The sequence below is a fragment of the Anomaloglossus baeobatrachus genome, chromosome 3 (genome assembly GCF_048569485.1).
Source record: "Anomaloglossus baeobatrachus isolate aAnoBae1 chromosome 3, aAnoBae1.hap1, whole genome shotgun sequence".
NCBI lineage: Eukaryota > Metazoa > Chordata > Amphibia > Anura > Aromobatidae > Anomaloglossus > Anomaloglossus baeobatrachus.
In genome coordinates, this window is record NC_134355.1 from 653,011,473 (window position 1) to 653,083,561 (window position 72,089).

General features: G+C 50.0%; 4 long non-coding RNA genes across 4 annotated transcripts; all 4 read left to right on the forward strand.

Annotated features, from left to right (window-relative positions):
• Positions 1-31,415: 31,415 nt before the first annotated feature.
• On the forward strand, positions 31,416-32,062 carry LOC142295710 (uncharacterized). The gene is made up of 3 exons (XR_012751529.1): positions 31,416-31,689; positions 31,773-31,883; positions 31,971-32,062. It is a non-coding gene; the product is annotated as an uncharacterized LOC142295710 (long non-coding RNA).
• A 348-nt stretch (positions 32,063-32,410) lies between these two features.
• LOC142295711 (uncharacterized) lies at positions 32,411-33,034 on the forward strand. The gene is made up of 3 exons (XR_012751530.1): positions 32,411-32,486; positions 32,629-32,724; positions 32,809-33,034. It is a non-coding gene; the product is annotated as an uncharacterized LOC142295711 (long non-coding RNA).
• A 3,921-nt stretch (positions 33,035-36,955) lies between these two features.
• On the forward strand, positions 36,956-37,749 carry LOC142295712 (uncharacterized). Its single transcript, XR_012751531.1, has 3 exons — positions 36,956-37,012; positions 37,096-37,206; positions 37,295-37,749. It is a non-coding gene; the product is annotated as an uncharacterized LOC142295712 (long non-coding RNA).
• Positions 37,750-39,333: 1,584 nt separating this feature from the next.
• On the forward strand, positions 39,334-43,038 carry LOC142295713 (uncharacterized). The gene is made up of 4 exons (XR_012751532.1): positions 39,334-39,444; positions 41,980-42,301; positions 42,385-42,495; positions 42,584-43,038. It is a non-coding gene; the product is annotated as an uncharacterized LOC142295713 (long non-coding RNA).
• Positions 43,039-72,089: the final 29,051 nt, after the last annotated feature.

Sequence of the window (72,089 nt, forward strand, 5' to 3'; positions counted from 1 at the left end):
ACACACAGAGTGATCTATTCCTATATATTATATAAAGTCATTACACACAGAGTGATCTATTCCTATATATTACATACAATATACAAGAAAAGCCACAGCCACTCCATGATTTATCAGGAAATTGTGTGACAATATAGTGAAGCCATAATGAACACAGCACCTGGATGGGGACTAGGACAAGTCATTTATACTTAAATGCAAACAAGAGGAATTTACGACCAGAGTCCAGGATACAAAGGTGAAAAACTTTATTTAGGTGGATAGGTGCAGGGCGGCACTAACAAGTGTGGACATAGGCATACGATCTTTAACAGACTGCTGACAAGTCATAGGTAATCAATACATATATTAGACAAAAATTACATGTGAACCATATAACCATGTGTACAATCAGATAATCAACAGTCCACCAGGGAAGCTGCATAAAATGTATGCTTAAATATAAGTGGGTCACAGACTAAAGAAACCTCTTATATGAATCATGGCAATCACATATAGTATATATAGAACAATCAAATTCAAAAGGATTGCATAAGGTTTAAATGGAAGAGTATAGAAGGGACCCCAGCGCCCCAAACCTCAAGGGGACAATAGTTAAATAATGCAGCTATTACCTGGAGAAGTGTGGAGATCAAAAAGAGCCTGCGTCCAACCCGACGGCCGTTTCGGCTGTGAAGCCTTCGTCACTGTATATATATTACATACAGTCATTATATATACAGTGGAACCTTAGTTGAGAGCGTTTTGCAAGACAAGCGAAGCTTTCATAAAATTTGTAACTTGGTTTAAGAGCAACGCTTTGCAATAAGAGCAAATTCCCACCGTGCACACTTCCGGTTCTGTCCTTTCACCGCGCTCTGACCCGCTCTGGAGGTAACTTTCTGTACATATGTACTATATACAGTATACCATTGTACAGTACAGTGTATATACTTTATAGCATGTCTATCAATTTGAATTTGTGGATACAGTATTGTACTTTCTTTCGGCTAACCAGTACAGCTCATTGCTTGTACTGTACCTCTCACACACCAACAATTCTATTGTAAGCTAAAGTGCAGTTTGTTTTATGCTTTTACTGTACTGCACAGAATTTTGTATTAGTGACTGTAATAATGTTATATGAATAGAGGACATTATTTTGTATTACTGTAAAAAGTTTGGATAAATACTGTAAATATTTTGGGTTGTGGAAGGAATTGTCTGTGTTTCAATGATTTACTATGGGAATATTCGCTTTGATATAAGAGTAACTTGGTTTAAGAGCGCACTCTCAGAACCAAATATGTTCGTAATCCAAGGTTCCACTGTATATACTGTATATGTGTGTTTCCCTGTTTGTATTGAATTACTGTAATAAATAAACTTTTTCATATTCTAATTTATTGAGATGCACCTGTAGTTGTGTATGAATTGCAATACCAGACACAGCCCATAGTTAGAGGTGGTGCTGTGTCGCACAAGGAATGGGGTACTCAGTCCCGGGCAGTGTATCACTGGGATATGTCACGTTGGTGGCCGTTACCTGGTCCCATGCCCTGGGTGCTTTTTAATGGGGAGTATTTACAGGGGAGATTAAAGTCATTTGTGTGACGCCACCTGTGGGTTGCAGTTAGGATTGTGGAACCGCCGCTGCTCATTTAATTATGCCCTAGGTCTGGTGGTAATGACAGCTGTGGTTTTAGGTCCTCCGCAGGTAGGATTGAGCCTGGGAGATGTATGATGGAGTAAAAAGGAAGGCCACACCGTGGGTTGTAGTTAACAGTCTCTCCTCACTCATGGGACCTTGGACAGCTGATTCAGGTCCCTGTATTTCCAGTGCCAGTTGATGACTCGGTTGCTCTGTTCCCGGCATTCTCAGTGTGGTTGGGTCCCCGTAGCATGGATCGTTTGGGGCCCGACTGTCCCTTTGTGGTGACAGCCTCCTTGTCCGTACGGCAGGCAGTGTGGACCCTGTGGGGCTGGTCTGTGTCCCGAACCCTGATCCTTGTTACTGCTGGTACCCCCGGATCAGTGGGTCAGTGAGGTCCGTGAAGGTCCCCTCACTGTGCAATGAATTTACCAGGCCGTATGAAACTGTTGGAAAAAACTTGGGGACCACGAGATTGTTTTTTTGATAATGATTATCTCCTTGTGAGTAAAATATTCGTATGAAACTGTTGCCAGACATAGGGCCCTGTACCCCGTGCGTGCTCTGGTCCCTGTGGTACTCGGGTGTACCCGCCCAGGCGACCACTCTCCTGGCCGCCGGTCCACCGTTACACGACCCAGCTCTAAGCACATCTTTCCACTTTCACTTCCTACTCAGACTGTCTGCTGTCCACTCCCACCAGGTTGTCTAGTCCCCTCTAGGTCGCCATCCCCTTGTGTCCGACTAGCCAATTGCCGCTGGTGTGGAGTGGTAACTAGGATTTTGGTGTGTCTAGGTGTTGCTGGTGTCGCGGGCGGGGAGGACGCTGTCGCTGCTACGCTCTCGCTAACACTCGGGTCCGGCGCTGCTGCGATGGCTGCTCGGTGGTTCGAGCGGTGGGCCGGATCCGGGGACTCGAGCGGCGCTCCTCGCCCGTGAGTGAAAGGGGGGGTTGGTTTAGGGAATTTAATCCGTGACGCCACCAACGGGTCGTGGTGAAGATGGGCACCACCGCTGCTGATGACGGGGATCCCGGGAGCGATGGTAGGGAGCAGCTGGGATGTTATTTTCCCCCTCCGTGGGTAGGGTTCGGTGGTCCCGGGGCCCGGTGAGGTGACGGGGAGGCAGGGTTGGTGAGGTGCAGGGTTGCAGGGACAGCGAGGCGCGGTGCCGGATGGCACGGGTGTACTCACTCAGTAAGAAAGGTACAAAAGTCCTTGGTAAACCAAACGGCTGGATGGACGGGTCCCGCAGCCGGCTGCAGTGTCTCTCCCCGGACATGTGATGGCGGCTGTCTTTCCCTGCACCTTAATGTTCTTCTTCTGACTACTATAGATTCCCAACGGTAGTCCGCTCCCCGGTGTATGGGTACGGAAGGAGCCCGTTTGCCCGCAGGCGCTGGCCCTTGGGTCTCTAGCCATAGGCGGTAGCTGTATACCCTCACGGTGTGGGCGGTTGCCTTCAATTGGGACTTTTGCTGTTATGAAACCCCTGGGGTTCCAGTCACATTCGGATTTGACTATTGTCGGCGGCTCCAAGCCTGGTCGGGGTCCGATGGCCCTGCCTGTGTGTGCTGGCTTCACTTTGCTCCCTGGTTGGTACCGGCGGGCCATCGCCCGACCCCGGTCCTACGGTTCCGCGTTGCTCCACCACTCCTGCAGACGGCCAGCACTGTCTGCCAACCTTGCTGTCAGTGCCTGGGCCACAAACCCAGACACCCAAGTGTTCACTCCTCTCACTTCACTGCTCAACACTGGAACTGTCACTTTTCCCGCCTCCAGGCCTGTGAACTCCTCAGTGGGTGGAGCCAACCGCTTAGCTCCGCCCCACCTGGTGTGGACATCAGACACTGGAGGGAGGCAACAAGCGTTTTGTGTTTGGCTGGTGTCCCGGTCTAATGGGGGTGGGGTATTTGTGTGTTATCTGTGATGACCTGGCTAGGCCAGGGCGCCACATTCCCCCTTGGTGAAATGCAGACCGTCCACGGGCTGCCCGTCCATCACAGGTTTTATTTTTTTTTTTCCAACTGTAAAAAGATAAATTAACATATAAAACATTTTAAACATATAAGTATTTTTGTTAGGACTTCAAAAAGAAGGAGCCAGCACGATTTCTATACTGTATTGATAAATGGAGATTTTTAGCAAAACATTGCAATATTTTGAGCCACCTTGCCAACGTCACGGCAAATCCCATGGGGCAGTCCTACACTAAATATTATATTTTATTTGGGGTGCCATATGGCCTCACACCTTTAAATGCAGAACTGCTTGAGGCAGCACTTACCTGGTGCTTTTCATTCCTGTACCTGTGACTGAATCACAGCTGTGGGCAGGACAGGCCCAGGCAAGTGCTGCTAAGATTAAATAGCCTGTGGACAGGACCGGTGGCTGTGTGTGAACAGTCACCAATGGCTAAACCAGTTTTCTTGGCAGGTGGTTAGTCTCCACCAGGCCGTGCACCCTATTTTGGTTGTTCTATCTGTAAACTGGTTTAGCCATTGGTGACTGTTCACACACAGCCACCGGTCCTGTCCACAGGCTATTTAATCTTAGCAGCACTTGCCTGGGCCTGTCCTGCCCACAGCTGTGATTCAGTCACAGGTACAGGAATGAAAAAAAGCACCAGGTAAGTGCTGCCTCAAGCAGTTCTGCATTTAAGGTGTGAGGCCATATGGCACCCCAAATAAAATATAATATTTAGTGTAGGACTGCCCCATGGGATTTGCCGTGACGTTGGCGGGGTGGCTCAAAATATTGCAATGTTTTGCTAAAAATCTCCATTTATCAATACAGTATAGAAATCGTGCTGGCTCCTTCTTTTTGAATTTTTGTTAGGACACTTAAACGTTGCACATATAAACATTTTTAATGACGGACGGATGGATGTCTTCCGCTCTCTCACCCAAGCAACCTAGCCCTGATGCTGCCCCTAAGAAGTGGGCAGCACCCCTTGACCCCAGTCCAGGTTCAGGCTGCCTGAGCGGGAACGGGTACGGTAACTCGCACCCGGCTGTCACTTCAGGGGACTCCACGTCCTTGGGGGACCCCTGACCCCCGTAGGATGGCCACCGGTCCTGGTGGTGGCCGGGCCCCTGTCTGCTCTGCTGCGGGTCATTCCTCCAATCTGCCTCTCCGGAGGCGGTTCCGACGGAAAATCACCCCTCAACTTATTTAGAAGCCCACAAGTTCGTGGGTGGCCTGCCAGTTCTCGGCCATGTCCAGGAGTAGTCTCTCATGCAGGTGGTAAACACAGAAAGTCCCTCTGGGGCCAACTTGCCGGCAACGGCCGGAATAATCACATGGATAATCAGGTAACGTTCACGGATCATTAAAGTCATTCAATCAAACTGCTGAGGGTCCCAACGGGGGACAACTGCTTGCATCGGTGGATCGCTGCCACTACTTAAGGTCATACTCCTCCTGGACCTCTTCCTGCTCCACATCCGGACAGCTTGGTGGAGGAGGGGGCTGGGGCCGCATCTGCTCACTGCGGCTCTTACTCTGCTTTACATTCAGGGCGAACCAGCCCCTCTCTCCGCAGTGGCGGATATAAGTCACTAGATCGCCCGGCAATAAATCACGACCTGGATGGCCCGTAGGGAGGTGCGAATTGACATCGCGGCGGGCCACGAATACTTCGGCCTCCAGCCCCGGATCATAGATGAAGCCAAACCCCCTCCATTGGTCGAACTGCCGGACTTGACGCTCGTACACTGGGCCCCGCACAAAAAAGGTGGCATGACGGAGCGCATCTTTCTATCGGATCACCCTCGCCATCACTTCGGCCCTCTGCTGCTCCCTGGCGGCAATCTCCCGGCCCAACGGGTTCAGCTCCCTGTCCCAATAAGGGGCGTTGGCAGACCCCTGTGCCCGGGTCGGGCCCCACTGGACCGCACCCACACCGGCCACTACCGGTTCTCTCTCGTGGGGGTCCTGCGGTGTCATGGCCTGTACTGCTGCTTGGCAATGGCGGCCTGGCACAGCTTCAGCCGAGGCGGGGGATTCAGGGACAGCTGGCCTCACCTGTTGGGCCTTCGGGCCTGCAGTGGCCGATTCCTCCACGGCTGGGCGGACTGCCGGAGCCGGAACGGTCTCAGGTGCAGCCACTTCTGGGGCCGACGGCTTATCATCGCGGACGGCTACTTCCCACGGGGCCTTCCACGGTAGCGGGAGGGACGCAGGCCGTTCCTGAACAACGCCCCCAGGCCGGTCTTCTAGGGCGGACGGGTTGGCTTCCGCTACCGGTGTTCGGGGTAGCAGACTGAGCGGAGGGGCAACGGCAACCGGTACGGATGGCGGGGGAGGCAGGAGGGTGAGCGGGTGCAGGCCGGGTCCCTCAGCCACAGCGTCCGGTCCTTCTCGGACACAGGGGCGTGGGTCGCTTACCCGCTCCTCCAACTCTGCCTCCACCTCGCGTCTCCGCACGGCCGCCGCCACCTCCTCCATCTCGGCCACCCAACGCTCCATCAGGAACCGGACCTGGGCTTGAAGGTGGAAGCACATCTGCGCGGTCCGGGCTTCCAGCCATGCCGCTGTTCCTGGCGTGGGCTCGGGGATTTCAGCGGTGTCAGATGGACGGGACATCATGCGTGGCCTTGTTCCAGGAACCAATTGTTTGCAGAGTCCTGGTGTCCCCGCTTTTATAGCCTCGGCTACATCAGGCAGGCACACTCTCACGCCCCCTTGGTGCTCTTCAGCACTTCCGTTTGTTGGGGGCGGGGTTTCGCTTTCGCACCTTCCCTGCTCGGAGAAGACGCTTGAGCGGGAGATTTTCACGCCAAGATGGCGGCGCTTCAAAATTTTCGGCCGGACGCCGCCGGCGGAGATCACAAGGCGCACTTCTACTGGTAAGTAGATAGGTTCAATCCTGTTTGTAACGCCAAGTTGTCGTGGGCGGGGAGGACGCCGTCGCTGCTGCGCTCTCGCTAACGCTCGGGTCCGGCGCTGCTGCGATGGCTGCTCGGTGGCTCGAGCGGTGGGCCGGATCCGGGGACTCGAGCGGCGCTCCTCGCCCGTGAGTGAAAGGGGTGGTTAGTTTGGGGAATTTAGTCCGTGACGCCACCCACGGGTCTTGGTGGAGATGGGCACCACCGCTGCTGATGACGGGGATCCCGGGAGCGATGGTAGGGAGCAGCTGAAATGGTATTTTCCCCCTCCGTGGGTAGGGGTCGGTGGTCCCGGGGCCCGGTGAGGTGACGGGGAGGCAGGGTTGGTGAGGTGAGGGGTGGCTGGGACAGCGCGGCGCGGTGCGGTGCCGGATGGCACGGGTGTACTCACTCAGTAAGAAAGGTACAAAAATCCTCGGTAAACCAAACGGCTGGATGGACGGGTCCCGCAGCCGGTTGCAGTGTCTCTCCCTGGACAGGTGATGGCGGCTGTCTTTCCCTGCACCCTAATGTTCTTCTTCTGACCACTATGGATTCCCAACGGTAGTCCGCTCCCCGGTGTATGGGTACCGGAGGAGCCCATTTGCCCGCAGGCGCTGGCCCTTGGGTCTCTAGCCGTAGGCGGTAGCTGTATACCCTCACGGTGTGGGCGGTTGCCTTCAATCTGGTTTTTTGCTGTTATGAAACCCCTGGGGTTCCAGTCACATTCGGATTTGACTATTGTCGGCGGCTCTAAGCCTGGTCGGGGTCCGATGGCCCTGCCTGTGTGTGCTGGCTTCACTTCGCTCCCTGGTCGGTACCGGTGGGCCGTCGCCCGACCCCGGTCCTATGGTTCCGCGTTGCTCCACCACTCCTGCAGACGGCCACCACCGTCTGCCAACCTTGCTGTCAGTGCCTGGGCCACAACCCAGACAACCAAGTGTTCACTCCTCTCACTTCACTGCTCAACACTAAAACTGTCACTTTTCCTGCCTCCAGGCATGTGAACTCCTCGGTGGGTGGAGCCAACCGCTTAGCTCCGCCCCACCTGGTGTGGACATCAGACACTGGAGGGAGGCAACAAGGGTTTTGTGTTTGGCTGGTGTCCCTGTCTGATGGGGGTGGGGTATTTGTGTGTTATTTTTGACGACCTGGCTAGGCCAGGGCGCCACACTGGCACTGGTGTTCCAGGTCCCAGGGGGTAGGCCCTGCATCTCCATGAGGATGCAGTTCCTAGTAGTGCCCTGAGTGGTTCAGGGGTGCTACAGTGCTGCTTCCAAAAACAATACTTTTTTTTTTATAAACCTGGACCTTTTAACCTCTTACTGACATGTATAGCGCATATTGTGTGAGGTTCAAGCTATTAAAAATGTAAAGATTGGGCCACAATACCGATTTTTATTTATTTTTATTTTTTTCATTGGTGACTAGGAAATTTAAATGATTAGAAACATCAAATTAAGTTATCATTTTTTATTTTTGTAAATTTAAAATATTATTTTTGGAGGTAGAAACTGCCATTATAGCCTAACTGCACATTGCAAAAATATTATCTAGGTTTTTGCCAAGATTGAGCTGCGCACAAGAAGTGTCATATGGAGTTGATCAAGTGATAAATTCAGTATATTCTAATGTAAAAAGTTTTAACCACTGAACTATAAGGTAAGAATTTGACCTGAGACCATATATACAGTATGTGGCGCCCTGGACAAGCCAGGGGCCACAGAGCACAACACCCACACACCCCACACTCCCGGTCAGGCACACCAAAGTCAGACACAAAACCCTTGTTGCCTTCCTCCAGGGGCTGATGTCCACACCAGGGGGTGGGCCAGGCGGTTGGCCCCGCCCACCGAGGAGTTCACAGTCGTGGAGGCGGGAAAATCAGGCAGTTGAGTTGAGGAGTGGAGAGAGATTAGGTTTGGAAATGGAAGTAGAAGGAGGAAAGTGGTAGAAGAGCAGCCTGAAGTTGGTCCGGGTGTGTGGCCCGGACAGATCAGCAAGGTTGGCAGATGGTGGTGACCGTCTGCAGGAGTGGCCTATTGGAGTCTACCGTAAGGACCGTGGACGGGCGGTGGCCTGGCGGTACCGGACCGGTACGCAAGGAGAAGCCAGCACCATCTGGCAGGGGCTTACGAACCCCGGCAAGGCTAGGAGTCGCCGAGAATTTGCCGAATTCCTTAGTGAAGGGAACCTCCTGGGTTTCCCAACAGCCAAGTCCCGACAGAAGGCAACAGTCCAACCAAGAGAGGGAGACACTGCCACCGCCAAGGCAACCGTTTCCCAGGGCCAGAGCCTGCGGGCAAAAGGGGCTCCTCCAGCCCATATCCAAGCTGGGGAGCGGGTTACCGGTGGGAACCCATTGGAACCATCTACCGTACATAGGTGCAGGGAAAGGCAGTCACCATCAACCTGCCGGGAGAAACAACACCGCAGCCGTCTTTGGGACCCGTCCATCCAGCCGTGTGTTTTACCGAGAACTGTGTCCTCATCATTGGCTGAGTGAGTACCACCGTGCCGTGCGGCACAGCGCTGCCCCTGCGACCCTGCACCTCACCAGGCCCCGTAGCCCGCCTGCAATCCATCCCTACCCCCATCACCGGGCCCCGGGACAACCAACCCCCTACCCACGGAAGGAAGAACTAACAACAAAGCTGCTCCCTGTCACCGCTCCCGGGATCCCCCGTCCAGAGCAGCGTTGGTGTCACCAATATCACCACAACCGTGGGTGGCGTCACGGACAATAATCAAATCCCCACCATCCAATCAATCCCAACCCCTTTTCACTCACGGGCGAGGAGCGCCACTCGAGTCCCCGGGATCCGGCCCACCGCTCGAGCCACCACCGAGCAGCAGCGGCAGCCGCAGCAGCGGCTGGAACCGAGCACTGGAAGAGCGCAGCGTCACCTCCTCCGCCCGCGACAACTTGGCGTCACGAACAGGATCCTACCGTTCTACCGACTGGTGGAAGTGCGCCTTGTGTGACCGCCGGAGGTGTCCGGCCGGAAAATTTGTGAAGCCGCCATCTTGGGCGCGAAGAATTCCCGCTCGAGCGTCTCCTCGAGTAGTGGAGGTGCGAAGGCCAAAACCCCACCCCTGTAGAGGAGGGGCCGGAAAAAGACAAAGGGGGACGGAAACAAGATGTCTGCGCCCGACGGAGCCGCTGGAAGAGCAGCGGACGCAGCCGCAGGAACACCCGTAGATGGGAATGGACCTGCCCAAGTCCCGGCCGCGCTGGCGGGGGGCGCCGCGGCCCCAGCTCTCGCTCAGGTGATGCCGTTCTCTTTGCCCTATGTGCCCGGAGCTGCCTGGCTACCGCAGTACGATGGGAAACCTGATGCCTTGCAGGTTTTCCGGAAAAAACTTAGTCCGCTACTAGAACTGTACCCCCTGACTGATAAGCAACGTGCAGCGCTAGTGCTGGGGCAGCTAACCGGCGCGGCTGAGCAAGAGGCGGAGACCTGGGCCGAGGGGGACCGATCCTCTGTAGCCACCATATTCGAAAAGCTGCAGACTGCATTTGAGACACATACCGAGGCCGAGTTGCGGATGCAGTTCTATCAATGCCGACAACGGCCCGCAGATAGCATTCGGGACTATGCCCTGCGCTTGCAAACCGCACTCCGCACACTGAAGCGGGTGGACACCATCAACAGTGTGGACAGTAACAAAATGTTAAGTGAGCAGTTTGTGCAGGGGATGAGGTCTTCAGAGGACCGCAAACAACTTCGGCTGTGGGCCCTAGAACACCCTGATGTGGACTTTGCCGTATTAAAGGAACAGGCCATCAAAGCTCTGCAACCCCCCACATTTGAAGCTCCTGAGCCAGCCCCGTGGCCGGTGGAGACTGCTCCCGTCGTGGTGGCCCCTACCTCGCCAGCACCTCCAGTGCCTGCAGCCCCAAGCGGAACGATGGAAGAGCTCGCTGCTCATGTTCGCCGCATGGATGGGGACCTCGCTAAGATTCTCGCCGCACTCCAGCCTCCGACCAGATCCCAGGCCCCGGTGAAGATGCAGCTAGCCGACAGCCCTGAGGATGTCCCCTGGATGCAGCGGAGAAGGGCCAATGACTCACGGAATGGGCCCCCAATCTGTTACAGGTGCAGCAAACCCGGCCACTACTCCCGACGGTGTCCGTTAAACGAGCAACCCCTGGGGCCACGGGCCAATCCTCAGGAGTAGAACCCCATGGCCCGCCAGACTGGCGGGACCGGTACATCGGGGCCCGGCCCATCATCCCCGTGGCTGTGGACGGCATACCGGTGATGGTTCTCCTGGACACTGGATCACAGGTAACCACCATACCATACACACTGTATCAACAGTATTGGGGGAAAAGACGAGCTGGCTCCCCCAGATGCCAGTATAAGACTGATTGCTGCTGATGGACTCCCATTGACCCAAGTGGGATACAAACAAGTGGCCATGACTGTGGGGTGAGCTGAACTGCAACACCAGGGTATGATTGTGATAATGAATGAACCCAGTGATCATAACCCGAAGGTAGTGCTAGGGACCAACGTGATGGAGCACTGTATGAGTGATGTGCTGACCCTACTGCAGCAGCTGGCCGCCACGGCGGCGGGGAGCCGACAGAGAGCTGTGCAGCGTGAGATCCAAGCCTTGATGTACCGCCAACATGTGAACTCAACAGGAGGAGAGATTGGTGGGGTGAGAGTGATGGATGTTGCCCCTTTGATTGTGCCTCCCAGGAGCGAGATGATGATTTGGTGTAGGGCAGCGGTAGGGCCCCAGGGGCGTGACTACCCCGCCATGATAGAGCCCATGCCCTCTGAACACTGGCCCACAGTAATGGCCGCCCGAGGGGTGGTGGATGTAAAGAAGGGGAGAGTGCCCGTGAGGGTGCTGAACTGCGGGGAGGAAGAAGTCAGGCTTCCCCGGTACGCTACCCTTGCCAAGTTGTTCACCTTGGATCCCCACACCATCCACGAGGCCATTCCCCCCAACCTCATCACCTACTGCCAGCACTCACCCATCCCAAGGGGAGTTAGACGAGTGGTGTCGACAGCTACACGTAGGCACTGACGATACCCCTACACATCACAAAGAAGGGGTATACCGGGTGGTTCGGGAGTATGAGCGGGTTTTTAGCAAACATCCCCTAGACTTTGGGCAGATTAAAGGGGTTCAACACCATATTCCCACCGGTGAGCATCCCCCTATCAAAGAGAGGTACAGGCCTATTCCCCCTGCACACTACCAATGTGCCAAGGACATGTTGAGGAACATGAAGGAGGCAGGGGTTATTAGGGACAGCTGTAGTCCCTGGGCTGCCCCGTTGGTACTGGTTAAGAAGAAGGATGGCACCATGCGGATGTGTGTGGATTACCGAAAAATTAACCAGATAACACATAAGGACGCTTACCCTCTGCCCCGCATTGAGGAATCTCTGGCTGCACTGAGTACCGCTAATTACTTTTCCACCCTTGACCTCACCAGTGGGTACTGGCAGGTGGCTGTGGCACCAGAAGACCGAGAGAAGACTGCATTTGCTACCCCCATGGGACTCTGTGAGTTTAATAGCATGCCGTTCGGGCTGTGCAATGCCCCTGGAACCTTCCAACGGCTGATGGAATGCTGTCTGGGGCATCTAAATTTTGAGACCGTCCTGCTGTACCTGGATGATATGATTGTGTACTCCCAGACATATGAAGCCCACCTGGAGCACCTATCTGGGGTGTTCGCGTCCCTTGCCAAATATGGGATGAAGTTGAAGCCCTCAAAGTGTCATCTGCTGAAACCCAGAGTGCAGTACCTAGGGCATGTGGTCGGTGCAGAGGGTGTCGCCCCTGACCCTGAGAAAATCACCGCCATTCAGGACTGGCCGAGGCTGACCATGGTGAAGGAGGTGAGGCAGTTCCTGGGCCTGGTAGGGTATTACCGTCGCTTCATCAAGGGGTACACAAAGATGGCTGCCCCCATGCAAGACCTCCTCGTGGGACAGACCAAAGGTGGTAGACCCCTAGGAGCCCCATCGGTGTGGGAAGAAAGGCATGAGGAATCCTTCCGTCAGCTGAGAGCGGCCCTGACCGGAGAAGAAATCCTAGCATACCCTGATTACAACCACCCCTTCATCCTTTACACCGATGCCAGCAATGTAGGCTTAGGGGCAGTCCTATCCCAGGTCCAAGACGGAAAAGAAAAAGTGATTGCTTATGCTAGCCGAAGGCTTCGACCGACTGAGAGGAACCCCGAGAACTACAGCTCTTTCAAGCTTGAACTCCTAGCACTGGTGTGGGCTATCACCGAGTGGTTCCGCCATTACCTGGCAGCGGCTAAGTTCACCGCTTTCATGGATAACAACCCGCTGACCCACCTGGACACCGCCAAGCTGGGCGCGTTGGAACAGCGGTGGGTGGCTAGGCTAGCCAACTACGATTTCACCATCAAGTACAGGGCCGGCCGTGCCAATGTTAATGCCGATGCACTCTCTCGGATGCCCCACTTGTTGGACGAAGGGCCTGAGGATGACGACCTCGAAGAGATTGAGCTGCCTGCATTTCATCAGCCACCGACTGAGAAGGTCCATGTCTATCAACAACGGGTAAACCTGGACCCGCTGCCCAGCCAGGAGTGGCAAGAAGCTCAGGACCAGGCACCCGCTGTTCGCTTAGTCAAGATCTTGGTGGAACAGGGCGCTGCTGGAATAGACCCTGCCGCCCCTGCTGAAGCCCAACGCCTGTGGCGAGAACGGACCCGGCTGTATCTACACCAGGGGAAGTTGTACCGTGAGCTGATTAACCCGAAGACTCATGAGAAAATCCGCCAGTTGGTGATTCCCCAGGCTAACGTGCCCACTGTCCTGCAAGCATACCATGATGGTGCTGGACACTTCGGATGGAAGAAACTGGAAATGCTGTTGAGAGAGCGGTTTTATTGGAGTGGAATGCGGGAATCTAAAGAGGCCTGGTGCCGAGAGTGTGGCCCTTGCACGCTGAGAAGGAAGGACGAGGCCAGCCAGAAGGCGCCCCTACACCCGATCGTTACACATCAACCGTTGGAACTGGTCGCCCTGGACCATGTAAAGCTCACCCCCAGCCGAAGTGGGTACACCTACGCTCTAACCATTGTAGACCACTACTCAAGGTTCATGGTGGTTGTCCCAGTCAAAGACCTAACTGGCCGTACCGCCGCTAGAGCGTTCCAGGCTTGTTTCTTCCGACCACATGGATACCCTGAGAAGGTGCTTACTGACCAAGGCCCGGCCTTTGAAGCGGAGGTGTTCCATGAATTTTGTCAGTTGTATGGCTGCAAGAAGATCCGGACCACGCCTTACGATGCCCAAACCAACGGCATGTGTGAAAGATGAACCACCTGGTCCTGGGCCTCCTCAAGACGCTGCCGCTAGAAGAGCGGAACTTGTGGCCGGAGAAGCTACCTGACTTGGTCGACATGTACAACAATATCCCTTCCAGCTCAACGAAATGCACACCAGCCTACCTGATGAGGGCTCGCCCTGGCCGGCTACCGGTGGATCTGGACATGGGATTGGAAGCCCCAGAAGCACTCCCTTCGACAGCTGAATGGGACGCTCGGCGGAGGGTGCAGTACCGACAGATTCAGGAATATGTTGAGAAGAACTTGAGTCGGAGTCGGGAACAACAGGAGCAGTGCTTCAACCAGAAGGCGTCTGCTGGCCCTTTCCAGCCTGGAGATGTAGTGCTGAAGCGAAAGAGGAGGACCCACAAGCTGGGTGATCAATGGGAGCAAACCCCATATGTCATACAACCCACAGGATGGGAAGATGGGAAGGCCTACCAGATCAGTCGTGACCAAGGGTGCACGTTGGCCACGGTCTCCCGGGACCATCTGAAGAGGTGCCCACCAGCATTGAGGGCAGCGGCTGAAGTTCCGGTTCCTAAACCGGCAGAGAAGGCAAAAGAGGTAATCCACACCGTGATGGGTGACTTCCTGGCGGACTGGCCTACACAGAATGGCGCGGTGATTCTTCCAGTGATACTGTTCCCACAACCTGTGGATGAGGAAGTGATGGAAGTGGTCGACCATGAGCCAGTGCCCAGGGATGAACCTGTACCCAGTTCCCCTATGCCTCTGTCTGCCCCACATGATAGCAGGGAAGAGGAACTGATTGTTCCCTCTGCCCCACTGCCTCTCCCCACTGCCACTGGACCCCGGAGGTCCACTCGTCCCAACCTAGGTAGACCCCCACTTAGGTACAGGGAAACTGTTCTTTAAAAGGGGGAAAAAGTGTGTGTGTGTGTGTGTGTTAAAAGTGCTGTTAACAGTTTTGCAAACGAATGATAAGTACAGGATCAACCGAGATGTCATCTGATTGATGCTGATTTGCACCGGTCGTTGCCGGCAACTGGTCCCCGTTGGGACCCCCTTTACAATTATGCATAAGGAACTCCTTATGAACAGGCTTGAGAACTAGCAGGGCAACCACAAACTTGTGGCTTGTAAATAATATTGTTGTTGTGGCTTTCACCGTTGCCGCCTCCGGAGAGGCAGATTGGAGGAAGGGCCCGCAGTGGAGCAGGCTGGGGCCCAGCCACCACCGGAACCGGTGGCGATCCTCTGGGGGTTTCAGGGGTTCCCCATGGACGTGGGTCCCCTGAAAAGGGCAGAACCCGCTCGGGCAACTTGTGCTGGACTGGGGTCAAGGGGTGCTGCCTGTTTGCTTAGGGGCAGCATCAGGGCCAGGTTGCTTGGGTGGGAGAGAGCGGAAGTCGTAACCGTAACGTTTAAGTAAGAGTACCTCCCGATGTGGGAAGATGTTATTTTAATTGTAATGTGTTACCGTTTTTCTATTTTTCAGTTTGTGAAAATAAAACCGGTGATGGACGGGCAGCCCGCGGACGGTCTGCATTTAACTAAGGGGGAATGTGGCGCCCTGGACAAGCCAGGGGCCACAGAGCACAACACCCACACACCCCACACTCCCGGTCAGGCACACCGAAGTCAGACACAAAACCCTTGTTGCCTTCCTCCAGGGGCTGATGTCCACACCAGGGGGTAGACCAGGCCCCGCTCACCGAGGAGTTCACAGTCCTGGAGGCGGGAAAATCAGGCAGTTGAGTTGTGGAGTGGAGAGAGATTAGGTTTGGAAGTGGAAGTAGAAGGAGAAAAGTGGTAGAAGAGCAGCCTGAAGTTGGTCCGGGTGTGTGGCCCGGACAGATCAGCAAGGTTGGCAGACGGTGGTGACCGTCTGCAGGAGTTGACTATCGGAGTCTACCGTAAGGACCGTGGACAGGCGGTGGCCCGGCGGTACCGGACCGGTACGCAAGGAGAAGCCAGCACCATCTGGCAGGGGCTTACGGACCCCGGCAAGGCTAGGAGTCGCCGAGAATTTGCCGAATTCGTTAGTGAAGGGAACCTCCTGGGTTTCCCAACAGCCAAGTCCCGACAGAAGGCAACAGTCCAACCAAGAGAGGGAGACACCGCCAAGGCAACCGTTTCCCAGGGCCAGAGCCTGCGGGCAAAAGGAGCTCCTCCAGCCCATATCCAAGCTGGGGAGCGGGTTACCGGTGGGAACCCATTGGAACCATCTACCGTACATAGGTGCAGGGAAAGGCAGTCACCATCAACCTGCGGGAGAAACAACACCGCAGCCGTCTGTGGGACCCGTCCATCCAGCCATGTGTTTTACCGAGAACTGTGTCCTCATCATTGGCTGAGTGAGTACCACTGTGCCGTGCGGCACAGCGCTGCCCCTGCAACCCTGCACCTCACCAGGCCCCGTAGCCCACCTGCAATCCATCCCTACCCCCATCACCGGGCCCCGGGACAACCAACCCCCTACCCACGGAGGGGAGAACTAACAACAAAGCTGCTCCCTGTCACCGCTCCCGGGATCCCCCGTCCAGAGCAGCGGTGGTGTCACCAATATCACCACAACCGTGGGTGGCATCACGGACAATAATCAAATCCCCACCATCTAATCAATCCCAACCCCTTTTCACTCACGGGCGAGGAGCGCCGCTCGAGTCCCCGGGATCCGGACCACCGCTCGAGCCACCACCGAGCAGCAGCACCAGCAGCAGCCGGACCCGAGCAGTGGGAGAGCGCAGCGTCCCCTCCTCCGCCCGCGACATATACTATTTGTGTCTTAATATATGTGTAACCTCTGTAGGGGAAGCATGGTGTGCAGAGAATGGAGCAGCTAGGAGCAGATGGTGCTTCACAGTAAGAGACATTAATCCCACTTTTTCTGAATTGCTGTCATGAGTGTGTTGCACCCTACTGAGACCTTGTGGGCAGCACCATGGCTCAGTGGTTAGCACTGCAGTCTTGCAGCACTGGGGTCCTGGGTTCAAATCCCACCAAGGAGATCATCTGCAAGGAGTTTGTATGTTCTCCCCGTGTTTGCATGGGTTTCTTCCGTGTACTCCAGTTTCCTCCCACACTCCAAAGACAAACAGATAGGAGATCTAGATTGTGAGCCCCAATGGGGACAGTGTTCCTGATGTATGTAAAGAGCTGCGGAATATGTTAATGTTATATAAAAATAAAGATTTATTTTTTTACTTTTTTATCAGGGATCAGAAGGTCTCAGCGTTTGGTTGATTGCAGATCTAGTTTAGAATCCGCTTATCCTCAGGAGCGTATTTAATTCCATTCAGTGCTGAAGAGGTTAAGGTTTATTTTCTATCCTGTTGAGATTGACTTGTAGCTGTTAATCTCAGCTGCAGCCATGCCATTCTGCTACATAAACTCACTCCTCACTCTTTACTATGCTGACTATAGTTCATTCTATAACTGCCTACTTTGAAGCAGACAGACTCTGGAGAAGCTAAGGTGATGTTTCTGTTGCAGCTAAGAAGCTTGTGTGACGCCCTGGCCGGGCCAGGTAGTCACAGATAGGGCCCCGCATTACACCAGTCCCCTAACAAGGTGGCAGCAGCCAAACCATTTAAACCCTAGTCACCCCCCTCAGTGCTTGATGGACACACCAGGGGGGGGAGCCAGGCGGTTGGACACGCCCACCGAGGAGTTCGGATGGCATGAGGCAGGAAAAGAGAGTAGTTCAGTTTGGGAGTTCAGTTGAGGAGGTCAGGCCTGTAACAGACTGACAGGTGCCAGGGTAGGAGCCTGGGCACCTTTGGCTAGGAGGTATATGGAGGCCTCTGTCTGCAGGAGCCGGGAAGACAGCTCGGTGGAACCGCGGTGGACTGGGACAGGGTAGTGGCCCACCGTTACCGACCCGGTGAACCGACTCGGAAACCAGAGCACAAAGGGGGGTACTTAGACCCTGAAGCTAGGTCCAGAAGCTACTGGGGGCTAGCAAATTAACTGATTGCGGCCAGGACTATAGGTTCTGTCCCACCCAAAGTCCCGATTGAAGACAACAGCCCAACGAGGGGGATAGAAAGCCACTGCCACGGCAGAGAGATCCCACGGGCCAGCGTCTGCGGGAAAAGGGCTCCTTAGGCGACCACAAGCCGGGGAGCAGACTCCTGAAGTTGCAAGCGTAGGTAGTCCACCATCACAAAACAGGTGCGGGAGAAAGACGGAGACCACCAACCGGGTGGGGGACCAGACTGCAGCCGGCTGCGGGCACTGACCACCATCACCTTGGTTTACCAGAGACTCGTGTGTTTACTAATAGTGAGTACATCAGTGCCCTCCAGCCGCCGATCTCCCTCCACCGCCCAACTCCCCCCAACGGGTCCCGGGGCCACCATCCCTACCCACGGAGGGGTTAACAACTTGCTGCGCAACATCTCCCCCGGGTGGCCTGTAACTGCAGTGGTGGTGTCCATCTTCACCACAACCTGTGGGTGGCGTCACAAACTTAAACATGGCTACGGCCTTACACCTAAGTCCCCAAACCACAAATCCCCCTTTTTGATTGAAGTGACTGCAGGACCCCCAAATCCGGAGACCCTCGAGCCACCCACTGAAGGTCCGGATCCGAGCGGTTCGGCTGCCGAGCACGGGGCGGTACACTTGCTGCTTGAGTAGCTGTGAAGAACTATTTGTTGTGTCTTTTCCCTGTTTGTCTTACCTTCCTCATGTTGTTTATTGCAATGGGGAGACTAGTGTGACGTCCTGGACTAGCCAGGTAGTCACAGACATAACGCCATACACACCCCCTTCCCCTGGACAGTAACACCAGTCAAACAAAACCCTTGTTGCCTCCCTCCAGAGTCTGATGTCCACACCAAGTGGGGCGGAGCCAGGTGGTTGGCCCCACCCACCGAGGAGTTCACAGGTCTGGGGGCGGGAAAAGAGGCAGATTGGTTTGAGAGTTGAAAGTGAGAGGACCGAAACTGTCGGTGTCTGGGTAGGGGCCCAGACACAAACAGCAAGGTCGGCAGACGGTGGTGGCCATCTGCAGGAGTAAGTGGATCTCTGCGGAACCGTAGGACCAGGGTCGGGTGGTGGCTGGTGGGATACCGAGAGCGGAGTGAAGCTAAGCACAAAGGCAGGGCCATCGGACCCCGACTAGGCTTGGAGCCGCCGACAACGGTCAAATCCGAGAGTGACCGGAACCCCAGGGGTTGCCTAACACCCAAGACCCGACTGAAGGCAACAGTCCACACCGTGAGGATACACAGCCACCGCCACAGGCTAGAGATCCAAGGGCCAGCACCTGCGGGCAAAACGGGCTCCTTCGGTACCTATACGCATGGGGAGCGGACTACCGTTGGGAAACCCGTTGAGTCAACACACTCTACACAGGTGCAGGGAAAGACAGCAACCATAACCCTGTCTGGGGAGAGCAAAGACACTGCAGCCAGCTGCGGGACCCGTCCATCCAGCCATTTGGTTTACCAGAGACTCTGTGGATTTGTGCCTGAGTGAGTACAACAGTGCCATCCGGCACCGCGCCGCGCTGCCCCTGCAACCCTGTGCCCTAGCCATCCAGCCTCCCCGTTACCACCACCGGGCCCCGGGATCACCAACCCCTACCCACGGAGGGGACAACATCCTAGCTGCTCCCTACCATCGCTCCCAGGATCCCCGTCACCAGCAGCGGTGGTGCCCATTATCACCATGACCCGTGGGTGGCGTCACGAACTATCTCCCCAAATAAACCACCCCCTTTTCACTCGTGGACGAGGAGCGCTGCTTGAGTCCCCGGGTCCGGCCTACCACTCGAGCCACCGAGCAGCAGCAGAAGCCCTGGACCCGAGCGCAGCGAGCGCGTCCCCTCCGTCCGCGACACTAGCGTCTTGCTGACCTTTGCAGTAATAAGGGTGAGTTCAGTGTCAGTGAGGGCCTAGGCACGTGATGGTGCATGGTGGAGGACCCATCTAGTTAGGGAATGGAGGGATCAGACTCAGGTGAATGTTAGGAGGTGACCCCTCTCCCCTTTTCCTAGTGCCAGGTCCATCTATTGTATTGTTTTCCTGGTATTTCCTTTGGGTTGTGTCAGTTGCCAGGGGTCCTCTCACACCCGTCAATTGCCTTGGGCTACAACTTCCAGAAACCGCAGCTTCTCTGCAACTTGGAAGAGAAGGAGCAGCAGCAGAGGAGAGGACAGAATGGTGGAGCAAGCTACGGAAAGAGGATGGATTTGACTGCATTGGAGAACATAGTAGCTGTCGTCCATTACTGGAATAAGATTGTTGTGTGCACTCCTGAAGTTCCAGGCTGGATCCCTGTGTGGCTACAGACTATCTACATCAAGGAGAACGTAGCTGCTGTTAGTACTTGTGGTTCCATTGTTGGGGAAGTATACCAAAGCTGTCTATAAGGGAACACTGCTAGGACTTGTGGTTCAACGCAAAACATGTTTATAATAGAACCAGGAGGGGAGGGGATTTTGTTCTCATTATATTATTAAGTGCACCAACGGTTCCTCAAGTGCGCCAACATTTATGGCAACTGGGCTCCAACTTGAGACTGCCTTATTTGCATGGCTGCGGCCATTTATAAGTTAAAGTGATTAGTTAGGGGTGTGCCTGTTGTCATTTAAAGGCAAAGTGTCATCCCTAACATTCATGTTTACTATAAATCACATCCTATACCTCTATAATAGATTGCATAATATTATTTGTTTTGCTGTTCCTTGTTACTCCCCCTGCAATCATCACCATATATCTGTGGTATCCCAGTACTCATTCTACTGCTGCTGAGTACACAGTTGTTGTGTGGCTGTAGATCTGTTTCAGTGTGCCAGAATTACTTTGGGCCCTGTGAGTCAGCCAGTATGTAATGCATTGTGTTAAGCTGTGCGTACACACAGGATTGTTAAGTGTACTTTGCTGCCATCTACTGGTCACTCTATGCATATGAAAGTCAGGTGTTCAGTCTCATCACAACAAACTGCCATAGAAACTGCTGGAAGGAGTCTGAAACTCAAGAAACTGGAACAAACAAGTCTCAATTCTGGTCTTTTCTAGTCAGGAGAGAGGGAGGAAGATTACAGAATCTCTATCCGAGTCCATGCTGAGGGGACATCTTTTTCTTCATATAATCACAAAGGAGTGGAGCTTCTTACAGCCAGGAGAGATAAGGTTGCTCATGGGCCCTCCTGCATACTGGTTTTCTATGCGCTTCCAGCCAGAACCAGTGTAATGTGATTTCTATACTAAAACTTTGTCTGCCCTGCCCCCTGCAAAAGGGAATGATAGTGTCAAAACCGTGAGTAGCTCTATGCCGCTAGTGTGTGGCCACAGAGAGCCAACTTGTGAAGGTCCTTCCATCAGCGAAGCATTACCTGGACTGGGCAGAATATGGCCTCCAACATCAAGTGAGAACTGTGCTCCAGCCGCCTGGAGAGGCCTAAACTTGTTTGTTGCATAAGGAGATGACACCTATTTTTGTAAGCACAAAATACTAAGGCTATGTGCGCACGTTGCATTCTATTCCGCAGCGTGTAAGTCACTGCATGTGCATCTCAGAACGCAGCCGAAAAAGCTGCGTTCTGAGATGCATTCGGCAGAACGCAACATGCGCACATTCCTGTAGAATTCATGCATTCTGGATGCTTGCTCTGCCATAGAAAGAGTGGGAACAGCATCCAGAACGCACATTTTTCACAGTGCGGTCCCACTCGGCTCTGCAGCATCCCCATAGACTTGCAGCAGAGCCAAGTGGGACCGCACTGTCAAAAAGAGCATGGCTGGCTGCCAGACTGAGCCGCTCGATCAGAATGAACTCAAATGAACTTCACCCGACTTCATTGCGATTGCGCGGCTCTGTGCGTGTGCCGCGGCTTGATTTGCGGTCACACGTGAAGGACTCACCTGTGATCGCAAATCACCTGAGTGACTGCAGTGAGCCGTGCGATCAGCCATGTTTTCACTCAGGTTACTCGTGGCCACAGCTGTAGTCCTCTACCTGAGAGCAGTGGCCACGAGTAACCTCAGTGACAGCACAGCTGATCGCACGACTCACTTCAGTTGCTGCATGGAACTCACAGTAGCGGCGGTGTTCTACTGCCACTCCTGTCAGTTTCCAATGTAGCAGAGCTGAAAGTGTCGTGGGATCTTGCGTGGATTATATCGAACCTGGAGGTGTTTTTGAGGGGTTAATAAAGTGGTGAAAGAGGGTGTTTTTTGTCTTTGATTACAAATAATGGATTTTTTGGATGTGTTTGTTTATTTTCTTTAATTTACAGGTTAATCATGGAAGGTATCTCGGGGAGACGCCTGCCATGATTAATCTAGGATTTAGTGTCAGCTATGGGTTGTCATTAACTCCTTATTACTCCGTTTGCCACCGCACCAGGGCAATTCGGGATGAGCCGGGTAGAGTCCCGGGACTGTCGCATCTAATGGATGCGGCAATTCTGGGTGGCTGCTGGCTGATATTGTTAGGGTGGTGGGCTCCCCATAACGTGGAGCTCCCCATCCTGAGAATACCAGCCTTCAGCCATGTGGCTTTACCCTGACTGGTATCCAAATTGGGGGGGACTGCACGTCGTTTTTTTTTTAAAAAATTATTTATTTAATTTTTTTGCTGCTCGATATAGACACGCCCACCGGCGGCTGTGATTGGTTGCAGTGAGACAGCTGTCAATCAGCGTGGTGGCGTGTCTGACTGCAACCAATCATAGGCGCCGGTGGGCAGGGGAAGCAGGGAATACGAGATGGATTAATGAGCGGCCGGCATTTTCAAAAGAGGAGAAGCCATCACAGTGTGAACGCCGTGCAGCACCGCGCCGGTGATCGTGGATCAGTGAGTATGAGAGAGGGGGTGAGAGGGAGAGACCGACATGGACAAAGAGAGAGATAGAGACACAGAGAGAGAGAGACCGACCGACAGAGAGAGAACGACAAAAGACCTGCCTTTGTTATATCAAAAAAACATGCGGATCGCAACAATAATGCAATGCAAACGCACTGCTTAACATTTTGGCAGCGATTTTCTACAACTCATTGATTTCAATGGGTGTAGAACGCTGCCAAAATGGACAAAAGAATTGACATGCTGCTTTTCTAAACGCAGAGATTTTGTCAAATTTTTGACAATCAAAACGCTGCATTTCAAAAAGCATTGTGCGCACAGATTTTGCATGATTCTCATAGACTTTGCTGGGGAAGCACTACGCATGCATTTTGTCAATGACACAGTGCAGTTGTAAATGCAGCCAAAACGCAGAAAAAAAGCATCGTGCGCACATGGCCTTAGTGTACCCTATGCAGTGACCTGCCACCACTTTACCATAAAGGGGGCTTTACATGCAACAACATTGCTAGTGAGATGTCGTTGGGGTCACGGAATTCGTGACGCACATCCGGCCTCGTTAGCGACGTTGTTGCATGTGAAACGCAGGAACGACCGTTAATGATCAAAATTACTCACCTAATCGTTGATTGTTGACACGTCGTTCTAATCCCAAATTTTGTTGCTGTTGCAGGTCCCAGGTTGTTCGTCGTTCCTGCGGCAGCACACATCGCTATGTGTGACACCGCTGGAACGATGAACAACATCGTACCTGCGGCCGCCGGCAATGACGAAGGAAGGAGGTGGGCGGGATGTTATGGCCGCTCATCTCCGCCCCTCCGCTTCTATTGGGTGGCTGCTTAGTGACGCTGCTGTGACGCCACACGAACCACCCCCTTAGAAAGGATGAGGTTCGCCGGCCACAGCGACGTCGCTAGGAAGGTAAGTATGTGTGACGGGTGTTAGCAATGTTGTGCACCACGGGCAGCGATTTGCCTGTGACGCACAACCGACGGGGGCGGGTGCTTTCACCAGCTAGCGATGTCGCTGTGTGTAAAGTGGCCTTAAGAGTCACACTGTGTCCTATTAGTCCCTTCAGTAAAGTATTATGTTTGCAAGTTCACCCATGTGTCTGGCTTCTTATCATTGTATGAACATCATGGGTGTTCCAACACCTGCACCCAGACACCACCTCCATAGGAGCGCCCCCGGGGGGTCCTATACCATCTCCATAAGTGCAACCTCCCACTATTACCAATTGTTGTGGACACGAGAGAAGCGTTTATGGGGTTCTGCGACCCACTTCAGCTACCGTGACAGTACCATCTGCTGACAGTGGAACTGCATATCCCAGTTTACCCCTCTGCAACATCTGGTGCCTCTTCCATGGCATATCCCCCTATAAATAAACCTCTTAAGTGTTTAAACCTCATCACTTGTGAGTGTGTAAGGAGCATGGACAGGGTTTCTCATGAGTTGACCCCCAACCAGAATAAGAGCTCCAAGCAAGTTTTGGGAAAGGGCTCTGCGCCGTTGAGATGAGAACTACTTGATACTCTGCCCATGAAGGTGGCTTAAAGGGAAGTTACATTTTACATGGTCCATCGGTCAGGTAAGCAGTCTTTGTTCACTGGAGCAGCTCACTTTTTGGGGTAACCTGTGCAGCTTAATTAGCCAGGTATACACAACATCATAATTGTGGCGTGAGATGATGGTGTGCCAACCTGTCTAATCAAAGCTGAAGATCTCAGAAAGTAATACACACACAGGCCTCCCATCCAGGAGCCAGAGACCGGAATCCTGCAAATCGATCCACCCATCTCTACCAACAATTGTGTAAGAATCATATCCTACGTCTTGGGGGAAGGGGTAGACCAAAGTGCGAAGAGGTCAGAGACTGAGTAGATCGACGGAGTGACTATGACCAAAAATGTTTAGCACATTCTCCCTTGCACCCTCTATAACTATGTCCCTGCTGAAGAATGTCAATTCTGTTTTCTATTTTGTATTTTCTGTGATCCAGTTGTCAACCACATATGGAAATTCTTCTCTTAACACATTCACCTTGCTGATATTTTGCAATTCTTACTTTTCCAAAACATTTGAAACTCATCCCACATGTCATTCTGATTACCGGGGCTCACAGCATCCTGCCGATTCCACGGCACAGCATCATCTAACGGTTAGCGTCCTCTCTAATGTGTCGTGCTTTACTTTCAATGCAGATGCCTGCTGAATAAACATGACTTTTCCTGCTCCATTCAATATGAATATGTCTGGTTAGAACATCAGTAATGTAGGAGGAAAATGATGCAATTTTCAGTAAATAGTTGACACTGTGATAGCAAGTCCTCAGAAAGTGCAGTCGCTTATACCCTGAATGGCCTCTTCTTTATTAGAGACATCAGCCCTTTCATAATAGAAGCTTTGGAAATTTGGAAATTTAGACCGGTTACTGCAAGTGAAGGGTTTTGCATGGGTCATTGTATGATCTGAGCCAATTCTATGGAAGCCTGGACATCTGGGCTAATGTGACCTACAAAGCTATCCCTGACCTACAAAGCTATCCATAATCTGTCTCCTCCATATATCTCTGAACTAATCTCTCGCTACACTCCAAAACGTAACCTCCGGTCCTCCCAAGATCTCCTTCTATCCTCCTCTCTCATTCGCTCCTCATGCAACCGACTCCAAGACTTCTCCCGAGCATCCCCAGTCTCCTGGAACTCACTGCCTCAACACGTCAGACTATCTACTACACTTGCAAACTTCAAACGGACCCTGAAAACTCATCTGTTCAGAAATGCCTATAATCTACAATGACCTCACCGCCCCACCACCGTGCGGAGCTGCCGCCCCACCACCGTGCGGAGCTGCCGCCCCACCACCATGCGGAGCTGCCGCCCCACCACCGTGCGGAGCTGCCGCCCCACCACCGTGCGGAGCTGCCGCCCCACCACCGTGCGGAGCTGCCGCCCAACCTACACCCCACCTACTGTCTCCTCCCCAAAATCCTTTAGGATGTAAGCCCGCAAGGGCAGGGCCCTCTTCCCCCTGTGCTAGTCTGTCTATTGTAACGTGTACATGTATTCTGTATGTAACCCCCTCATGTACAGCACCATGGAATCAATGGTGCTCTATAAATAAACAATAATAATAATAATAATAATGTAGTTGGGTCTCGAGTTTCAGCTAATAACAATGTTGTTAGGTTTGCAGCATTATGACCGAAAACAAGAATGGTTAGATCAAGAAAAAAAATATCCAGGGAAAGAGGATCCTGTGATTAAAATGCAATGAAATAAGTCAGAGAAAAATGTGCAGAATCATTCTAATGAAAATTTTAGAGGAGGATGTGAAAACACATTTTAAAATAAGAATCAGAGATGTGAAGAATAGTTCTAATGAAAGTATCAGAGGATGTGAAGAATCGTTTTAAGGAAAGAATTCGAGGGAAATGGGAAGAATCGTTCTAATGAAAATATCAGACGAGGATGTGACATATCATTCTAATGAAAGGACGAGAGGAGGATGTGAAGAATCATTCTAATGAAAGTATCAGAGGAGGATATAAAGTATTAGAGGAAAATGGGAAGAATCGTTCTAATGAAAAGATCAGACGAGGCTGTGATGTATCATTCTAATAAAAAGATCAGGGGAGGATGTGAAAAATAATTTTAATGAAAGTATCAGAGAAGGATGTTGTGAGCAAAATACACTCATTCTATGCCATTGGAACTCCAAATTAGTAAGATTTTTATTACAAGCGCTCAAGAAAATCATTGCAGCACACACGCTTTGTGGTGTACTGAAAGGATTTGTTTTATTACATCATGTGACCAGTTTATATAGTATCCCATACATAGAAATAACTCCTAGAAACTATATACCAATAAGAGCCGCAGGGGTGTGTATAGAAATGTGAAACTTCCCGCCCATCAGTGTTAGCTGAGCCCTATGACATCATTCAGTTACAAGACAAGATGTTTTCTATAAATGTAAGTATTCTCTCTCAATGTGAAGAATAGTTCTAATGAAAGTATCAGTAGAGCATGTGATAAATCATTGTACTGAAATGATCAGAGGAGGATATGACGAATTATTCTAATGAAAGGATTAGAGAACGATATGAAGAATTGTTCTGATGAAGAAGAGGTTCAGACCAGCTTCATTACCATTATTCAACTCCAAAATTATCCCCGGCACTCCAAGAAGAAAGAAAACAATGTCTGGGTATCTTTGATGTTTTTTATTGTGTAATAGTCTTATCTCAACGTTTCGGTCACACCTTGACCTTTATCAAGAGAATATATCAGACTATAAAGAAAACATAAAAACAAAATTAATACATAACACAAGAGATAATTACCAGGAGACACAGCTCCGGTCACTTATATACAATGTACAAAAAAGAACATGTAACACGCATTACAGTTGCAGGGTGAAAAAAGTACAAACATATGGGGTAGTAGCATATATATACCCAGGGAGAAGATTAGGACATCATCCGAAGAAATTTGTGTGCAAACTGAAAGTTTATCATGCGTATGTATGAAGAGACGAACAAATGCACATACCTATGAGGCAGAGGAGTCAATATATGAACACTACTCGAAAAGGAGCGATACGAGTCACCACTCAAAAGGAGAGAATGATTGGTGCGTGTGAGCACTAGGTGAAAAAACAGGATAATCGTATTAAAAATCATGCAGTGAATCATGACATGTACACGACTATTGAGTGATTTGTGGGTACCTGTGACTAAACGATTGAAAATCGGGGTCAGCCAGTCAAAGTCTTAAGGAAATCTTGTAATGGTATATTACCAGGGTAGAAGATCACATGTCAAAGCTAGATATAAGTAAAAGAAGAGTGAAATGTAAAAGAAGAGAAAAGATTGTGGAAAGGGAGAGGGGAGGAGGGAGGGGAAGAGGGGGGAAAAAAGTTCTCAGGGTAAGGAGAGATGTATAAGATATGTATAAGAAAAGGTACCTGTCCAATAGAGATAAAGAGTTTCAGTGGCTACCGTATAGGTACAGCACCAATCTCATCCGGGAGGAGACAGCCTAATAGAGGAAGATGGAGTGAACATATCAGTAAGTGGAGAAACGTGTACGTAAGGATAATTATACTATGTTCACTACCTGTCAACCGGCGTGGGAAGGTGTACAGGATATAATATGTATCCGGAAACCAGTGAAACTGATCTGGAATTGGCACAAGTTATCCAGTGGGTAATGCAAGTCTCCTATACTTGCTTTAAAACATATAGCCCATAATGGCGCAGGTTAATATTCTATAAGAGAGAAAAAAATCTCTTTGAATAAGCAGTTCCACAAAATATGCAGCATAAGGTAAGGTAAAACCTCCATAGGAAATGACTCGCGCTTACTCACAATCTATAAACAGCCGTGAGGAGGAATTGTATAGGAGTCCTTGTTAAAGGTGGTAGTGGGATAGCAGGAGTTATCCTGATTGCCAATATCAGTGTCCTATATTCGTTGCGGACTTATGACATAAGAAACAAAGGTTAATGCAATGGTATGCCAACAATTTCTCAACCATAAGCAAAAATGGGTGAATCAAATAACAGTACCTCTGAAATGAAACAGCCTGTGTGAAGACAATGCCCTGTGCAGTAGGTTATTCCCAGGGGGGTTGCTTGGAAATGGAACGGTCAAAAAGACCCATGAGGAGCAAAGGGAACCTATAGTTGTAGAGACATAGATTATGGGTGAGCGAAATGAGGAAGTCATGTTAGGGAAGCCCGATGTATGGGGTGATACAGACCTGTGTCCAGTGGAGAAAGTGGCTGGCTGCTGCGCTGGTCTGTGCACTAACGCTGTCTTAAATGCAGGGTTAAATGAGAAGATCAGCTGCAGGTGAAGCTGACTTCCTCCTTTGTTATGTCTTGCATAGGGACGGTAGTGGTGAGAATTGGTACTGCGGCGCTATATCACACTGTGGACTGCTGGACACTGTGTGTCGCTACATTATACGGTGAGGAGTGGTATACAGACCTCCGTGATGTGAGGGAGTAAGTGCCTTTCATGTGACCGCTAGGACAGAAGAGTGAACCAGTGGTGTGTAGAAATCACGTGGTGAAAGGAGCCTAAAAGGAAGAAAAACAGATTAGTAGGCATCTGACAGGGAAGAAAAAAAAAAAAAAAATAGACAGGAGTACAAAGAATTAAAAAAACAACAACAAGTACCTTTTTAATTGCCATGGATCTAAATCTAAAATCACTTTCATATAATGATGTTACGTATTATATAGCTGTGAACATGTGGGTAGATAACATACAAAAACATACGAAACATAAAAATAGAGAGGTTTCTATGGACAGGAATCAAAGAGGACCACAACCAGATCCTGAATGTATTAAGTGTATCACAGATGAACCTCATATTCTCGGTTCAACCCACGGGGTTCCAGAGTACCCAGTGTGAAAATCCAGAATGCTTCTCTTTCTTTGAGTCTGCGGACCCTATCACCGCCCCTGCGCATTAATGGAACATGCTCAATGACCTGGAATCTCAGTTGGGCTACTGTGTGATGGAAAGTGTCAAAGTGATGGGGGATGGGTAGTAAAAGCTGCTTACATCTAATGGTTGATTTGTGTTTACTTATGCGGTCTCGGATATGTTGGGTAGTCTCCCCAACATATCCGAGACCGCAAGGACACTTGATCAAGTACACCACATAAGAAGACTCACAAGTATGGTACCCTCTAATAGTAAAGTTTTTGCCAGTATGAGGATGTGTGAATTTATTGCCCTTGGTAAGATTATTACATTGAAGACAGTGTAGACATGGAAAATTACCAGTTTTGGGTGGTCCCAAGAAGGTCTGTCGTGGTGAAATGGACGACCCTATGTCGGCTTTAATCAGACTATCCCTCAAGTTCCTTGCTCGTTTGTGACAAAAAATCGGGAGCTTCCCGAACTCCTTGATGGAAGGGTAAGCCTTCTGTAACAATGGCCAATGTCTTGTAATGATCTCCTTAAAAAGTGGCGCAAAAGGGTGATATGTCTGGACACAATGGATTCGTGGGGTATTGGCACCATCATCGCGGGCACGGGTTGTACGGTTAAAGGCCACAGAGGAAGGGTAGCCTCGTGAGAGGAATTTCTCTCCCATCTCACGAAACCTAGATGATTGTGTCTGAGGGTCAGAAACGATCCTTTCCACTCTCTTATGCTGTGAAATGGGTAGTGATTTTTTGATGTGTGGAGGGTGGCAGCTTGAATACAGCAAGAGGCTGTTTTTGTCAGTGGGTTTGACGTATAGATCGGTTGTAATGGTCCCTTCAGAGGATAAGATGACGAGGGTGTCCAGAAAGTTGATTTGGAAGGGATCGCTGTGTACCGTGAAGGTAAGTCCCGGACAGGCGGAAGAGATATATTGATGAAAGGTGTCTAGGGATAGAGGATCACCTTGCCAAATTACGAAAATGTCATCAATATATCTCCTCCATCCAATGGCATGTTGTTTCCAAAGTGAGTGATTGTACACAAATGTATCCTCGAAATGCGCCATGTAGATATTTGCGTACGGGGGCGCTACGTTAGAACCCATTGCTGTACCACGTTGCTGCATATAAAACTGATCCTCGAAGAGGAAGAAGTTATTACCCAATACTAGTTGCAGAAGGTCAAGACAAAATGAGTGTTGTAGAGGGGACAATGACCCATAAAGTTCCAAAAACCAGTTGACGGCTTGGATGCCATCACTGTGTGCTATGCTTGTGTAGAGACTATCTACATCAAATGTTACCAGAAGACAGTTGGGGGGCAGAGAAGTGAAGGACCTGATGTGAGAAAGAAAATCGGACGTGTCCTTCAGGTATGACGGTATCACAGGAATTAGTGGTGTGAGAATTTTATCTAAGGAAATGGCCAATGGTGAAAGAATCGATTCGGTGGAGGCTACAATGGGTCGTCCGGGAGGTTGCTGTAAATTCTTGTGGATCTTAGGTAGAACATAGAAGACGGGTGTTACGGGGTTAGATTTGATAAGATACTCAGCCAGTCTCTTATCAATCGTACCTTGTGAGAAGTGGTAATCCACAATGTCCCTGATCCGATCACGTATTTGAGAAGTAGGGTCTCTAGGAACGGGCAAATAGGTAGAGCTGTCACGTAATTGCCTGTAAATCTCGGAAAGATAATATGTTTTGTCAAGAATGACAATAGAACCCCCTTTGTCGGCTGGTTTAATTACTATACTTTTATTATCTTTGAGTCCCCTGATGGCTTTGTCTTCCTCAGGAGTATTGTTAAGTAAACACAAATCAACCATTAGATGTAAGCAGCTTTTACTACCCATCCCCCATCACTTTGACACTTTCCATCACACAGTAGCCCAACTGAGATTCCAGGTCATTGAGCATGTTCCATTAATGCGCAGGGGCGGTGATAGGGTCCGCAGACTCAAAGAAAGAGAAGCATTCTGGATTTTCACACTGGGTACTCTGGAACCCCGTGGGTTGAACAGAGAATATGAGGTTCATCTGTGATACACTTAATACATTCAGGATCTGGTTGTGGTCCTCTTTGATTCCTGTCCATAGAAACCTCTCTATTTTTATGTTTCGTATGTTTTTGTATGTTATCTACCCACATGTTCACAGCTATATAATACGTAACATCATTATATGAAAGTGATTTTAGATTTAGATCCATGGCAATTAAAAAGGTACTTGATGTTGTTTTTTTTTTTTTTTCTTCCCTGTCAGATGCCTACTAATCTGTTTTTCTTCCTTTTAGGCTCCTTTCACCACGTGATTTCTACACACCACTGGTTCACTCTTCTGTCCTAGCGGTCACATGAAAGGCACTTACTCCCTCACATCACGGAGGTCTGTATACCACTCCTCACCGTATAATGTAGCGACACACAGTGTCCAGCAGTCCACAGTGTGATATAGCGCCGCAGTACCAATTCTCACCACTACCGTCCCTATGCAAGACATAACAAAGGAGGAAGTCAGCTTCACCTGCAGCTGATCTTCTCATTTAACCCTGCATTTAAGACAGCGTTAGTGCACAGACCAGCGCAGCAGCCAGCCACTTTCTCCACTGGACACAGGTCTGTATCACCCCATACATCGGGCTTCCCTAACATGACTTCCTCATTTCGCTCACCCATAATCTATGTCTCTACAACTATAGGTTCCCTTTGCTCCTCATGGGTCTTTTTGACCGTTCCATTTCCAAGCAACCCCCCTGGGAATAACCTACTGCACAGGGCATTGTCTTCACACAGGCTGTTTCATTTCAGAGGTACTGTTATTTGATTCACCCATTTTGCTTATGGTTGAGAAATTGTTGGCATACCATTGCATTAGCCTTTGTTTCTTATGTCATAAGTCCGCAACGAATATAGGACACTGATATTGGCAATCAGGATAACTCCTGCTATCCCACTACCACCTTTAACAAGGACTCCTATACAATTCCTCCTCACGGCTGTTTATAGATTGTGAGTAAGCGCGAGTCATTTCCTATGGAGGTTTTACCTCACCTTATGCTGCATATTTTGTGGAACTGCTTATTCAAAGAGATTTTTTTCTCTCTTATAGAATATTAACCTGCACCATTATGGGCTATATGTTTTAAAGCAAGTATAGGAGACTTGCATTACCCACTGGATAACTTGTGCCAATTCCAGATCAGTTTCACTGGTTTCCGGATACATATTATATCTTGTACACCTTCCCACGCCGGTTGACAGGTAGTGAACATAGTATAATTATCCTTACATACACGTTTCTCCACTTACTGATATGCTCACTCCATCTTCCTCTATTAGGCTGTCTCCTCCCGGATGAGACTGGCGCTGTACCTATACGGTAGCCACTGAAACTCTTTATCTCTATTGGACAGGTACCTTTTCTTATACATATCTTATACATCTCTCCTTACCCTGAGAACTTTTTTCCCCCCCTCTTCCCCTCCCTCCTCCCCTCTCCCTTTCCACAATCTTTTCTCTTCTTTTACATTTCACTCTTCTTTTACTTATATCTAGCTTTGACATGTGATCTTCTACCCTGGTAATATACCATTACATGATTTCCTTAAGACTTTGACTGGCTGACCCCGACTTTCAATCGTTTAGTCACAGGTACCCACAAATCACTCAATAGTCGTGTACATGTCATGATTCACTGCATGATTTTTAATACGATTATCCTGTTTTTTCACCTAGTGCTCACACGCACCAATCATTCTCTCCTTTTGAGTGGTGACTCGTATCGCTCCTTTTCGAGTAGTGTTCATATATTGACTCCTCTGCCTCATAGGTATGTGCATTTGTTCGTCTCTTCATACATACGCATGATAAACTTTCAGTTTGCACACAAATTTCTTCGGATGAAGTCCTAATCTTCTCCCTGGGTATATATATGCTATTACCCCATATGTTTGTACTTTTTTCACCCTGCAACTGTAATGCGTGTTACATGTTCTTTTTTGTACATTGTATATAAGTGACCGGAGCTGTGTCTCCTGCTAATTATCTCTTGTGTTATGTATTAATTTTGTTTTTATGTTTTCTTTATAGTCTGATATATTCTCTTGATAAAGGTCAAGGTGTGACCGAAACGTTGAGATAAGACTATTACACAATAAAAAACATCAAAGATACCCAGACATTGTTTTCTTTCTTCTTGGAGTGCCGGGGATAATTTTGGAGTTGAGTTGATTGTTTCTCCAGAGCACCCGAATATATATAGTGAGCCAGGTCTATACGATTTATTGGACTTTATTTTTTCCTGGGCTCCTATAATCCGCGTTTTTTCACATCAATGTCTTTCAATACTTTTTCATATGCTAATGAAGAGGTGACCAATATTCTTTCCAGAGTCACCACACCACGCACATTTTTATCAGTTCCTACTGAAGAGATTCGTACTCGAGACTATGAAAAGGAATTAAAGAGATACACAGCCCTGGATTTACATTGCGCTACATTAGCGGAGTACCACAAAGTACAAAGAATCCCGAGAGGCCTCAGAGTACCCCTCCGTCCCACCTTATTTTCGGATAACTCCGAGTATTGTACCAAGTATGAAAGTATCTTAAACAAATGTTCGATGGACGTAATCATATTGACCATTGAATTTCTCCAGAAAGAGATAAGTGAGTTGGAACCCAAAATTAAATCCATTGAAGATCAATTTTCTAACACCTTACCAAGTGCCGAATGGGACAGACTGAGACAGAAAACTAAGGAGTCTATTGACGCCTTCCAGAAGAACTTACAAGAACGCAAACGAACTAAGTTCATCAGGGACCAAGAGGATTACCTCAAAGATCGTGTCTACAGGTGGCGTTCACAGGACATTAATCCTCCCCGCCGCTCCAATTTTTACAGATTCTCGGCCTCCTCTGGTTCTGACAGTGACTCCTATCCCACGTCATCCAATCGTTTTTTAGAGGCCAGACACACCCCAGGAGAAAAACGAGGAGGAGCCAGAGGAAGACCAGGTCACTTCCCTCGCATGCAGACTCGATCTCAGGTATGACCATTGCAAATGATAACATTGGTGATAACTTGGTGTTTAACATCTCATCATATAATCTTTCACCCATTGAGTCACAGGTGTTGCAAAGAGGTCTCTCGTTTTGTCCTACCCCTAAGTTCAATCCCTTTCAGTTAGATCAGGAGATGAGACGCTTTTTCAGGAATCTTCGTCTTAAAGCCCATTTTGCCTCCTCAGAGGGAGACACAACCCCTGAGGATGTAAGTCAAGGTTCTGGCACATTCAGTCTCAGGGATCTTAAACTCAGTCTCACTAGTACCTTTCATCCCCCCAGATCATATCATCCCGTTGAGACCTATATTTCTCTGGTCTCCAATGACATGAATAGCATTTTGAAGGATATTGATAAGGGTCAGTATAAGATCAGACATAACAATACTCCTGAGGAAGACAAAGCCATCAGGGGACTCAAAGATAATAAAAGTATAGTAATTAAACCAGCCGACAAAGGGGGTTCTATTGTCATTCTTGACAAAACATATTATCTTTCCGAGATTTACAGGCAATTACGTGACAGCTCTACCTATTTGCCCGTTCCTAGAGACCCTACTTCTCAAATACGTGATCGGATCAGGGACATTGTGGATTACCACTTCTCACAAGGTACGATTGATAAGAGACTGGCTGAGTATCTTATCAAATCTAACCCCGTAACACCCGTCTTCTATGTTCTACCTAAGATCCACAAGAATTTACAGCAACCTCCCGGACGACCCATTGTAGCCTCCACCGAATCGATTCTTTCACCATTGGCCATTTCCTTAGATAAAATTCTCACACCACTAATTCCTGTGATACCGTCATACCTGAAGGACACGTCCGATTTTCTTTCTCACATCAGGTCCTTCACTTCTCTGCCCCCCAACTGTCTTCTGGTAACATTTGATGTAGATAGTCTCTACACAAGCATAGCACACAGTGATGGCATTAAAGCCGTCAACTGGTTTTTGGAACTTTATGGGTCATTGTCCCCTCTACAACACTCATTTTGTCTTGAGCTTCTGCAACTAGTATTGGGTAATAACTTCTTCCTCTTCGAGGATCAGTTTTATATGCAGCAACGTGGTACAGCAATGGGTTCTAACGTAGTGCCCCCGTACGCAAATATCTACATGGCGCATTTCGAGGATACATTTGTGTACAATCACTCACTTTGGAAACAACATGCCATTGGATGGAGGAGATATATTGATGACATTTTCGTAATTTGGCAAGGTGATCCTCTATCCCTAGACACCTTTCATCAATATATCTCTTCCGCCCGTCCGGGACTTACCTTCACGGTACACAGCGATCCCTTCCAAATCAACTTTCTGGACACCCTCGTCATCTTATCCTCTGAAGGGACCATTACAACCGATCTATACGTCAAAGCACTGACAAAAACAGCCTCTTGCTGTATTCAAGCTGCCACCCTCCACACATCAAAAAATCACTACCCATTTCACAGCATAAGAGAGTGGAAAGGATCGTTTCTGACCCTCAGACACAATCATCTAGGTTTCGTGAGATGGGAGAGAAATTCCTCTCACGAGGCTACCCTTCCTCTGTGGCCTTTAACCGTACAACCCGTGCCCGCGATGATGGTGCCAATACCCCACGAATCCATTGTGTCCAGACATATCACCCTTTTGCGCCACTTTTTAAGGAGATCATTACAAGACATTGGCCATTGTTACAGAAGGCTTACCCTTCCATCAAGGAGTTCGGGAAGCTCCCGATTTTTTGTCACAAACGAGCAAGGAACTTGAGGGATAGTCTGATTAAAGCCGACATAGGGTCGTCCATTTCACCACGACAGACCTTCTTGGGACCACCCAAAACTGGTAATTTTCCATGTCTACACTGTCTTCAATGTAATAATCTTACCAAGGGCAATAAATTCACACATCCTCATACTGGCAAAAACTTTACTATTAGAGGGTACCATACTTGTGAGTCTTCTTATGTGGTGTACTTGATCAAGTGTCCTTGCGGTCTCGGATATGTTGGGGAGACTACCCAACATATCCGAGACCGCATAAGTAAACACAAATCAACCATTAGATGTAAGCAGCTTTTACTACCCATCCCCCATCACTTTGACACTTTCCATCACACAGTAGCCCAACTGAGATTCCAGGTCATTGAGCATGTTCCATTAATGCGCAGGGGCGGTGATAGGGTCCGCAGACTCAAAGAAAGAGAAGCATTCTGGATTTTCACACTGGGTACTCTGGAACCCCGTGGGTTGAACCGAGAATATGAGGTTCATCTGTGATACACTTAATACATTCAGGATCTGGTTGTGGTCCTCTTTGATTCCTGTCCATAGAAACCTCTCTATTTTTATGTTTCGTATGTTTTTGTATGTTATCTACCCACATGTTCACAGCTATATAATACATAACATCATTATATGAAAGTGATTTTAGATTTAGATCCATGGCAATTAAAAAGGTACTTGTTGTTGTTTTTTTAATTCTTTGTACTCCTGTCTATTTTAAGGGTTTTTTTTTTTTTTCTTCCCTGTCAGATGCCTACTAATCTGTTTTTCTTCCTTTTAGGCTCCTTTCACCACGTGATTTCTACACACCACTGGTTCACTCTTCTGTCCTAGCGGTCACATGAAAGGCACTTACTCCCTCACATCACGGAGGTCTGTATACCACTCCTCACCGTATAATGTAGCGACACACAGTGTCCAGCAGTCCACAGTGTGATATAGCGCCGCAGTACCAATTCTCACCACTACCGTCCCTATGCAAGACATAACAAAGGAGGAAGTCAGCTTCACCTGCAGCTGATCTTCTCATTTAACCCTGCATTTAAGACAGCGTTAGTTCACAGACCAGCGCAGCAGCCAGCCACTTTCTCCACTGGACACAGGTCTGTATCACCCCATACATCGGGCTTCCCTAACATGACTTCCTCATTTCGCTCACCCATAATCTATGTCTCTACAACTATAGGTTCCCTTTGCTCCTCATGGGTCTTTTTGACCGTTCCATTTCCAAGCAACCCCCCTGGGAATAACCTACTGCACAGGGCATTGTCTTCACACAGGCTGTTTCATTTCAGAGGTACTGTTATTTGATTCACCCATTTTTGCTTATGGTTGAGAAATTGTTGGCATACCATTGCATTAACCTTTGTTTCTTATGTCATAAGTCCGCAACGAATATAGGACACTGATATTGGCAATCAGGATAACTCCTGCTATCCCACTACCACCTTTAACAAGGACTCCTATACAATTCCTCCTCACGGCTGTTTATAGATTGTGAGTAAGCGCGAGTCATTTCCTATGGAGGTTTTACCTCACCTTATGCTGCATATTTTGTGGAACTGCTTATTCAAAGAGATTTTTTTCTCTCTTATAGAATATTAACCTGCGCCATTATGGGCTATATGTTTTAAAGCAAGTATAGGAGACTTGCATTACCCACTGGATAACTTGTGCCAATTCCAGATCAGTTTCACTGGTTTCCGGATACATATTATATCCTGTACACCTTCCCACGCCGGTTGACAGGTAGTGAACATAGTATAATTATCCTTACATACACGTTTCTCCACTTACTGATATGTTCACTCCATCTTCCTCTATTAGGCTGTCTCCTCCCGGATGAGATTGGTGCTGTACCTATACGGTAGCCACTGAAACTCTTTATCTCTATTGGACAGGTACCTTTTCTTATACATATCTTATACATCTCTCCTTACCCTGAGAACTTTTTTCCCCCCCTCTTCCCCTCCCTCCTCCCCTCTCCCTTTCCACAATCTTTTCTCTTCTTTTACATTTCACTCTTCTTTTACTTATATCTAGCTTTGACATGTGATCTTCTACCCTGGTAATATACCATTACATGATTTCCTTAAGACTTTGACTGGCTGACCCCGACTTTCAATCGTTTAGTCACAGGTACCCACAAATCACTCAATAGTCGTGTACATGTCATGATTCACTGCATGATTTTTAATACGATTATCCTGTTTTTTCACCTAGTGCTCACACGCACCAATCATTCTCTCCTTTTGAGTGGTGACTCGTATCACTCCTTTTCGAGTAGTGTTCATATATTGACTCCTCTGCCTCATAGGTATGTGCATTTGTTCGTCTCTTCATACATACGCATGATAAACTTTCAGTTTGCACACAAATTTCTTCGGATGATGTCCTAATCTTCTCCCTGGGTATATATATGCTATTACCCCATATGTTTGTACTTTTTTCACCCTGCAACTGTAATGTGTGTTACATGTTCTTTTTTGTACATTGTATATAAGTGACCGGAGCTGTGTCTCCTGGTAATTATCTCTTGTGTTATGTATTAATTTTGTTTTTATGTTTTCTTTATAGTCTGATATATTCTCTTGATAAAGGTCAAGGTGTGACCGAAACGTTGAGATAAGACTATTACACAATAAAAAACATCAAAGATACCCAGACATTGTTTTCTTTCTTCTTGGAGTGCCGGGGATAATTTTGGAGTTGAGTTGATTGTTTCTCCAGAGCACCCGAATGTATATAGTGAGCCAGGTCTATACGATTTATTGGACTTTATTTTTTCCTGGGCTCCTATAATCCGCGTTTTTTCACATCAATGTCTTTCAATACTTTTTCATATGCTAATGAAGAGGTGACCAATATTCTTTCCAGAGTCACCACACCACGCACATTTTTATCAGTTCCTACTGAAGAGATTCGTACTCGAGACTATGAAAAGGAATTAAAGAGATACACAGCCCTGGATTTACATTGCGCTACATTAGCGGAGTACCACAAAGTACAAAGAATCCCGAGAGGCCTCAGAGTACCCCTCCGTCCCACCTTATTTTCGGATAACTCCGAGTATTGTACCAAGTATGAAAGTATCTTAAACAAATGTTCGATGGACGTAATCATATTGACCATTGAATTTCTCCAGAAAGAGATAAGTGAGTTGGAACCCAAAATTAAATCCATTGAAGATCAATTTTCTAACACCTTACCAAGTGCCGAATGGGACAGACTGAGACAGAAAACTAAGGAGTCTATTGACGCCTTCCAGAAGAACTTACAAGAACGCAAACGAACTAAGTTCATCAGGGACCAAGAGGATTACCTCAAAGATCGTGTCTACAGGTGGCGTTCACAGGACATTAATCCTCCCCGCCGCTCCAATTTTTACAGATTCTCGGCCTCCTCTGGTTCTGACAGTGACTCCTATCCCACGTCATCCAATCGTTTTTTAGAGGCCAGACACACCCCAGGAGAAAAACGAGGAGGAGCCAGAGGAAGACCAGGTCACTTCCCTCGCATGCAGACTCGATCTCAGGTATGACCATTGCAAATGATAACATTGGTGATAACTTGGTGTTTAACATCTCATCATATAATCTTTCACCCATTGAGTCACAGGTGTTGCAAAGAGGTCTCTCGTTTTGTCCTACCCCTAAGTTCAATCCCTTTCAGTTAGATCAGGAGATGAGACGCTTTTTCAGGAATCTTCGTCTTAAAGCCCATTTTGCCTCCTCAGAGGGAGACACAACCCCTGAGGATGTAAGTCAAGGTTCTGGCACATTCAGTCTCAGGGATCTTAAACTCAGTCTCACTAGTACCTTTCATCCCCCCAGATCATATCATCCCGTTGAGACCTATATTTCTCTGGTCTCCAATGACATGAATAGCATTTTGAAGGATATTGATAAGGGTCAGTATAAGATCAGACATAACAATACTCCTGAGGAAGACAAAGCCATCAGGGGACTCAAAGATAATAAAAGTATAGTAATTAAACCAGCCGACAAAGGGGGTTCTATTGTCATTCTTGACAAAACATATTATCTTTCCGAGATTTACAGGCAATTACGCGACAGCTCTACCTATTTGCCCGTTCCTAGAGACCCTACTTCTCAAATACGTGATCGGATCAGGGACATTGTGGATTACCACTTCTCACAAGGTACGATTGATAAGAGACTGGCTGAGTATCTTATCAAATCTAACCCCGTAACACCCGTCTTCTATGTTTTACCTAAGATCCACAAGAATTTACAGCAACCTCCCGGACGACCCATTGTAGCCTCCACCGAATCGATTCTTTCACCATTGGCCATTTCTTTAGATAAAATTCTCACACCACTAATTCCTGTGATTCCGTCATACCTGAAGGACACGTCCGATTTTCTTTCTCACATCAGGTCCTTCACTTCTCTGCCCCCCAACTGTCTTCTGGTAACATTTGATGTAGATAGTCTCTACACAAGCATAGCACACAGTGATGGCATCCAAGCCGTCAACTGGTTTTTGGAACTTTATGGGTCATTGTCCCCTCTACAACACTCATTTTGTCTTGACCTTCTGCAACTAGTATTGGGTAATAACTTCTTCCTCTTCGAGGATCAGTTTTATATGCAGCAACGTGGTACAGCAATGGGTTCTAACGTAGCGCCCCCGTACGCAAATATCTACATGGCGCATTTCGAGGATACATTTGTGTACAATCACTCACTTTGGAAACAACATGCCATTGGATGGAGGAGATATATTGATGACATTTTCGTAATTTGGCAAGGTGATCCTCTATCCCTAGACACCTTTCATCAATATATCTCTTCCGCCCGTCCGGGACTTACCTTCACGGTACACAGCGATCCCTTCCAAATCAACTTTCTGGACACCCTCGTCATCTTATCCTCTGAAGGGACCATTACAACCGATCTATACGTCAAACCCACTGACAAAAACAGCCTCTTGCTGTATTCAAGCTGCCACCCTCCACACATCAAAAAATCACTACCCATTTCACAGCATAAGAGAGTGGAAAGGATCGTTTCTGACCCTCAGACACAATCATCTAGGTTTCGTGAGATGGGAGAGAAATTCCTCTCACGAGGCTACCCTTCCTCTGTGGCCTTTAACCGTACAACCCGTGCCCGCGATGATGGTGCCAATACCCCACGAATCCATTGTGTCCAGACATATCACCCTTTTGCGCCACTTTTTAAGGAGATCATTACAAGACATTGGCCATTGTTACAGAAGGCTTACCCTTCCATCAAGGAGTTCGGGAAGCTCCCGATTTTTTGTCACAAACGAGCGAGGAACTTGAGGGATAGTCTGATTAAAGCCGACATAGGGTCGTCCATTTCACCACGACAGACCTTCTTGGGACCACCCAAAACTGGTAATTTTCCATGTCTACACTGTCTTCAATGTAATAATCTTACCAAGGGCAATAAATTCACACATCCTCATACTGGCAAAAACTTTACTATTAGAGGGTACCATACTTGTGAGTCTTCTTATGTGGTGTACTTGATCAAGTGTCCTTGCGGTCTCGGATATGTTGGGGAGACTACCCAACATATCCGAGACCGCATAAGTAAACACAAATCAACCATTAGATGTAAGCAGCTTTTACTACCCATCCCCCATCACTTTGACACTTTCCATCACACAGTAGCCCAACTGAGATTCCAGGTCATTGAGCATGTTCCATTAATGCGCAGGGGCGGTGATAGGGTCCGCAGACTCAAAGAAAGAGAAGCATTCTGGATTTTCACACTGGGTACTCTGGAACCCCGTGGGTTGAACAGAGAATATGAGGTTCATCTGTGATACACTTAATACATTCAGGATCTGGTTGTGGTCCTCTTTGATTCCTGTCCATAGAAACCTCTCTATTTTTATGTTTCGTATGTTTTTGTATGTTATCTACCCACATGTTCACAGCTATATAATACGTAACATCATTATATGAAAGTGATTTTAGATTTAGATCCATGGCAATTAAAAAGGTACTTGATGTTGTTTTTTTTTTTTTTTCTTCCCTGTCAGATGCCTACTAATCTGTTTTTCTTCCTTTTAGGCTCCTTTCACCACGTGATTTCTACACACCACTGGTTCACTCTTCTGTCCTAGCGGTCACATGAAAGGCACTTACTCCCTCACATCACGGAGGTCTGTATACCACTCCTCACCGTATAATGTAGCGACACACAGTGTCCAGCAGTCCACAGTGTGATATAGCGCCGCAGTACCAATTCTCACCACTACCGTCCCTATGCAAGACATAACAAAGGAGGAAGTCAGCTTCACCTGCAGCTGATCTTCTCATTTAACCCTGCATTTAAGACAGCGTTAGTGCACAGACCAGCGCAGCAGCCAGCCACTTTCTCCACTGGACACAGGTCTGTATCACCCCATACATCGGGCTTCCCTAACATGACTTCCTCATTTCGCTCACCCATAATCTATGTCTCTACAACTATAGGTTCCCTTTGCTCCTCATGGGTCTTTTTGACCGTTCCATTTCCAAGCAACCCCCCTGGGAATAACCTACTGCACAGGGCATTGTCTTCACACAGGCTGTTTCATTTCAGAGGTACTGCTATTTGATTCACCCATTTTTGCTTATGGTTGAGAAATTGTTGGCATACCATTGCATTAACCTTTGTTTCTTATGTCATAAGTCCGCAACGAATATAGGACACTGATATTGGCAATCAGGATAACTCCTGCTATCCCACTACCACCTTTAACAAGGACTCCTATACAATTCCTCCTCACGGCTGTTTATAGATTGTGAGTAAGCGCGAGTCATTTCCTATGGAGGTTTTACCTCACCTTATGCTGCATATTTTGTGGAACTGCTTATTCAAAGAGATTTTTTTCTCTCTTATAGAATATTAACCTGCGCCATTATGGGCTATATGTTTTAAAGCAAGTATAGGAGACTTGCATTACCCACTGGATAACTTGTGCCAATTCCAGATCAGTTTCACTGGTTTCCGGATACATATTATATCCTGTACACCTTCCCACGCCGGTTGACAGGTAGTGAACATAGTATAATTATCCTTACATACACGTTTCTCCACTTACTGATATGTTCACTCCATCTTCCTCTATTAGGCTGTCTCCTCCCGGATGAGATTGGTGCTGTACCTATACGGTAGCCACTGAAACTCTTTATCTCTATTGGACAGGTACCTTTTCTTATACATATCTTATACATCTCTCCTTACCCTGAGAACTTTTTTCCCCCCCTCTTCCCCTCCCTCCTCCCCTCTCCCTTTCCACAATCTTTTCTCTTCTTTTACATTTCACTCTTCTTTTACTTATATCTAGCTTTGACATGTGATCTTCTACCCTGGTAATATACCATTACATGATTTCCTTAAGACTTTGACTGGCTGACCCCGACTTTCAATCGTTTAGTCACAGGTACCCACAAATCACTCAATAGTCGTGTACATGTCATGATTCACTGCATGATTTTTAATACGATTATCCTGTTTTTTCACCTAGTGCTCACACGCACCAATCATTCTCTCCTTTTGAGTGGTGACTCGTATCACTCCTTTTCGAGTAGTGTTCATATATTGACTCCTCTGCCTCATAGGTATGTGCATTTGTTCGTCTCTTCATACATACGCATGATAAACTTTCAGTTTGCACACAAATTTCTTCGGATGATGTCCTAATCTTCTCCCTGGGTATATATATGCTATTACCCCATATGTTTGTACTTTTTTCACCCTGCAACTGTAATGTGTGTTACATGTTCTTTTTTGTACATTGTATATAAGTGACCGGAGCTGTGTCTCCTGGTAATTATCTCTTGTGTTATGTATTAATTTTGTTTTTATGTTTTCTTTATAGTCTGATATATTCTCTTGATAAAGGTCAAGGTGTGACCGAAACGTTGAGATAAGACTATTACACAATAAAAAACATCAAAGATACCCAGACATTGTTTTCTTTCTTCTTGGAGTGCCGGGGATAATTTTGGAGTTGAGTTGATTGTTTCTCCAGAGCACCCGAATATATATAGTGAGCCAGGTCTATACGATTTATTATATCATTACCATTATTGTCTTAAGCAGGGGTCTCAAACTGGCTGGGTATATGGCCTGCACATAGAAAAAAATTAATCTGGCGGTCGCATTCTTTGCAGTAGTACCGTATTTTTTTTTCTATACACCTTTTGATCACCGTTTTTCAATATTTTTTCCTCATTTATTATAACAATTTTTTTTTCTTTTTTTCTTTCCATATACGTAAAAAAGCATTTTCAATGTTAAAAAAATCATGCTTTTTTTACAGTTTATCTCCTTCTTGTAAGTAATGTTTTACAATTAGCACCATTTAGTAAATTTTGCCAATACGTTATAGTAATTCCATCCTGGTCCTCACTTTTAGTAATGTCCACCATCCTGTTCCCCTTCTTGTAGTAATATGCCCCATCCTTGTCTACATCCTGGATCCATCCTGTAATAATGTCCCCATTCTGGTCCCCATTCTGTAGTAATGGGCCCATTTTTGTACCCATCCTGGAGTAATATATCCATCCTTTCACCATCCTGAACTAATGTGCCCATCCTTGTCCCCTTGTAGTAATGTGTCCATCCTTGTCCCCTTGTAGTAATGTGTCCATCCTTGTCCCCATACTGTAATAATGTGCCCATCTTTGTCCTCATCCTGTAGTAATGTGCCCATCCTTGTCTCCATCCTGTAGTAATGTGCCCATCCTTGTCTCCATCCTGTAGTAATGTGCCCATCCTTGGCTTCATCCTGTAGTAATGTGCCCATCCTTGTCCTCATCCTGTAGTAATGTGCCCATCCTTGTCTCCATCCTGTAGTAATGTGCCCATCCTTGTCTTCATCCTGTAGTAATGTGCCCATCCTTGTCTCCATCCTGTAGCAATGTGCTCATCCTTGTCTTCATCCTGTAGTAATGTGCCCATCCTTGTCTTCATCCTGTAGTAATGTGCCCATCCTTGTCTTCATCTTGTAGTAATGTGTCCATCCTTGTCTCCATCCTGTAGTAATGTGCCCATCCTTGTCTTCATCCTGTAGTAATGTGCCCATCCTTGTCTCCATCCTGTAGTAATGTGCCCATCCTTGTCTCCATCCTGTAGCAATGTGCTCATCCTTGTCTCCATCCTGTAATAATGTGCCCATCCTTTTCCCCATCCTGAAGAATGTGCCTCATCCTTGCACTCATCCTTTAGTAGTCTGCCCTTTATTGTCCCCTTTTCTAATGTGCCCATGCTGTGTTTGATGTCTGCTGCTGGCCTCTGATTGGTCGGTGGCTTACATTGGTATAAACATGCAAAGAGCTTGTCTCTGAGCAGAGCCGACAAAACATTCTTTTAAAATAAAGCACTGACGGCGATGGCCTCCAGCACCGAGCCGCGATCAACAAAGTATCTACATGCTTGCAGACCTGAAGAAGCAGCTTTTGTGACCGCATGCGGCCAACAGGCAGCGTGTTTGAAACCCTTGAGTCTAAAGGAAACAGAATGGCAAGAATATGGTAGGCAAAAGAGGGTAAAATTTGGATTAGTGAGAAGTGGAAAAACTTTGCTTGATGACAGGGAAGTTTGATTTGCTGCAAATCCATAAAAATATCTATTATACAGATATGAATAAAGATCTAAATTCGATATGTTGTAGATTTAGCTACATGTGAAAAGAGGTTTTTGGGTTTTTTTTTGTTTTTTTTACTGTTTATTAGAAATTCTTGGTGGCCATGTCTAATTTGGATTGACACCATAAATTTCGGGCTTAGTACCAGTTGAGAATACAAAGCTGATATTAACCCCTTTGTTACCCAGCGTGCTACTGCCAACAGGGACACTAGACAAGCCAGGAAAAGCACCTGGAAATGGCGCTACGAATCAATGCGCCATTTTCAGGGATGGCTGGGGGCTACGTTTTTTTGCGTGGGGGCCCAGATTACTTGGGCGTTACCACGCTGAGAATCCAAGCTCCCAGCTGCCTGCTTTTACCTGACTGGCGATCAAATACGACAGGAGCCCACACATTTTTGTTTTATTATTTTTTTAAATAATTAAAAACAAAATTAATGGGCTTCCTGTATTTTGATTGCCAGTAAATTAATGCCAGGCAGATGGGGGTGGCAGCCTGTAGCCGTCCACTTTATCTTTGCTGAGAATCAAAAATACTGTGAAGTGCTATGTCATTTTTTAAAATCATTTATTTATTTTTACACTACTATATGTGTGATGGACACAACAGCAAATCAGAGATGCTGTCACACAGAATGGGCATCTGTGATTGGCTGTTGGAGTAACCTTGAATCTGCACATACATTCTAGATGCTAGAATGTATGGGTTGGTTTCAGGTTACTCCAGAATCCACTCACAGATGCTCACTCTGTGACAGCGTCTGTGATTGTCTGTTATTTTAACAAAATAAAGTAAAATAAAACAATAACACAGAGAAAAAAATATTTTATTAGTAAGAAAACAGAAGAGATTTAGGACTCCATCGTTATTACTTAAAAAAAACCCTCAACATAGTCCAAAGGTGGGCGAGCATCTTTTGTTCTGCTACATCTGTGCGAGAAGACAAGCACAGTTCTGCTCACACAAACTCAGCTGAGAGCTGTCAGAAACTTCACCTGAATACATAGTTGAGGCCCAGTCAGCTGTGCCCCCAGGTAACCACCACTGACTACAGGACCTTCCATGATGTCATAGCCATGTGACCAGTCTGTAACCCACAAGTTAACACAACATTCCCACCAGACTGGTCATATGGCTATTATGGCTATGCCGTCATGGAAAGTCCTGTAGTCAGTGGTGGCTACCCCGGGGGCACAGCAATGATCGGACCCGGAAGCAGAAGCGGACGGGATACAGAGTCTACAGGACGCGTTGCGGGACCTTTAGGTATAATGACAATGTTTATTATTAACTATATTCTTTATTTTACAGCCCTCCCCCCCGCCCCATCACATAACTGTAAATTCAAAGTTTGTGATTCAGACGCAAGTTCGCATTATCTCCGACCCTGAACATGAACTTTACAAATTGTTCGGGTGAGGCTCCCGATCCCGAACACTGGGGGATTCGTCCATCACTGCTAAGGAGACAAGCCAAGTAGCTTTACATAACCATAATTCAATATATACAGTTTGGAAGTGATTAAACCACAGTGGTATCATTACCTGGTAAATATGAGGCTATACCGCAATGGTCCCTGTTACATCTCGTGGCTCTCCTGAGGCAGTCTCCCATTCCTTGCCTGCCACGAGCACTCCTGCTCAGCAGCGCCAAAGGTCTGCCAGACTGCGCAGTGTGCAGGAGATACCTTCTCAGAGAGGCAGCAGAAGGGTGACACCTAGTGGTTCTCCTGTTGCAGGGAGTGAAGCGGTCTCCCATTCCTGGCCTGCCGCAGACTCTCCTGCTCAGCGGCCCCGAAGGTCTGCGAGGCTGCGCAATGTGCAGAGGTTTACTGCTCAGGGAAGCAGTGAGATTCCCGTTATCTCTCCACATTGTGAGACCGAGGATCCCGCCTCTATTTCCCAGAGGCAGGAGGGTGAACATGTGCAATGCGTGGTGGGTCCTGATTCGCTCACTGACGTCACACGGCTTGATGACAAGGCTGGTGACGTGGTGAATCCTGACTGGCCAGGCTGGGACGTCGTGGACCCTGATTGGGTCAAGTCCGTCATCTCCGCCTCGCGCCCGCCCTCGGGTGGAGCTGCACCTCCTTAAAAGCTCCCCCTGCCATCATGGCGGCGCGCGACCGTCCTTCTATGTTTGGATGTCTGGCAGCGTGCTGCCACGCCACTGCTCAGGCATTACTGTCTCTTGTGGGCTTGGCCCTTGCTGCTCCGGCAGTACCTCGTTTGCAGGCCGTGTTCCTGCCTTGCTGCTCCGGCAGTACCCCCGTCAACAGGCCGTGTTCCTGTCCCAGGTGAGCTCCTCAAGTCTCCATTGGACTCACCTGGTTATTGAAAGCACACGTGCGTGGGCACCTCTGTGCTACCCTCGTGCCATATTCTCGTGACTTCCACTGGCACACGTGCGTGGGCACCTCTGTGCTTCCCCGTGCAACAGGTACACCGAGCCGTGAGATCTGTGCCATACAACCCTCACGGGTTAGGGCAGATCGGTGTACATAGATCGTCTGTGACATTCCAGACGATCGCTAGCAGCAACCCGCTCACTCTTCACCCACCATAGCGGCGGTCCCTTACACCGCACAGTGGACCTTGACCGGCGGAAGCAGTCCATTTCCCATCTTGGCACGCTTCCCCGGGTTCCCCTCGTAACATTACGGTCGCGCCAAAGGTCTGGCTATGGCTGAAGAGCAGCAGCAGTTGCTGCGTTATGTGCAGCAGTTGGAGTCACGATTGGCAGCAGTGGAGCAGTCTTCCTCCGATAAGACTACTCTGACGACAGTCGCCACCCAGGCGGCTACCCAGGCTGTGCTATTGGGCGGAAGGTCTCCTCGCCTTGCGCTTCCAGAGCGCTTTAGCGGCAACAGCTCTGAGTGCCGTGGTTTTATAAACCAGGTTACCACCTACTTAGAGCTGTCCGCGACTCTTTACGCTACCGAGAAGGCGAAGGTAGCCTTCGTCCAGTCCCTGCTCACAGGGAGAGCGCTGAAGTGGTCCACGCCGTTGTGGGAGCGCGGAGATCGTGTGGTGAATAACTTAGCAGCTTATCTTGGGGCCATGAGAATGGTGTTCCTCGGGCCTCAAGTCACCCACAATTCCGCGCTGCGCCTCCTACGACTTCGGCAAGGGTCTGCTTCAGTCGGGGACTTTGCTGTACACTTTAGGACACTGGCCGCAGAGCTGGACTGGCCGGATAAGGTCCTTGTCCCTGTGTTTTGGGAGGGCCTGGCAGGGTTTGTCAAAGACGCACTGGCCACACGTGAGGTGCCTGCCACTTTAGAGTCCTTGATTCAGGTTGCCTCTCGCATAGACATCCGCCAGGCGGAGCGAAGGCTCGAGGTCTCTTCAGCACCCACGTCTTCGCGGCCTAAAAAGCGCCTGACTCCCGTCTTCCATCAGACAGGTCCCCCAGCCAGTCCTGTAGGCGACTCCGTGGAGTCAATGGAGGTGTCCAAGGTGGTCTCCTCTGCCCCAGGTTCTCCCTCTAGGTTGACTATCAGCGCCCAGTTGCAGTTCGGCACTACTCTCTTCTCTGCTCTAGCTTGCTTGGACTCAGGCGCTGAAGGCAATTTCATCTCGACCTCCCTGGCAACCCGATACTCAGTTCCCCTGGTTCTGTTGCCCAAGCCACTCAGGGTCCGGGTAGTCGACGGGTCCATACTACTCGATCCTATCACCCAGATCACCATCCCTCTCAGGATGGATGTACCACCGGGACACCAACCATGAGCAGGTGTCCTTCCTGGTGCTTCCAGGGGGGACGGATGAGATTCTACTGGGCCTTCCCTGGTTGAGACAGCATGCTCCTATACTCAACTGGGCAACAGGGGAGATCTCATCCTGGGCAGGATCCTGTAGAGAGCACCTCGTGACTACCGAACCACCCGCTACCATTAGGTCGGTTGGGTCCTCAGGGAATACTGAGGGGCCGGGTTTACCGACACCTTATGAGGCCTACAGGGATGTCTTTTCCAAAAGGGCCGCAGATACTCTTCCTCCCCACCGGCCATATGATTGCCGAATAGACCTGAAGCCAGGCTCCGAGCCCCCTAGGGGCAGAGTGTATCCACTCTCTGCTCCAGAGACGGAGGCTATGTCCAAATATATTCAGGACAGCCTGGCGAAGGGGTTCATTCGCAAGTCTTTCTCACCGGCTGGTGCAGGGTTCTTTTTTGTGCAGAAGAAGGAAGGGGATCTGCGCCCCTGTATCGATTACAGGGGATTAAATGCAATCACAATCAAGAACAAATACCCTTTGCCCCTCATTACTGAGCTATTTGATCGATTCCGCGGGGCAAAGGTCTTCACAAAGCTGGATCTACGCGGGGCGTATAATCTAGTGCGAGTCCGAAAGGGCGATGAGTGGAAGACCGCCTTTAACACCAGGGACGGTCACTACGAGTATCTAGTAATGCCCTTCGGACTCTGCAATGCCCCCGCCGTATTTCAAGACTTTGTGAATGACATTTTCCGGGATTTGTATCTTTCCGTGGTTGCATACCTGGATGACATTCTTATCTTCTCCCCCGATCTTACCACCCATCGGAGGGATGTCATCCGAGTACTTAAGAGGCTCCGCACCCATTCGTTATATGCTAAGCTGGAAAAGTGCGTTTTTGAACAGGAATCCTTGCCGTTCCTGGGGTACATAGTGTCCAGTCAGGGGTTAGCAATGGATCCGGGGAAGTTGGAGACAGTGATGAACTGGCCTGAGCCCCGCTCGCTGAAGGCGATCCAGCGATTCTTGGGGTTTATCAATTATTATCGCCAGTTCATTCCCAACTTCTCGACGGTGGCAGCACCCATCATTGCCCTTACCCGCAAGGGCGCTAATCCCAAAGCATGGACACGGGAAACGGTAGAGGCATTTCACACTCTCAAAACTCACTTCTCCAGAGCTCCCATCCTTCATCGTCCAGACATCTCCAAACCCTTCCTACTGGAGGTAGACGCCTCTTCGGTCGGTGCAGGTGCAGTCCTGTACCAGAAAAACGAACGAGGAAGGAAACATCCGTGTTTCTTTTTCTCCAAGACCTTTTCTCCGGCCGAGAGGAACTACTCCATAGGGGATAGGGAGTTACTGGCGATGAAACTAGCATTCCAGGAATGGCGGCATCTCCTGGAGGGTGCGAAGCATCCATTTGAGGTTTTTTCTGACCACAAAAACCTCACATACCTCCAGACAGCACAACGCCTGAACCCAAGGCAGGCCCGTTGGTCTTTATTCTTCTCCTGGTTCCGCTTTATTATCCGCCACCTGGCCGGTGAGAAGAACGTACGGGCCGATGCCTTGTCACGTTGTATGGTTGTGTTGGAAGAGGACGAGGAGGAGCCTCGTCTTATACTACCCCCGGACAGCTTGAGGATGGTCACTCCCACTTCTTTGGACCAGGTGCCACCTGGCAAAACCCTCGTTCTCCCTGAACGACGGAACGAGGTGCTATCGTGGGCCCATGCCTCCAAGGTCGGGGGTCACTTCGGGGTCAAAAGGACCAGAGACCTGGTGACCAGGCATTATTGGTGGCCGAGACTACCCCAGGACATACAGGAATATGTGGGAGCCTGTATGTCGTGTGCTCGGAATAAGCCGTCCCGGCAGAGACCGGCAGGTCTTCTTCACCCACTGCCAGTGCCGGATCGTCCCTGGGAAGTGGTGGGGATGGACTTCCTGGGAGATCTGCCCAAGTCAGCAGGGCACAGGGTCGTATGGGTCATCACGGACCACTTCTCTAAAATGGTCCACTTGGTGCCTCTCCCACGACTCCCGACGTCACGTGCTCTCGCCACCTTGTTCATTCGGCATGTATTTAGGTTGCATGGCATGCCTGACAAGGTGGTGAGCGACCGGGGTCCCCAGTTCGCGTCTCGCTTCTGGAGAGAGCTCTGTAAGCTCCTGCAGATAGAGCTGAACATCTCCTCCGCATACCATCCCGAGACCAATGGACTAGTGGAGAGGACTAATCAGACCTTGGTAACTTACCTCCGCCATTTTATATCCGCGCAGCACGACAACTGGGCTAACCTCCTTCCTTGGGCCGAATTTGCCATTAACAATTCGGTCCATGAATCCTCTGGCCAGACTCCGTTCCTACTCAATAACGGACAACATCCCAGAATCCCGGTTCCGATGCCCATTACGTCACCCGATACTAGAGTGGAGGATTGGGCGACCAAGGCCCGGGAAATCTGGGATGACACCCAAGAGGCTCTTAAAAGGGCTAAAGACCGGATGGTGACAACGGCTGATGTTCGCCGCCGCCCTGCACTATCCTTCGCCCCTGGTGACCTAGTATGGCTGTCCTCTAAGAATGTTAACCTACGGGTACAGGCAGCCAAATTCGCCCCTAGGTATCTGGGTCCGTTTAAAGTACTACAGCAGGTAAACCCAGTGGCATATCGACTCCAGCTCCCTCCACGCTGGGCTATAGCCAACACCTTTCACGTGTCCCTCCTGAAACCCGTACGACTTAATAAATTCTCGGGGTCCCTGCTGGCTCAAACCGACTCCCCGTCCGACGACCCTGAGGTGGCAAAACTTGTGGAGACAAAAGTCATACAGGGCAAGAGGTACTACCTCGTGGAGTGGGCCGGCCGTGGTCCGGAGCATAGATCCTGGGAGTTGGAGGATCATATCCGCGCCCCGGGTTTGATAGCGGCCTTCGAGCACGGACAGGGGGGGGGCCTAGACGGGGGGGTAATGTTACATCTCGTGGCTCTCCTGAGGCAAGGACTGAGGCAGTCTCCCATTCCTTGCCTGCCACGAGTACTCCTGCTCAGCAGCGCCGAAGGTCTGCCAGACTGTGCAGTGTGCAGGAGATACCTTCTCAGAGAGGCAGCAGAAGGGTGACACCTAGTGGTTCTCCTGTTGCAGGGAGTGAAGCGGTCTCCCATTCCTGGCCTGCCGCAGACTCTCCTGCTCAGTGGCCCCGAAGGTCTGCGAGGCTGCGCAATGTGCAGAGGTTTACTGCTCAGGGAAGCAGTGAGATTCCCGTTATCTCTCCACATTGTGAGACCGAGGATCCCGCCTCTATTTCCCAGAGGCAGGAGGGTGAACATGTGCAATGCGTGGTGGGTCCTGATTCGCTCACTGACGTCACACGGCTTGATGACAAGGCTGGTGACGTGGTGAATCCTGACTGGCCAGGCTGGGACGTCGTGGACCCTGATTGGGTCAAGTCCGTCATCTCCGCCTCGCGCCCGCCCTCGGGTGGAGCTGCACCTCCTTAAAAGCTCCCCCTGCCATCATGGCGGCGCGCGACCGTCCTTCTATGTTTGGATGTCTGGCAGCGTGCTGCCACGCCACTGCTCAGGCATTACTGTCTCTTGTGGGCTTGGCCCTTGCTGCTCCGGCAGTACCTCGTTTGCAGGCCGTGTTCCTGCCTTGCTGCTCCGGCAGTACCCCCGTCAACAGGCCGTGTTCCTGTCCCAGGTGAGCTCCAAGTCTCCATTGGACTCACCTGGTTATTGAAAGCACACGTGCGTGGGCACCTCTGTGCTACCCTCGTGCCATATTCTCGTGACTTCCACTGGCACACGTGCGTGGGCACCTCTGTGCTTCCCCGTGCAACAGGTACACCGAGCCGTGAGATCTGTGCCATACAACCCTCACGGGTTAGGGCAGATCGGTGTACATAGATCGTCTGTGACATTCCAGACGATCGCTAGCAGCAACCCGCTCACTCTTCACCCACCATAGCGGCGGTCCCTTACACCGCACAGTGGACCTTGACCGGCGGAAGCAGTCCATTTCCCATCTTGGCACGCTTCCCCGGGTCCCCCTCGTAACAGGTCCCTATAGCACTGGATTCCCTATGCCTGACGCGCGTTTCGAGGTGGTGCCATCAACGAGGTGTGGGTATATTGGGGTACATAAGAGATTCTGATTTTTTTTTATTGCATTTTTTTGAGAAGTGCAGAGAATAAAAAAAATACCAATTCTGGTGTAAAAATACTTGTAAAGTGGATTAGATTTTTACTAAATGTCATCCATATACTGCATACAAATCTGGGTGAATTCCACATAAAATATTGCCCACTGTACAAAGTTTTAATGTGGGCTACTGATTTTGACGCAAGATTCCACCATTGGTAATGCCTATGGTAATCTGTGTAGCAAGTCTACAGAAAAATGTGCAACAAATCTACGTGGAAATTGTGGAAGATCTGACATCAATTGATGTAGAATTGATATATCCTACTCCCTGTGTGGATGCAGCCTTCAGGTTTACCCGCTACAGGGCCATATTTTTTCTTATGTCTAGTACTACATCTCACTTATTCTCATTTCCATGGAAAGGAATAAGACCAAGTATGCAGGACAAGGCACAGTTATGCTATACTTTCCCAATCGATGTATACTAAACGATGAACTATGTGTACAAAATACATAGCAAGCGCTAATGACACTACCTCCTGACCTGACAGTCTTTTGATCACCAGCTGTAGGGAGTGAACTGGAAATTCTGGTTCCTAAGAGACCCAGCCAGCTCTGCTATGGAGCCAGAATTCTGATTCTCCTGTAACTGAGGCTAATATGCAAGCTCCAGTTACAGGGGAAATCATATAAAAAGAACTAAATATTGAAATGCTCCCAAAAGGTATTTTGAGAATTTATGGAAGGACAAAATGTTACATTAATGAAAAATAAATGAATAAATAAACAAAAAAAGCTGACAATGCATATAACTATTACTAACCCCACCCTTGTAAAAAAAAAAAATTACATCTTTGATAAATAAAACATTTGTTACGGCAAACGGAACAAAGTTTGATATGTATTTCAGTAATCCCTTGTGGTTGTGGTAATCAAAAATGGGAAAAACAGACACATATTTCATTTATTTGCCTACTGACATTACGCAAAAGTAGCAAAAAAAAAAGAGAACGAAAAAACCCATAAATATTATACTCCATATATCACTACAAAATAATAATAAATATTTGATTATACGGTCAAGAAACTTTTTAAAGATTCTTAAACTGCATGTATGAAAAACCCAAAAATGTGCGTTATCGGTAATGGAGGATAATGGCCTGGTCTTTAAGTGGTTAAAGATTTGAGTCCTGAGCAGTGAAAACCAGATATGTCCCAAGAAAGCGTATAGTGAGAAACTTTGAGGAATACTTGGAGTTATAGAGATTTGAAGGTTGAAGGACTCCAGTTTCATCCATTGATAGAATTCTGACTACATAATTCGCTCAAAGATAAATTTTTCCAGACATGTCCTCTTCTGACTAGTGATGAGCGAACCCAACCTGCAGGGGTGTATTGGGGGGTAATAGATTAAAGAAATAGGGTGGGTTTTTTTGTGGGTTTTTTTAATATAGGATTTTTTTCTGTGTTTATTTCTTTTGACTTACAGGGTTAGTAATGGGAAGTCTCATAGACCCCTCCCCATTACTAAACCTTGGGCTTGATGACAGCTGTGATGTTTTGACAATTCACAATTGTCATTAACCCCTTATATTACCCCAAATGCCACCGCACCGGGGCAATTGGGATGAGCTGGGTAAAGTGCTGGAATTGTCACATCTAATGGATATAACAATTTGGGCTGTTATTTTACTCTGGGGAGGCAATACCCATGGGCTTTCCCAGCCTGAGAATATCTTGGCTGGATATCAAAATTGAGGGGGACCACACACTGTTTTTTTTTTTTTTTAAATAATTATTTAAATAATTTAAAAAACAGCACTTGTATTTCTTGTATCTCTTGTATTTTGATACACAGTCAACATAATGCACACAGCTCTGGGCTGTACCATCTACTTTATCTCTGCTGGGTTTCAATATACGAGGGACCCTACGGCATTTTTTCATTTATTTACTTATTTATTTTTATACTCCACAACCAATCAAAAATGCCAGCATGCTGGCAGTCTGACTGCAACCAATCACACACGCTGTCAGAGTGGGAGGGCCGGGGAAGCAGTGAATATGCATGAAAGCTAATGAGCAGACCCAGAAGCAATGTGACAGAGACACTGGAGACTTGGTTAGTATAATTCTGCTGCTTTGCATCCACCTAGCCCTTACTAACACACAATGTTTGGGCCCCCATAGACTTATTTGAGGTTCGGTGTCCGGTTAGATGTTCGGGTTCAAGTATGGTCCCAAACCGAACTTTTTTTTTAAGTCCGTCCTGACCCGCCGAACACAAATATCTGCAGGTTCGCCCATCTCTACTTCTGACCAGTTCTGCAGCTTCCCCAGTGATTTGTGAATCAGGCAGAACATTCCCACCGTGGTTATGATTTGACTGACATCAGGCTATAAAGTATCTGGGTTGCTGGTGATCATGTTACATCGGTTGGATGTCTGTATTAATTACAGCTCAGCTCTGGTACGGTCAGATATACAAGTCCACGGAGATCAACTCAAACTTGTATTAATCATGTACAAGAAGCAGCTGTAACCACAAGTCAATATCTGCCTTGAAGAATTAATTTGAGGTCTGTCACGTCAACTCCTACTGCATAAGAAAACTGTATACAGTCATGGCCAAAAGTGTTGGCACCCTTGAAATTGCTCAGAAAATAAAGTGTTTATCCCTGAAAATCATTGCAATTATACATGTTTTCTTACACCTGCTAATTTCCTTTGTTTCTATTGTAACAACAGAAAAAAAAGGCAAATTGGACATAATTTCACCCAAAATTCCAAAAATGGGTTGGACAAAATTGTTGGCACCCTCAACTTGATAGATAGTTGCACACTCTTTGGAATAAATAACTGCATTCAGTCGCTTCCTATAACCGTCCACAAGCTTTTTACTCCTCTTACCTGGAATTTTGGACTCTTCTTTATAAACTGCTCCAGGTCTCATATATGAAGGCGTCTTCTCCCAACAGCAATTTTAAGATCTCTCCACAGGTATTTAATGGTATTTAGATCCAGATTCATTGCTGACACTTCATAACTCTCCAGTGCTTTGTGTCCATCCATTTCTGGGGGTGTCTTGAAGTGTGTTTTGATCATTGTCCTGCTGGAAGACCCATGACCTAATGCAGAAAACCTGACACTGATCACTACATTGCAAGCCAAAATCCTTTGGTAATCTACAGATTTCATGATGCCTTGCACACAGTCGAGAAACCCAGTGCCAGAGGCAGAAAACAACCCCTAAACATCTTTGAACCTCCACCATCATTTGACTGTAGGTACTGTGTTCTTTTCTTAGTAGGCCCCATTCCTTTTTTTTAGTAAACAGTAAATTGATATTCTTTACTAAAAAGCTCTATCTTGGTCTCATCTGTCTACAAGACACTTTTCAAGAAGGATTTTGGCTTACTGAACACATTTTGGCAAACTACGGTCTAGCTTTTTATGTCTCTGTGTCAGGAGTGGGGTCCTCCCTGGTCTACTGCAATAGCGTTTCACTTCAGTTAAATGTTGATGGATAGCTTGCGCTAATACTGATGCACCCTGAGCCTGCATGATAGCCTGAATTTGTTTGAAACTTGATTGGAGGAGCTTATCCACCATCAGGACTATCTTGCGTGGCAACCTTGGATCAATTTTTCACTGTCGTCCACATCCAGAGAGGTTAGCTACCGTTCCATGACTTCTTGATTATGTTGCACACCATGGAAAAAGGAACATCAAGATCATAGACTTGTAACCTTGAGATTGTTGATCTATCAATTCTGGCGCAACAAACATGGCTCTAACAGATGCAGGTTTTTTTCCGCTGGTTATATCGATCTCATTGTTGTTCTCGTTGTTATGTTTTATTAGATATTTCCTTGCTTGTCAGTTTAAGGTACACAGAATTACATGCACAAGATTGGTAATTAGAGTAAAGGGGGCTTTACACGCAGTGACAGCGCCTGTCGGTTGTGCGTCACGGGCAAATCGCTGCCCGTGACGCACAACATCGTTAGGACCCGTCACATATACTTACCTGCCTAGCGACGTCGCTGTGGCCGGCGATCCGCCTCCTTTCTAAGGGGGCGGTTCGTACGGCGTTACAGCGGCGTCACTAAGCGGCCGCCCAATAGAAGCGGAGGGGCGGAGATGAGCGGACGTAACATCCCGACCACCTCATTCCTTCCTCATTGTGAGTGGCAGCAGGTAAGGTGAGGTTCCTCGTTCCTGCGGTGTCACACATAGCGATATGTGCTGCCGCAGGAACGACGAACAACCTGCGTCCTGCAACAGCAACGATTTTATGAAAATGAACGACGTGTCAACGATAAGGTGAGTATTTTTGATCGATAACATTCACTCAGAGCTGTTACACACAACGACGTCGCTAAAGACGCCGGATTTGCTTCACGGAATCCGCGACCCCGGCGATATATCGTTAGATACGTCATTGCGTGTAGCGGGGCCTTAAAGCAATCATTCCATTACTCTTTTTAGTGTCTTAGGGGCCTCAATTAAGCCAATGATTTTCCAGCCACTAGTCCCATTATGTGGATGTGATATAGACCCAGTGGAGCCGTCACCACAGAGGGGTTCACATGCAACCCCAGGTGAGGGGTTTGACCTCAGCAAAATACTTCCATCAATGCACAGTTAGCTATAGGGAGGTGTTTCCCAATTGCTGGCTTAAGCTGGATACACGTGCTATGGTCATGGTAACTGCAGACAATTAAGGTGGCAGAAACAAAGCTGTAGGCCAACTTAAAGTTGGGAAACAGAGGGCATTGCCTGCAATGGGAGCAGTGGAACTACCGGTGAGTCGAAAAGTATGCAGCAACATTGGCAAAGTGTAGAAGAGACTTGGGATCAGATTTCGGTTGAGACATGCTTGAATCTGATCTAGAACTCACCCACAAGAATTCAAGTAGTGTGGAAAAACAAAGGTGGATTTACAAAATACTAATAAAATAATAAAAAATGTTATTTTTAGGAGCAAAACAGTAACAATGCAGTGACATGACAAGAATCTGCATAACTAATCACATGCTAACTACACCGTGTGCAGAATTATTAGGCAAGTTGTATTTTAGAGGATTGTTTTTATTATCTTTATTTTTGATCAACAACTATATTCTCAATCAACCCAAAAGATTCATAAATATCAAAGCTTAAGTTGGAGTGGGTTTTTTTTTAGATTTGGCTATTTTAGGAGGATATCTGTTTGTGCAGGTAACTGTGCAGAATTATTAGGCAACTTAATAAAAACCAAATATATTCCCATCTCACTTGTTTATTTTCACCAGGTAAACCAATATAACTGCCCAAAATTTAGAAAGAAACATTTCTGACATGCAAAAAAAACCCCCCAAACAATTAGTGACCAATATAGCCACCTTTCTTTATGATGACACTCAGCAGCCGACCATCCATAGATTCTGTCAGTTGCTTGATCTGTTTACGATCAACATTGCGTGCAGCAGCCACCACAGCCTCCAGACACTGTTCCGAGAGGTGTACTGTTTTCCTTCCTTGTAGATCTTACATTTTATGAGGGACCACAGGTTCTCTATGGGGTTCAGATCAGGTGAACAAGGGGGCCATGTCATTAGTTTTTCATCTTTTAGACCTTTACTGGCCAGCCACGCTGTGGAGTAGTTGGATGCATGTGATAGAGCATTGTCCTGCATGAAAATCATGTTTTTCTTGAACGATATCGAATTCTTTCTGTACAACAGCTTGAAGAAGTTGTCTTCCAGAAACTGGCAGTAGGTCTGCGAGTTGAACTTCACTCCATCCTCAACCCGAAAAGGTCCCACAAGTTCATCTTTGATGATACCAGCCCATACCAGTACCCCACCTCCACCTTGCTGGCGTCTGAGTCGGAGCTCTCAGCCCTTTACTGATCCATCCTCTGGCCCATCCATCTGGCCCATGAAGAGTCACTCTCATTTCATCAGTCCATGAAACCTTTGAAAAATCAGTCTTCAGATATTTCTTGGCCCAGTCTTGACATTTTATCTTAAGTTTCTTGTTCAAAGGTGGTGGTTTTTCAGCCTTCCTTACCTTGGCCCTGTCCCTGAGTATGACATACCTTGTGCTTTTGATGCTCCAGTAACGTTGCAGCTCTGAAATATGGCCAAACTGGTGGAAAATGGCATCTTGGCAGCTTCACGCTTGATTTTCCTCAATTCATGGGCAGTTATTTTGCGCCTTTTTTGCCCAACACGCTTCTTGCGACCCTGTTGGCTATTTGCCATGAAACGCTTGATTGTTCGGTGATCACGCTTCAAAAGTTTAGCAATTTCAAGACTGCTGCAGCCCTCTGCAAGACATCTCACAATTTTGGACTTTTCAGAGCCTGTCAAATCTCTCTTCTGACCCATTTTGCCAAAGGAAAGGAAGTTGCCTAATAATTAAGCACACCTTATGTCGCGGGCGGGGAGGAGGGTGTCAGCACACCGCGCTCACCCCTTCTGCTCGGGTCCGGCAGCTGCTGCTCAGTGGTGGCTCGAGCGGTGGGCCGGATCCCGGGGGTTTCTCGAGCGGCACTCCTCGCCCGTGAGTGAAAGGGGATTTGTTGGGTGTGGGGATGATTATTGTCCGTGACGCCACCCACGGTTGTGGTGATTTCACCACCGCTGCTCTATACGGGGCTCCCGGGGATGGTGATGCGGAGCAGCCAGGTGTTGTGTTGCCCCTCCGTGGGTAGGGGTTGGTGATCCCGGGGCCCGGTGATGGGGATGGAGGTGCAGAGCCTGGTGGGCGCAGGGACGCGGGGGCAGCGCTGTGCCTTGCGGCACTGTGGTACTCACTCAGCCTGAGACGTGACACAGTTTTTACGGTAAACCAAACGGCTGGATAGACGGTCCCACGGACGGCTGTACTTGCTCTCCCAGTAGGTGACGGTGATGTCCCTTTTCCTTGCACCTTGGTGTACTTGTTGGTTGCGATGGGTCCCCACCGGTAACCCGCTCCCCGGCTTCAAGCTGGACCGGGGGAGCTCTACTCTTTGCCCGCAGGCGCTGGCCCTAAGAAACGGGTGCCTTGGTGGTGGCGGTGTCTCTTCTATACTGGCTGGGCTGTTGCCTTCAATCGGGACTTGGTTGTTGGGGGAATCTACGTCCCCTTCACTGACGGATTCGGCAAATTGTGGCGACTCCAAGCCTTGCCGGGGTCCGAGAGGCCCCTGCCCTGGTGCTGACTGTCCTTCGGAAAACTGCTCCAGACCGCCGGGCACACAGCCAACGGGGTCCTTTCAGGAACTTCCAAACGGTCCCCCTCCAGACAGTCACCGCCGTTGATGACCTTGCTGACCTGGCCCTACACAAAGCTGGACCCTTCAGGCTTTCCTTCCTTCTTGTCACCTCACTTGCTTTCCTCCTTTACCACTTTTCTACTTTCACTACTTTCACTTAGTTGTTTACTCAAGCTCGTCCCTGAGCTATCTCCTTACTCCTTCATGTCCCTCCTGGATTCAACTTTACTCTTGCCCTGCCTGGGCTCAACTGCCTGGTTTCTTCCCACCTCCAGAGCTGTGAACTCCTTGGTGGGCGGAGCCAACCGCCTGGCCCACCCCCTGGTGTGAATCATCAGCCTCTGGAGGAAGGCAACAAGGATTTCTGGTTAGCTGTGGTGTTCCTAGCTGGGATGTAGGGTGTGGTGGTGTGTGACCTGTGTCCCCTGGCTTGCCCAGGGCGACACACTTACATAGGGTGTTGATGTCATTACACCACACCTTTCCTCATTACAGAGATGCACATCAGCTGATTTACTTAATTGGTAGTTGGCTCTCAAGGCTATACAGCTTGGAGTAGGACAACTTGTATAAAAGTATCATGTGATCAAATTACTCATTTGCCTAATAATTCTGCACACAGTGTAGTTGCAAGTCAAATTTATATATCAGATAGCCAAAATGATTGTCTATAAAATGAAATCTCACATTAGAAGCTGTAGAGGATAGTGAGACTGGGAGCCTGAAAGTCACAAGATTAAAATATTGCTGCCACCAGCATCCCTTTGCTATATGTCATCTTTTATGCGGCAGGGACATTGGTGCACTTACCAGCCCAGGTGCTCTGTGATGGCTTCCACTCTGGTTCCTGCTGCCGGTCCCTGCTACCAGGGACTGCGCATGCCTCACAGGTCTCCCGGGAGCATGCTTAGTATGCGCATGTGCTCTATCCCTGCCTCTCAAAGGCGCACTGCATTCATTCAGGAATTGCCTCCAGCCTATGGTTGAGAGGCATTAGGTATTTCAGGCATCCTCACCTTTGGGGAGGTGCCTTAGCAACAAGGTTCCTGTGCTCACATCTTGTGTGTCCACATTGTGCATAACCTGTGTCCTGTACCTGCAGTCTGTGTACAGTACCTGTGTCCTGTACCAGCAGTATACATCCAGTACCTGTGTCCTGTATACCTACACTCAAGTTCCAGTCTGTACCAGCCACCAGTTGTCCTGCCTGTAGCAGCCATCTTGCCTAAAGCAGACATTCTACTTGTACCAACTGTCCTGCCTGTGTTAGCCATCCTTTCCTCACCTGTCATCCTGCTGGTTCCTGCTGTCCAGCCAGTACCAGTGGCCCTGTCTACTCCTGTCAGTTACCCAGAATCCGGACCTGCATTGCTGAAACACTGCGGTCTTCTAGGATGTCGGAGAACCGGGAACTGCCCTGGAGTGATATCTGGTTGCTACCTTCCAGCATGAGCCTAACATCCCCATCAGAGACTGTAGTGAAGATGAGGTAGTTGCTTAGTTACGCCCCTCCAAGATAACCCCAGACCCGTGGCGCAGTAGGTCCATAACCACCAGCGTGACCCATTGTTACCCTTTTACTTGTCAGTGTATCTGGAATTATTTCATTTTTTCGCTACAGACCTAAAAACTAACAGGTAGGTAGTTGGTAGCCACTTGCCTGTTCTACTCGACAGATATAAGAGCATTCATGGACCACTCCTGCCGGCAAAGAAAGCCATGGATCCCCCCTTGGGGAGGAGGGGCGACATGACCAAGGGGGAGTTAGGGAGTGATGGGGTTAATAGGGACAGTGTGGTAGGCAGGCCTAATATGGCATTAAGGGGTGGTTTTAGCTTGGGAGGAAGAGGAGGAGTAGGGAAAGGGTTAGTCTGGGAGAGGAGGGGGTTACCTCCTCTTCTTCTTCCGGACGCCAAGGGATCAGCAGCACGAGGACCACCATGGCTGATCTCCAGGAACTTCAGCGCTTGATTGCAGCAGCCATTGCAGCGCACGGGCCCCTGGCAGTGCAGACCCACATCAGGGCTGCCGGGGTTAACGCGTCGGCGCTTGCCCCTCGCTCCCCCAGCCGTGGTGTGCGCCAGTCGCGGCCCCCCCGCAGGTATTCCCCGGGCGCGGGGGGGGGCGAGGAGGAGATGCCAGAGCCCCTCCCCGGGAGGTGGGAGTGGCCAGCGCGGGGCCTACTTCCGGTCCCGGCCTCCGGGCTGGATTTTCAGTGACAGCAGCGGCTCCAGGTCGGGAGCGCGCTCGGCGATGGATGGAGGCCAGCAGTTCCCCCTGCAGTCGGCGGGAGGACCGAGGGGCTGCAGGCGGCGGTCGGTCCAGCGCCAGGGGGGGTCTGTGGTGCCTGACCCTGGCGCGGCAGTGAGCAGGAGTGACGGCGTGAGCCATGCGGCGACCGCCCGGTCACTCAGGACCGCTGTGCAGCCCCCGGATGTGGCGGTGTCCCGTGGGAGCGGGAGGACCCGGCGGCAGGAGGCCTGCAGCGGCCCAGGAGGGCCAGAGGTGGCGACGGCTGGGATCCAGAGCCGGGCGTCCATCCGTCCGTGTCCAGAGTCCCCTGGCAGTCGGCGAGGGGGTGGGCGCGGGCGCAAGAGGTCGAGGCCTGGGGTGCCGGCGCGGGGGACAGGACGGTCTCCTGGGCTGTCGCCCCAGGGCAAGGGACGGAGCGGGGACGGTTCTGCACACGCGGCGGCCCGGTCTGGCGGCCGTGGTGGTGGGGGTGCCGCGGCGGCGCCCCCCGGATGTCGGATGGAAGAAGATGTCAGCGGCGAGGATGAGGAGGTCGTGCTGTCGGATGAGTCGGATGGTCGGCAGACGGAGGACAGCGAGGCGGCAGTATCGGGGGACGCTGAGCCGCGGTTGGGTGAGATGGCCGCGGAGGCGGCAGGGGCTGCGCTGGCGGGGAGTGTTGGGGGCGGGAGGGCGGCTGTGGACACGGCAGCGCCCGGCGGAGTAGCAGTGTGGAGCCAGTTGTTGGGGCTGTTGCAGGGGTTGGCGGCGGTTGCCGGGGCTGGGGGGGGGCGGCGCAGGCGCCGGCGGCGGCGTGGGTGGGGACGACAGGTCGGGGGGCGGCGCAGGTGGGAGGGGGGGACGGAGCGGGCACGGCGGGAGGGGGGGACGGAGCGGGCGCGGCGGGAGGGGGGGGTGAAGGGGGGAGTGCGGCGGAGGGGACAAAGGAAAAAGAAAAGGAGAAGGAGGATGAGGTGGTGCGTCTAGATGATAGGGCAAAAAGCGAAGTTTATGTTTGTTTTGAGGGCCCGCTGGGGGCTCATTTAAAGAAGGAGGTGCGGGAAAAAATTTGGAAAGGGGAATATGTGGAGATTTTTTCTCTGCTTCCCCTGGAGAAATTTAATTTGGATAGGGTTAAGCCGAGCGACTCCAAAAAGGAGAAGGACGAGGAGGAAAAGCGCCGTTATAGGCTTATTCCTCGGACTTTTGCAAACTGGTTGCAAGCGTTTGCGATTTTGGCGAGCGTGGTCGGGGAAAAGGAGTCGGAGCATTGTTCGGCCTTGTTTGGTTACATGGATGCGATAGGGGAGGCTTATCGGGTTTATGGCGGGCTGGCGTGGCTGCGTTACGACGAGCAATTCCGGCAGCGGAAGGCGTTGCGGCCGGATATGCGATGGGACCATAAGGATATTTCCTTATGGATGCGACTGATGTCGGCACCGACTCAGCCCTTTCGGGGGGGTGCCGGGGGACCGGGGGCCGGGTCCCCGGCAAGTCAGAAAAAAGGTTTCTGTTGGCAATATAATGAGGGGCAGTGCAGGTTTGGAGCGGCATGCCGCTTTAAGCATGAATGCTCAGGTTGTGGGGGAGGACATGGCTTGTCCAAGTGTTTTAAAAAGGGGAAAGGAAAAGCGGGTGACGGGGTTGGAAAAAGGGATGACGCCGGTGAAGGTAGAAGTGATAGCCCCCTTTTTAAATAGGTATCCGGACGGCAAGGCAGCGGCGTTGTTATGGTTTGGTTTTTCTGACGGTTTCCGTATCCCGTCGGCTGTTAGTCCATCGCCCCCGTCGTACCGTAATTTACGTTCTGCTCGGGATCATGCGGATGTGGTGGATGAGAAGCTGAGAAAGGAGGTGGTTTTGGGCAGAATGGGCGGTCCTTATGACACCCCGCCGTGTTCAAAGTTGGTGGTTTCGCCGTTGGGGGTGGTGCCGAAGAAAGAGCTGAACAAATTTCGGCTTATTCATCATTTGTCTTACCCAGAGGGGTTATCGGTGAATGATGGCATTGCACCGGAGTTAGCGGCGGTATATTATGTGTCGTTCGACAAGGCGTTGGACCTGGTCAGGGCAGCGGGTCGGGGGGCGTTGATGGCAAAGGCTGATGTGGAAGCGGCGTTTCGGTTGTTACCGGTTCATCCAGATAGTCAGCATTTGTTAGGTTGCTGGTGGGATGGCAGTTATTATGTTGATCGCTGTTTGCCAATGGGTTGTTCAATTTCGTGTTCATATTTTGAGGCGTTTAGTTCGTTTGTAGAGTGGGTGGTTCGGGATGTGTCTGGGCTTACGTCCATTATTCACTATTTGGACGATTTTCTTTGTGTTGGGCCGGCGGGTTCAATGGTTTGTGCGGGGTTGTTATTTGCGTTGCAGAAAGTCGCGGGCAGCTTCGGAATTCCCTTGGCTCCCGATAAGACGGAAGGCCGGGCGCCTGTGATGCGTTTTTTGGGGATTGAGATTGATTCTATTGCCATGGAATGTAGGTTGCCGGAGGAGAAGGTTCGTGATTTGAGGGCCGCGGTGGCAGGGGTGAAAGCGGCAAAGAAGGTGCGGCTTAAGGTGGTGCAGTCCTTGCTTGGGAAATTGAATTTCGCTTGCAGGATTATGCCGATGGGGAGAGTTTTTGCGAGACGTTTGGCAACGGCGACGGCAGGTGTGCGGTCGCCGACACATTTCGTGCGTATCACGAAGGCGATCAAGGACGATCTTTTGGTATGGGATCAATTTCTGCAGTGTTTCAATGGCCGGGCCCTGGTGATGGAGAAGGTGGCGTCTAACGGGGCGTTACAGCTGTTCACCGATGCGGCTGGGTCGGCAGGGTTTGGGGCCGTGTTTCGAGGTCACTGGTGTGTGGGTCGGTGGCCACAGGCGTGGCGGGAGAGCGGTTTGGTCAGGAATTTGGCTCTGTTGGAGCTATTTCCTATCGTGGTAGCAGTGGAGCTGTGGGGGTCGCGTTTTGCCGGGAGGAAGGTTTGCTTCCATTGTGATAACCAGGCAGTGGTGTTTGCTATTAACAACTTGTCTGCTAAGTCGGAGCCAGTGGTGGTGTTTTTGCGGCATTTAGTGTTGAGATGTCTGCAGCTGAATGTACAGGTGGTGGCAAAGCACGTTCCGGGAGTTGACAACGGGGTGGCTGGCGCTTTGTCTCGTTTTCAGTTCAGCAGGTTTCGGGCACTACTGCCTTGGGCGGACGAAGTCGGAGTGGAGTGTCCTGTGGATTTATGGAATCTGGTGAGGCGGTGATTTCAGAATTGATTCGGAATTCGGTGACTGAGGTGACTTGGTGCCGATATGCTAAGGTGTGGGCTGAATGGGAGGAGTTTCTGGGTCGGATGTTTGATGGGGTAAGCGTGGATTACTTGGTGGCATTACTGGCGTTGGTGAGTGGGGATTTCTCGGCCGGGCGATCGGCGTCGGCCGTGGCACATCGGGTGGCGGCGGTGGCGTTTTGGTTAAAAATGAGAGGGGAACAAGATGTTTCGCAGGATTTTCGGGTTCGACGGGCCTTGCGGGGGTTCCGCCGTGGTGTGCGGGAGAGGGACAAGAGGCATCCCGTATCGTTTGGTTTGTTGAGACTGTTGGTGGGGGGCCTGAGCGGCATTTGTGAGTCGGTTTATGAGACTGTTTTGTTTACAACGGTTTTCGGTCTTGCTTTTTATGGGGCTTTCCGGATCGGTGAGTTGGTAAGCCCGTCCAGGGTGACAGGCGGCGGGTTGCTGCTTGAGGATGAGCGAGTGGGCGGTGATCAGGTGGAGTGCCGGATTAGTCGGTCGAAAACGGATCAGCTGGGCCGTGGTAGGTTGGTGGTGTTATACGTAATCCCGGGGGAGGAGTTGTGCCCAGTACGTTTGGTGGAGCACAGTGCGTTTGGTGGAGCAATTCATGGCCGTAAGGGGGGGTTTACCGGGCCCGTTTTTGTGGCACGTGGATGGGTCTTTTTTATCAAGGTTCTAGTTTGTAGCGGTTCTGCGGCGAAGTTTGCGGAACGTGGGGGAGCGCCCGGAGGATTTCGGGTCGCATTCCTTTTGGATAGGGGCAGCTACGAAGGCCGCTCGTTGGGGGCTTGGAGATGAGGTGGTAAAGCGTATTGGTAGATGGGAATCTTCTTGTTTTCGGCGGTACGTGAGGCCGCAGCTGTTGTAGCATTATGGTAACTTGGTAAAAAAAAAAAAGAAGGGGTAAGGTACAAGTGTTGGAGGACAGAGGTAGAATGGGTTTTCTGAGAGGCATTGATGGTGGTGATGTTATTGGTTTTAATTTCTGTTTTCGTTTGTTTTTCTTTGTTGTAGGGATGTGCCTAATCTGGATTCTGGGGCATTCCTTCGTGTTCTGGGGTGCTCGGCGGGCGGCGGTTCGCCCGAATGGTCGGCAGCTAGGGCTGGATCGTGGGCAGGCGACTGTTCGGTGGATTGGTGTTCGGGGCATGGAGTGGGGCAGGGTGGTCCCAGAATTTGGTCGTTATTGTAAGGTTGACCGGCCTCCGGATGTGCTGGTATTACACGTGGGAGGTAATGATCTGGGAGTCCGGGCGTCACGGGATCTGATCCGGGATATAAAGATCGACTTGCTGCGATTGTGGAAGCAGTACCCAGGTTTGATTGTCGTGTGGTCAGACATAGTGACCAGGTTGTCGTGGAGGGGGGCCCGGTCGGTGGAAAAGGTCAATAAGGCCAGGGCCCAGGTGAATCGGGTGGTTGCCAGGTTTGTGACCAGGAACGGTGGGATTGTGGTGAGGCACAGGGAGTTGGAGCCGGCAGATTGGCGGTTTCGGAGGGGTGACAGAGTGCACCTCAACGACATTGGAGTGGATTTATGGGCATTGGGCCTGCAGGATGGTGTTGAGCGAGCTTTTGGTCTGTGGCGGGTCCAGGCCACGTAAGGTGTCACGTGGTCTGTCCTGTGGCGGGGGGGTAGGTCTGGTCTAGAGGTTGGAAGTGACTGGTAACTGGACCGGGAGTCATTGTCTGGGTATGGTGGCTCTCGGTTCCGGGATGTGGCAGGCACGGGGTTCTGCCAAAGTGTGGGGGTGTCAATCCGTGGGTGATTGGCACCTCGTCTCTGGGTCGGTGTGTTGCAGCCAGGGGCAAGGGGAGTAGTAGTTATGGACTGGGCCTGCCCCCGGGAGGGTCATGTAATTGGCATTGTCTATTGTTATCTGTGTGTTGTTGTTCTGGGTCGCCCGTTGGACGGCGTCCCTAAGGTGCTTAGTTTGTGAACAATAGGCAATAAAGGCTGCTGTGGCCATTTTTTGAACCAAGTCGCATGCAGTCCGTGTGTTTATTTTTAGGATAAGGGTTTTGGTAATACAGACATCACGACCGGAGAATACTCCCTCAGCTGGTCATGCTGCTGCTTCACATCAGCAGAGCAGCTCTTTCTCTTCCCAGCTGCTCTGTTGATGAGACTTTGTGTCGCCCTGGGCAAGCCAGGGGACACGGGTCACAACACCACCACACCCCACACTCCAGGTAGGCACATCACAGCTAACCTACAAATCCTTGTTGCCTTCCTCCAGGAGTCTGATGATGCACACCAGGGGGTGGGCCAGGCGGTTGGCTCCGCCCACCGAGGAGCTCACAACTCTGGAGGCAGGAAGAAACCAGGCAGTCTAGTCAGGGAGGAGGAAGTGGAAGGAGTGAAGGAGTAGTCTAGACAGGGTGAAAGTGAAAGTAGTAAAGGAGAAAAGCAAGTGAAGTGACAGAAGAGAAAGAAAGCCTGAAGGGTCCAGCTTTGTGAGGGCCAGAACAGCAAGGTCAGCAACGGCGGTGACTGTCTGGAGGGGGACCGTTTGGAAGTTCCTGGAAGGACCCCGTTGGCTGTGTGCCCGGTGGTCTGGAGCAGTGTTCCGAAGGACAGTCAGCACCAGGGCAGGGGCCTCTCGGACCCCGACAAGGCTAGGAGTCGCCAGATTTGCCAAATCCGTCAGTGACGGGGACGCAGCTCCCCCAACAACCAAGTCCCGAGTGAAGGCAACAGCCCAACCTGAACCGGGGAGACACCGCCACCGCCAGGGCACCAGTTTTCCCAGGGCCAGCGCCTGCGGGCAAAGTGTAGAGCTCCTCCGGCCCAGATTGCAGCCGGGGAGCGGGTAACCGGAGGGAATCCACTGATACCACAAGTCAAACAAAGGTGCAAGGAAGAGGGACATCACCGTCACCTACCGGGAGTGCAGGTGCAGCCGTCTGTGGGACCGTCCTACCAGCCGTTTGGTTTACCGTACAAACTGTGTCCGTGTGTCAGGCTGAGTGAGTACCATAGTGCCGCAAGGCACAGCGCTGCCCCCGCGTCCCTGCGCCCTCCAGGCCCTACACTTTACATCTCATCACCGGGCCCCGGGATCACCAACCCCTACCCACGGAGGGGCAACACAACACCTGGCTGCTCCGCATCACCATCCCCGGGAGCCCCCGTACAGAGCAGCGGTGGTGAAATCACCACAACCGTGGGTGGCGTCACGAACTATAACAATCCCCACACCCAACCACAAACACCCCCTTTCACTCTTGGGCGAGGAGTGTCGCTCGAGAAACCCCGGGATCCGGCCCACAGCTCGAGCCACCAGGAGCAGCTGCCGGACCCGAGCAGAAGGGGTGAGCGCGGTGTGCTGACACCCTCCTCCCCGCCCGCGACAACTTGGCGTCACGAACAGGATCTTACCGCTCTGCCGTCAGGTAGAGGTGCGCCTTGTTACCGCCGGAGGCATCAGGCAGAAAAATTTCAGAAGCCGCCATCTTTGGCGCGAAAAGTTCCCGCTCGAGCGTCTTCTCGAGCAGTAGAGGCGCGAAGGCCAAAACCCCGCCCCGAGAGAGGAGGGGCCGAAAAGAGCTAAGGGGGACGCGATGGCGGCTGGCCGCATGTAGCTGCGGCTATAAAAGCAGGGACGCCAGGACCTTGCAAGAATACCGTTCCTGGAAGCAAACAGAAAAGCCACCATGTGGATGCCGTCCCGCGACACCGTACCCCCCGCTCCTGGAACCGCGGCGTGGGTGGAGATCCGGACCGCGCAGCTCTACCAACGGCTGCAGGTGAAGATGCAGCTCCTCATGGAGGAGTGGGAGGCCGACATGGCGGACGTTGTAGCCACCGTGCGGAGACGCGAGGAGGAAGCGGAGAAAGGGAGGGTGAGTGACCCACGTCCCGATGCCCTTGCAGGGCCGGTCATCGCGGCTGTGGGGCCCGGTCCAAGCCCTCTCCCCCCGTTGCCTCCCTCGCCACCCGTCCCGGAGGCCGTGACCCCGCCACTAGGCCTGCTACCACCGCAACCGGTAGCAGTACCCAGCATCCCCGCCCAGGCGGGCCGACCTGTAGCCGGAGCCCGTGGCACACCGGAGGTGTTACCGTGGAAGACGCCGAAAGTAGAACCGGAGGCATCCCTTGAAAAACACCCCGAGCCGGAGCCGATGACCCATTCCGAGCCGAAGGCCCGGCAGCGGAAAGCCCCTATGCCCATCCCCCACACCTCGGCTGAGGTGGCGCCGGGTCGTTGCTGCAAGGCAGCGCCCAAGGCCATGACACCGCGGGATACGCCGCCCACCTTCCTGACAGTGGGTAACGTGTTGGATGTCCCGCGGGGCCCGACCCGTGCGCCGGCGCTGGCAGCAGCGCCGTACTGGGATAGGGAGCCGGTACCGCTGGGCCTGGAGATCGAGGAGAGGGAGCGGAAGAAGGCCGAACTGGTGGCCAGAGCGATCCGGGAGAAGGAGCACTTCCGGCGGGCGACCTCCCGTGCCCGAGGACCGTTGTACGTGGGGCAGGTGAGGTGGTTTGATGTCCGCCGGGGCTACGGGTTAATCTACGAGCCGGGCCTGGAGGCCGAAGTTTTTGTAGCCCGGCGGGATGTGAATGCCCACCTGCCCGAGGAGCATCCTGGCCGTAATCTGATGCCGGGTGATATTGTCGAGTACACTCGGTTCTTTGGGGAGCGAGGGTGGTTTGCGCTGGACGCTAGATTGAAGGGCAGCCCAGAGGCCCTAGCAAGCGCCGCGCCCCCTCCCTTGGAAGGAGCACTGGAGCCGGGAGGACCGGAGTAGGGCCGTGGGTGCCCGTAGCAGCAGTCCCCGTTGGGACCACCAGTGAGTTCAAGTTTGTTTGAAAGTTTGAAAAAGAATGATGAAAAATGATTACCGAACAGTAACCAGATTTGCTTTTGTGATTGAACCGGCAGGAGCTGGCACCGTTGTCCCCGTGGGGACCGTTTAAAGTTTAATTGGCATGGGAACTATCCATGGACAAGCCCGTGAACTTGCAGGGCACCACAAACGTTAAGTGGCTTGTAAATATGTTGGGTACCATTACCGTTTCCGCTATACCGTCTCCGGAGAGGCAGGTTGGAGGGAGGGCCCTGAGCAGAGCAGGCCAGGGCCCAGCCACCAAAGGAACCGGTGGCCACCCTCTGGAGGGGAAGGACAGATCCCGCTCGGGTAACTTGTGCTGGACTGTGAGTCAAGGGGTGCTGCCTGGGCTTTAGGGGCAGCATCAGGGCCAGGTTGCTTGGGTGGGAGAGAGCGGAAACCGTGACCGTATACCGTTGCAACGTTTAAGTAAATGTGCCTCCCGTCTTGGGAAGAGTTATTAAAAATGTTATTTATGTTTTCTTAACCCTGTTACCCCCCTTTTTACAGAAAAATAAAACCGGTGTAGGACGGCAGCCCGCGGATGGTCTGCATTTTGCTAAGGGGGAATGTGTCGCCCTGGGCAAGCCAGGGGACACGGGTCACAACACCACCACACCCCACACTCCAGGTAGGCACATCACAGCTAACCTACAAATCCTTGTTGCCTTCCTCCAGGAGTCTGATGATGCACACCAGGGGGTGGGCCAGGCGGTTGGCTCCGCCCACCGAGGAGCTCACAACTCTGGAGGCAGGAAGAAACCAGGCAGTCTTGTCAGGGAGGAGGAAGTGGAAGGAGTGAAGGAGTAGTCTAGACAGGGTGAAAGTGAAAGTAGTAAAGGAGAAAAGCAAGTGAAGTGACAGAAGAGAAAGAAAGCCTGAAGGGTCCAGCTTTGTGAGGGCCAGAACAGCAAGGTCAGCAACGGCGGTGACTGTCTGGAGGGGGACCGTTTGGAAGTTCCTGTAAGGACCCCGTTGGCTGTGTGCCCGGTGGTCTGGAGCAGTGTTCCGAAGGACAGTCAGCACCAGGGCAGGGGCCTCTCGGACCCCGGCAAGGCTAGGAGTCGCCAGATT